The 71,835-nt window shown below is 47.4% G+C and overlaps 2 protein-coding genes and 1 long non-coding RNA gene across 3 annotated transcripts; 2 read left to right on the forward strand and 1 right to left on the reverse strand.

The window, feature by feature from the left end:
• Positions 1 to 2,505: 2,505 nt before the first annotated feature.
• On the reverse strand, positions 2,506 to 36,483 carry LOC119406061 (dual specificity testis-specific protein kinase 1). Its single transcript, XM_037672909.2, has 5 exons — positions 36,247 to 36,483; positions 25,449 to 25,819; positions 21,975 to 22,256; positions 15,579 to 15,901; positions 2,506 to 3,480 (listed from the first exon to the last, which is right to left on the reverse strand). The coding sequence occupies exons 2-5, from the start codon at positions 25,805 to 25,807 to the stop codon at positions 3,383 to 3,385; spliced, it is 1,062 nt and encodes a 353-aa protein (XP_037528837.1). The 5' UTR covers positions 25,808 to 25,819; positions 36,247 to 36,483; the 3' UTR covers positions 2,506 to 3,382.
• Positions 36,484 to 51,085: 14,602 nt separating this feature from the next.
• Positions 51,086 to 54,574, forward strand: LOC119405826 (uncharacterized). The gene is made up of 7 exons (XM_037672655.1): positions 51,086 to 51,132; positions 52,055 to 52,126; positions 52,234 to 52,287; positions 52,410 to 52,481; positions 52,589 to 52,642; positions 53,019 to 53,090; positions 54,498 to 54,574. The coding sequence occupies exons 1-7, from the start codon at positions 51,114 to 51,116 to the stop codon at positions 54,572 to 54,574; spliced, it is 420 nt and encodes a 139-aa protein (XP_037528583.1). The 5' UTR covers positions 51,086 to 51,113.
• A 39-nt stretch (positions 54,575 to 54,613) lies between these two features.
• Positions 54,614 to 55,992, forward strand: LOC119404373 (uncharacterized). Its single transcript, XR_005186259.2, has 3 exons — positions 54,614 to 54,703; positions 55,008 to 55,165; positions 55,873 to 55,992. It is a non-coding gene; the product is annotated as an uncharacterized LOC119404373 (long non-coding RNA).
• The last annotated feature ends 15,843 nt before the right edge of the window (positions 55,993 to 71,835 follow it).

Consider the following 71,835-nt stretch of genomic DNA (forward strand, 5'->3'; position numbering starts at 1 on the left):
CCGCGACTCGCCGGCTCCGTTGCAGCGGTAGGCCGATAAGTTGGCGGTTGTTGCTTGGCCCGCGCTCGCTAAAACTTGCACCGTCACGCGCGCCAACTGGATGACACGGGCCAAGAAACGACCGCCAACTTATCGGCCTAGCACTGCAACTAGCTGTGACGAAGCCGGCGAGTCGCGGCCGCAGCTAATTTCGTTCGCTCAAACCACGGCTGAGAGCAGTACAATCGCGGCGCGCGAAAGCGCTAGTCACGTGTTTTTTTTTTTTTTTTTCGTATTTCTCGGGCTTCTTTGCAGCTCGGAAGAAATGGTACACGTGAGACTTTCTTTTTCGCAAATAATGCAATGGGAGTTTAGGACGACGCTCTCGAACTTTGCAAATCCCACTTTTTGCCTAAAGTCAATATTTAGCAATTGAGTTAAATAAGCCTAATTAACAAATTATTTACAAAACAAAAAAAAATATCCGTAATGTGTAAGGTGGCTTTCAGCAATATGTAAATGATTTCACTCAACTGCCTCTAATATTGCATTTTTTAACCCTTGGCACAAGTTAGCTGGGACACCCGACACACACACACACACACACACACACACACACACACACACACACACACACACACACACACACACACACACACACACACACACAGTTACATTGCGTGCCGCGATAACGTTTTACGCAATAAAAGTTTACTGCGCCGCTGAACTTGCTGACGCCTTTGTGTCTTCCACCTTTTCGAGAAGTGCAGAAATGGGTCGATAAGTGATTCCTACTTCCGCGCGATTGCAGCGATGCAAGCATAGGGAAAGAACGAATGTGAGGTGGCGGCCACCGACGACCGCGCCAGTATGACGTATCGCTGACAACCCTGTCGCAATAAATCTATTCACCTAACTTCTCGGGCATGCCTGTCGCGTCGCGCTGCTTTAAGCCTACTGCACGCATTTAGCCACCGATCGTTGCTGCTCGTTGTGCCGGACCGCGTTCACACGCGCACCGCTTTGTAGAAAAGAAAGCAGCTCGCTGTTGCGGAGTTGATCGTTGTGGATCGTGCACACAGAAACCACGCTACACTCACGCCATTATGATAAACGCACGCGTACGGCACAGCAAGCGTAGCTCTGTCGTAACCATACTGCACGCTCTTATTAGGCGACAACACAAACGCACCTCCGTCCGCTGCCAGGACCGCTAGAGCATCAGCATCGAGGAGTGCGCATCGCTTGCAGAAAGCGAAGGTTCCGGCGCGGTTGCAGTGCTGCTAGGGTAGCTAGGGCTAGGGTACCGGTGCTGCTGTACCGTTGCCACTTATATTGAATTGAATTGCGTCGGCTGTCACGACGGCTGGGACGCTAGTGGCGCCATTAACAAATGCAGCAGCTCAAGATGGCGAGCACGACGTCCCACTCACGAAGCGCGCTGTCCACGAAACATTAGTTTCGGTTCCTAAAACCATGTTGTGGCGCAGCAATGGCGCAAATTAGGCAAAAAAGACCCTTTTGGAGCAGTGTGGAGCAGCAATTGCCAGTTGGCGCAGATTGGCGCAATTGGCGCAGGTTTCCCACCACTGCGTAAAACGTCCTGACTTTGGTGTGCGAAGCTCTCGGCCATTGGCTTTGCATGTAAAAATTTGTTCACGCTGGGCAGTCACCACTGCCGCACCGAATCACTCATTAAGGAACTCCCATCGTTCCGGCACTCAGTTAAAGCGCTGTTGTGAACGGGCGCCCGAAGATTTTTTTGGCCCGGAGCACCAGTGGCAATGAAGCACAACATTACCGTTGTCAGATGAGCCGTATTGCGCTAACATGGGGGAAAAAACTAGCTACTGTACCCCCCTCTGTTAGTCATTAGGATGTTAGGAGTGGTGCTGCTGACTGGAATGGCGGCTCTTCTATCAACATCCTTGCGTGCCCCATAAAAGCTGAAACAAATGCCACTCCCGAACAAGTGCGTAATAAAACTGTCGGCACGCCGTAGCATCCCTGATTTTTCCTTTGTCTTGCCGCAATTGGCTGTACACAGTTCGTGTAAATATACTATTCGATATTCAATTCAATATTCGATATTTTTGGCCACTATTCGGCACTATTCGATTCGAATTCGATTCGAGGTTAAATTTCACTATTCGCACACACCTAGTAGTAAGGAAACGGTTCGGAGCACATTTTGGGTTAATTAAGAAAAGGGGGGTCTTGAGCCGTGGCCACATGTCGCAAAGGCATAACAATGAAGTCTTTACACATGCCATGAATTTCGTTTTAGTGGAGTTTGAGTTCGATGGAATTTTATGTGCACAAGAGAACAGGGCTAATTACATTCAAGGAAGCCATAGTGCTGAAAACACAGGGACTGTCCTCTTCCTTGGTCCCTGTGTTTTCAGCGCTATGGCTTCATTGAATTATATGCACAAAACAGCAATGCATCCCGATTGCACGTACACTGCACCATGCACGTTGCAGACCAGGGACTTGTCAGAACACTAGTAACTTGTGGCAACAATCTGTTGTCAGAAAGAAAGCTTTAGTGCAATATATGCATACAAAAAAAAAAAGACAAACTGTAATTCATATTAATACACAAGACTTTAAAATGCACGGCAGGAAATACACAGAGGATAATTTACCAAGTCCCTGTGAGATAGATTTATACCTGTTTTGCAGCTGCCAAGATCACATCCACACTTTTCTATCCCGCTTGCTTCTGAAGTTGACAAACATTTTTGCAAATAAGAATCATCACAGACACTTCATGCAGAGATGAGCAGGCCCAGTGTTAGCAAGACAGTCGGGTAACTAGCAAGGCTGTAACTTAACCTAGTTGGTGGGCTCAGCTGCCTACTTCGCAGAGAACACTTGAAGTGCTGCGTGGACACACAGGACCAACTGCTTCTTTTGGAAATCCTCGCTGAACATTTGATGGATCAGCAGCCCATTCCAATGGTCCCAGTAATGAGAACCATGAACCCTAGACTGGCATGCCAGTAATCAGTGCGGGAAGAAAGGGAAGCAGCGAGTGTACCAGATGGCGTTTTATACCACGTGGCATCGTACAACCCATGGCACAAAAAGACAGAAACGGTGAGGGAGGCACGTCCTAGACGATGCCAAGAAAGAAACGACCTGTGAGCCACGAATGAAAACAGGAAAACGGAAAACATTCACCAACAAGAGCAATCCAAACAATGATTGGGTCGTGCGCACTCCTTCTTCGAGAAAACACGACTGCAGACGCAATTTTTGTGTGTGAGTGTTGCAGCACACTATGCATGTGTCCATATTTTTTTTGTACGCTTCCCTGTAGCCACAGTCACTGGATGATGCAGTCCGTAATAAATAGTCCTGGGCTGGACGGTGTGCTCCCACAGCACAGTGGGTCTTGTCACTGCTGACTAGAGTTCTCCTCGAGGATCTTGCGGCCATCTTTGAACCGGTGTGCAAACGGGTTGGCCGTACTGCAGCACGCCTGCTCGGGCCCAACTGCACAACAAATGGTTTCCTGGTTTCGTACACTCATGCAGGAGAATTTTCAAATGACTGGACACAGTCTTTACACTCCCTTAAGAAAGCCACACTTTTGCTGCAAGGACAAAGCAACGGATGCAATAGCAATGTATTCAACTGTTATACGAAGTAAGGCTACCAGCTAACTCCTTTAGCATCTCATTATCATCATCATCAGCCTGCTTTTACGTCCACTCGAAGGCCTCTCCCAATAACCTTCAACCCACCGTCCAGCATGAGCTGATTCGATTTTATGCCTGCACATTTCTTAACCCTTTGTATCGCAGCATCCTCATATGTGGACAAAATATCTTAGTGAATCATGATTAAGCTAGCCAATGCCTTGCCTTAAAATCGATTTGAAACGGTGGCATTACAGCTGCATGAGGTTATGCTAAATTTTCAAATCTATTTTAAGGAGAAAACGAAGTTCAAATTTTCATTTTTAAATTTCGCGCCTGAACTTTGTAATTCGTGACGTAAAGGATTTCCAACAGCATTTAACGCATTTTGGCGCCACTGGCTCGACGAAATTTCCACAAACTCATTATGTTAAGTCTCTGGCCCCCTCAGAGGAGGACAATGTACTTCGATTTAACCGATTAGGAACTACATAGGCCCAAGCAGGCGCCGTCAAAAATATGTGACGTCACGGCAAATGGTGCGGGAATTCCAAGGCGGCGTCGCCACCTGTATTTTCATTTTGCGCATTTTCTCGCTTATTACCGTATTTACTCGATTCTACCGCGCCCTCGATTGTAATGCGCACCCGTTTTCCGCGACCAAAAAAAAAAAAAAAAGTAATACATCGATTGTAACGCGCACCCATTTTTCGTGAGAGAAAAGAACAAAAAAAGTCCGTAGGAGTCAACTTCGCACATTCAGAAGAACAAGTATTGGGTTTTAAAGAACTAAAGTTTCAAAAAGTAAAACACAAAGTCAAAAAGCGGGCCTCGCCGCTAAACTGTCACCACTACGGCGGCGATACGAGTCGCGTAATGGATCAGTCCTCGTCGCTGTCAACACTCTTCAATTTCGGGAAACCGGCCCTGCTTTTGTCCACAGAAACTTTTTCGCGAAGCTTTGCTGTAAAAAATCTTCTGCTTCTGTTTGCGCCAGTCTCGCACGCACGTTTCGGGAACTCCGAACGACCGCGATGCGGCCCGATTTCCGTCCGTCTCTCTGCACATGTAATAACTATTCTTTTAAATGCAGCATCGTGGTACACTCGTCGAGTATTTGGAGTCGACACTTCCATGCCGTCGATGCGAACGCAGAACGGGATGACAATCTCCTCAGCACACGTACGAACTGAAAAAATGGCAGAAATGGCCAAGGCGCGTAGGAGGCGGCCATTTTGAAATGTCGATGGCAATACGATAACCGAGTTTCTTTTTTTTTTCCGGTACTCGATTCTAACGCGCATGCGATTTTTGGACTCGTTTTCCCGGAAAAAAGGTGCGCGTTAGATTCGAGTAAATACGGTAAGCGTCTTCTCGCAGCAAGCGTGGTGTTTTGGGTATCATGAAAGACTACTTTACTAATGCGAGAAAAATCGTTTTGCTCTTTAGTGTCCCTTTAATATGTAGAACTGTGCGAACAGCAAAATTTTTGTGTGCAAAGTGAATTCGAATATTAAAGTTCGAGTGCGAATCGAATTGGAATATTTTTCTAATACAGTAAAACCCCGCTGAGACGTTTTTGAAGGGACCGTAGGAAATGAACGTGAGACGGGAAACGCAAGAGCCGAAAAACAGGAAAAACGCCAAAATATTTAGTGGTACAGACTTTTATTTCCATGCTTATGCGTGAAAAAACCGTGTAACGTTGCCTTGTGCTTCTACTCACGTCCGTGACGGCCAGTGACGGCGTACTCACGCACTTGTCAGCTTCTAAACTGATACCTAAACTGTCAGCTTCTAAACCGGCTTTGAGGCCACCCATATCTTGCACAGCTTTGCTGCTCAGCAAGCGCGTGAAATCTACGAAGCATACTGTATCAGTTTAGAAGCTGACAAGTGCGTGAGTACGCCATCACTGGCGTTGCATGCAAAAGAGATAGAGTATGTGAAGCGACATTGCAGATATCAGTGTTACTAACGCCGTCTCCACCTTTTTGAAGGTTGTGCGCATGTCTGTACTATCTCGTCGTTTTTGTGTTAATAAATTCTCAGTTGATGTCTAGCGCCTGTCCTGTCTATGTGTTCCTTTCTCTTGTGTTCGTTCCACTGCGCTGCCAAGATGCACAAGTTCCAAATCTCAAAGGCTATGCTTTTGTTATAAGTAAATGCCAATCTCGACGGCCTTGCTTTCGCAAGCACTTATGTCATAGACGCCATCTTTGCAATACGAATCTCGAAGGCTATGCTTTTGTTTGTGACAACCGAAAGTATCTGTCGCTTGCGCCTCTCATGCGGCTAATGCTACGGTCAAACCAGGCCAAGCTGCGTGAAATGTCACCATGGTCGCTCTCTTAGATACTCACTCGGTCAGCTCGGAGCGCACTTCGCGACGTATCATACGGGAACGGTCCCACAGTTACGACATAACAGCGGGGTTCCCAATACATTGTACCCTGTGAGAGCTGTGCCGGGACGAGTGGAAAACGACATAACAGATGGGAAAACGCATCAGGAAGGAACGTAACAGCGGGGTTCTACTGTATTTCTTGAATATTTTTCGAATACATTGAAGTGAAATTACAGAGAAAAAGTTGCAGAGGATCCCAAGCATATCCTTATGAAAGCATTGCTTTTGGCTAGGTTGATGAAACGCTGGAGGGGTGGTGTTCCCTAGTTGTCTCATCAATAATGAGGCAATGCTGAGGCCGAATTGTATTTATTTACACGATCTGGTGCAACCAACGTGGTGCCAACAACACTTCACACGTGAAAGGAAAAGGCGCTATTTCCTCAACCGATCTTCCTTCAACTTCTGTGGAGGCTCAACTGACGTGGCGGACAAGGGCGCACTCCCTTCGATTCTGGAGTTCCTAATCTGCCCCATAGACGTCAATGCCAACATCTGAAATCTTGGACGGTGAAAAATTTCAGCGTCCCAATTTTTTTAACTTTCTGCAGAAATTACAGGTCCGAAATGGCACTGGATAAGCACCGGAAATGCACGGAGGTGTGATGGTGGCAGGCAGCAAACGCGCCAGAACGGCTTAATCGCTGACAACCCTTAAGGGGAGATGCGGGTCGAAAAACGCAAGTTTTCTAAAAAATTATCGATTTTTTGTTTTCACCTGTTTTGTTAAGATTAGTACCTCTACTGTTCTGAAAAAAAAAAAACAATGCCGAGACTCAACTGGAAACGTTTTAAAATTGCGTCTAAAGAGCACAAGGTGGCTGTCAAAAGGCCGAAAGTGTGTCATCTTCGAGCACCTTGCCGCCGATAATGCGCCGCCGCTCGCCATTGTCGACCGCATGAGGCGAAGAGCCGAGCCTCACTGTTCAAATAACGACGGTTTCCCGCGCTGCTGCAGCGCAAGAAATAATAAAGAGACGCACGCTTTTGCCGCCTTTTTCGAGCGCCGCGACTGGCTTTAAATCACGTGGTACGGATCGGGAGCCGCCAGTGGCCGCTGCGCGCCTGTGTGCGCTGTGAAGCCTACTTGCAGGATCCGTGTCTCGTTGAGCAGCGCAGCTGAACAACGCTTTTCTCGAGTGCTTATCCGTTATGGATGAAGAAAGCCGTAGGAAGCGCAGTCACCGGCCTGTGAAGTTTCACACGGCGCACAAATTTCGAGGACGCCGGCGCAAATCAAAGCCGAACACTCAAACCACGAAAAGAGCGTCTGCTGCCGCAAGGCGTAGTGGCAGTGACGCCGATGCGTCCGACGAGTTTGCCGCGGCATTTGAATATGTGATGGCCTCCCAGAAAAAGATCGGACTCTTTGAAGACGAAGAAAAATCACAGGACGACGAGTCTTCGTTGATTGCTGATATGACAGCACTGAACATGTTGGTTTAATCGAGGGCACTCCAGCTTTGAACGTGTTCTGGAAGAGCTTGGCGTGCTCCCGCCTCATGATCTGGTTGCTCTTGGCACATCACAGGACAGCACACGCCAGAAAGAAATGTCTCAAAAACTAACAGGAGAAGCAAGGACTCGTTGGCGTGCGCTGAAGAAAAAATCTCTTGTCGTGGAGTCAGCTCGAAAGAGCTGTGAGGGCCAAACCTATGGTGCTGGCGCATTTTAATGGCAGTGGCCACTACAAGGAGGATTGCTCTTTCTTGTGTACAAATTTAGTCGCATTCAATGACATCTTTGATAAATAAACATGCAATTTTGACTTTAAAACTCGTTTTTCTCAAAACGCAAATTTTGCCATTTTTGTCAATGTGCCCCTCCTTTTTCGGGTAGTTCTGGTGCTCAGATCTGCATGAAATTTTTCCCAAATTTTTTCCAAAGTACGTTAAATGCAATTATCTTGTTTAAGTTTCAATATTCTTATTATGTAATAAAAAAAAGTTATGTAAACTTTTACTAGGGTAGGAGAAATATGAACTTCCCACGTTAAAATTTTTCACGTCTAGTACATATTTTGTATTGACTTCCTAATTAGTTATTTGCATTCCACACTTTATTTGAAACATTATGAACTATCAATTGTAAAAATTATTGAAGTTTAGGTCTGAAAAGAGGGGGGGGCAAACGGCTTAAGTTTTTCACTTTGTCATGTTGCAGAACTAAAAGTATGCAACTTGCAAGAAAACTAATTATATATTTGAAATCAGCATAAAAAGTTCTATAAGCAGCTCAAGTTTCATTGCTCTAGGGTGAATATTAAAGAAAAAGTGTCTTCGAGTAGCATCTCCCCTTTAGCATCTTCAGCTACCTGCTCAGTAGAGCATGTGGCCGTGCCGTCGTTCATGTTGCCTTTTTGTGCAAGACCGCTAAGTGCGCCACACAGACTCGTTGCCTTCACAAACGTAAGCAGCTCGCCATCGCCGCGCCCGTGTGCAGTCAAGAACGAAGTGGGCATCACGAACACTTTCATGACAAATGCATGCGTACGGTACAGCAAGCACATCGGCAATGACGGCATCAGCTTAGTTGGCGATGTGCTGCACACAACTAGGACTGATCGGCGGAGATTCAGTCATATGTGTGCACATTGTTTATGTGCGCGCACGCATCGGGGAAAGCCGGACGAGTTGCCCGCTCCTCCGCCACAGTCTTCGTGTTCCACGTCACCGTTTCCAAATGCTCCACATGCGCTTTGCTGGTATCAGCAGTGAACATACAGTAGAAGCTCGTTATAACGAAGCGGGATATAACGAACTAATGGATATAACGAAGCAATCGTAATTCCCCTTGAAATTCCCATTGACGCCCATGTATTTAATACCTCGTTTTAACGAAGCTACAATTTCCTCGCAATGGATATAACGAACCTTTTTTTTTCCCCACCGAGCATTTACTGACCATTTTGGTAGCCGGCAAGTCAATGTCTCACAGCACGCGACGGTTTACGTGCCATCACGGAGGCAGTAATTCAAAACTCCCACCTCGCGCTCCTGAGGAGCCGCCTGCCAACACGCGCGATGGTGCACGTCTGCCTGCCTCCCCTTCCACTGAAACTCGTGGACCCACCCGCGCACGTCACCCAGCCTCCCCTCTCCCGCGGAGCTCGTGGACCCGCCCGCTCTCCTGTTGCGCGCGTGGACGGTGACGCCTGGTGATGCGGCGACCGCGCGGCGTGGGCGCGGGCCCTTTTGCTTGTCGTTCGCTGCGTGTGCATCAGAACAGCGTCTCTCTTGGTTCCCGCCGCTAGACAGGAGATGGACGACGGCAACGGCAAACGAAAGCGCAAAACGATTACAATCGAGCAGAAGGCGGCTATGTTGAAAGCCGTTGAGTTCGGCGTCAAGAAGAAAAAAGTTGCCGAAGATTGCGGCGTAGCGTTGAGCACGGTACCACAAGCGTGTAATCGACCGAATTCTACTCAATATGAGCATGAAGCGCGAGACTACAATCGACCTCTACAAGGCGATCGAGATGCTACAGGCTGCTTGGATGTCTGTAACAGCAAGCACGATCGCCAACTGCTTCCGGCATGCCTCATTTGGCGTCAACAGCGGCGGTGACAGCGAAGATATCGGTGCTGCCGCCAATGAGGGTGCCGCGGGTGACCAAGACCTGGCGTCGTGGGACGCTCTCCTTGACGCCGGAGTTGTGCCCTACTGCGACACCTTCTGCACGTACGTCAGTGCCGATGCTGACGCGGTGACAACCGAAGAGCTGACAGAGGCTGAAATTGTGCGCGCGGTGACAGGGGTGGTGAATGACGACAGTGACGAATGTGTCGACGACAGCCCGGAGTTGGTGAACCCGATGTTCCGACGTCCGCGCAAGCGCTGGATGCGGCATACCTGCTGCGCTGCTTCTTCGGCGCTCACGATGACGGCGAGGACGGACTCGACATAGCGGCAGTGGCCGAAAAAGCCATCATCCTTCTGAGGAAGACACGGCAGAAGTCTTTAAGGACTTTTTGTGCTAAGCGAGCAGCCAGCTGGTGTGCCGAGTTTGGCGTGAATAAAGTAGCAGTTCTTTGCTGTTCTTTCTTTTTTTTTCTTTTGCTAGTTTTTCTCCGTGCGATGGCCGTTTCTCGTTTGCGTGGTGGGCTGCTGTGGGATTTGGTAGTCAGTACATCCTCTCTTGCGTGCTAATTGTCGGTAGAAATGGATATTGGCTATAACGAACTAATGGTTATAATGAAGTAATTACGACTCCCCCTTCAACTTCGTTATAACGAGGTTTTACTGTATTATACAGTAGAACCCCGCTGATACGTTTTTGAAGGGACCGTAGGAAATAAACGTAAGAGACGGGAAACGTAAGAGCCGAAAAACAGGAAAAACGGCAAAATATTTAGTGGTACAGAATTTTATTTCAATTCTTACGAGCAGCACGAAAATTGGCGCGCTCAGCCGCGATCTAGTCGATGGATAGAAACGCGGAGCTTAGGACGGCCTTATCCACAGAATGTAATCAACGGTATGTGATTTTTTTAACACCAACAGCTGTAGGCATGAAAGAACTAAGCACACGCAATCACGACCGGCGCAGCGAGTCCGACCGCGAACCGCACGCACGACCATGCGAGCTCCAACCAGCTCGAACTCCTCCCGTTCTCCGATAAATAACGATGATGATGAGTCTACGCCAACGTGATGGCAGAAGTGAATGCCAATCTCGAAGGCCTTGCTTTCGCAAGCAATTACGTCATACACGCCATGTTTGTGCAATGCAAATCTCAGAGGCTATGCTTTTGTCAATGGTAAATGCCAATCTCGAAGGCCTTGCTTTCGCGAGCAGTTACGTCATAGACGCCATCTTTGCAATTTGAATCTCGAAGGCCATGCTTGTTTTGCATCAATTGAAAGATTCTGTTGCTTGCGCCTCTCATGCGGCTAATATTACGGTCAAACGAGGCCAAGCTGCGTGAAAATGCACCATGGCCACTTTCTTTCGTAGTCACTCGGTCGGCTCCGGGCGCACTTCGCAACGTATCATACGGGAACGGTCCGACAGTTACGACGTAACAGCGGGGTTCCCAATACATTGTATCCTATGGGAGCTATGCCGGGACCGGCGGAAAACGACGTAACAGCCGGGAAAACGCAGCAGTGAGGAACGTAACAGCGGGGTCTACTGTATGGGGTTTGCGGCAGGTACCGAATGTATTTACAAGAGCCTGGGTGCACACCAAAATGCTGGATAAGTGTAGTGGGAGGCATTAATGCTATTTCAGACGTGGCTGTGATGATTTGGCCGCTTGAGCAGAATAAAAAAGCATGAATTCGTTTTTTCGAACTGTTCGATTTTTCGGATGATTTCGCGGCCCCCAGGGAGTCCGAAAAATGGGACATTGACTGCATATCTTCTGGAAGTTCGAATACTTCGAATAGTCAAATTCCAATGCGAATCCAATCGAATAGCAAACACTATTAGAGAAATATTCGAAAGTTGAAGTATTCGCACACCCCTATTAATATGTTCTGTCCACATACGCGGACGCTGGGATACAGAGGGTTAATTTCGTTGCTCCACCTAATCTTTTGCAGTCAACAGCCACACTTCCCATCTCTTAGTATCCATTCCAATGTCCAGCTGTCCTTCACATGACGTGACCTGCCCAGGTCCATTTCTTCCTGGTAATATCTACTAGGATATCAACTAACCCTGTTCATTCCCCTACCCTTGTCTGCTGTCTTCCTACCTCAGGTGGTTACTCTTCTCATATTTATTGGATGCTGGGCAGTCCTTGTTGTTCTCCAGGTTTCTGCTCCATACGTTAGAAGTGGAAACATAGAATGGTTTTACATTTTCCGCTTTAGTGACAGCGCTAAGTTACTGATCAGGAGTTGAGAATGCCTGCCATACGCACACAAGCCCCCATCTTCGGTGCATTTCCTTCACGCAAGTAGGCTGGCTCGCCTGTAGATATTTGGCCTAGACATACTTTTCTACTGACGCAAGTGTCCAGTTGTCTATCATGTATTCTTGTTCTGACCAATAACAACATATTTATCTAAAGAAATGAGAGGTATTGATCAATAACTTCACGTGGAAGTTTCGGCGGTGAACCAAGGGTGAGCATAGAAAAAGTTTTGCAAGAAGTAGCACATGTTATCGGGCACTAAATGATCATTCTAGTGAATCGTATGCACCTACCTGCGCACCGCTATTTGACAATGCAACAACTGTTACAAAATCTAGGGACAGACTCGTGAGGGAAATTGCAGAGGCTGGCCAAATGCACACAATACAGTCGATCCCGGATATATCGAACTCGAAGGGGACCGCGAAATAGTTCGATATATCGATAATTCGAAATACGAAATATGCGTATGTAAGGCTTTAATTAAAGCACTGCAGGCCTCGACACAGTTTTCTGAAATCACAAAAAGCGCGAACATGACGATTCGCTCACATATGCTAAAGAACAAGGCGAGAACTTCTTCTGCAAGTTAGCGCACTTTATTTCGCATGAAAAAAGTCCGTCAACTTGTCTTGCTTCTTGCGTGCCGTGAATTCATCAAGTCACCGTCAGTATTACTGAAGCTTTCCAAATAAGTAAATTCAGCACCTTCCGCCACAACAGCGGTGATCGACGCGCGCTGATGCGAGCTCTGTAGCGCGGTAAAGGGTTTAGCGGTGGCAACGGCGGCTGGCATCTTCAAACCGCACGGGTCCATTTCCGCAGCACCGGCAACGTCAGCTATGATCTCGGCGTCGATGCAGTAAGAAACAGCTACGTCGTTATCTGCACCGATGAAGTCACGCGCTGTGCTGCCGTCCGATACGGCGCCCGGAAACGCTAAGTCACAAAATTCACTGACGCACCGTACGCCGTAGTCGGCGGTGATGATGCGCCCGACGTCGTCACCTGGCACCAAGGCCCGTAAGGAAACAGTGCGCGACGGTGCTTTACCTGACGTCGTTCCAAGCACCGGTCATCATTTTTATCGCTACGAGCGGGACAATGCTTAGTTCGACTCCCGAATGACGATTTATCAAGAACAAAGCGCGAAGTACACATTCTGCAAGAGAGAACGCTGCACGAAGAAACATTTCTCCACCGTCGACATGTTGGCGATAGCGATGGCACTTGTGGCTTTGCAGACGGCAGCCGCTACTATGGCGAGAAATGCGAAAAAAAGCGTAGCCTCTGAGATTGGCATTTTAAAACCGAAAACATTAAAAATACGTCACGAGGTTGCGAATCTCGAAGGCCATGCTTTGCGGGCCCGCATGACATTGTGCGCGAAGAGACAAAGAAGGGAATGCAAACGTTACAACAAGGCTGCGAAGTCACTTCGAATTCTCATTTTGGTGCCCTCGGCAATCAGCCTCTTTGAAAAACACTAGCCCATGCGTTAAGGGGAGACGTGGGTCTTGAAAAAAGTTTTTTTATTACTTAGGTTAGCTGAATGAAAATTAATACACTTATTCAGATTTTTCTGCAGATTCCAAATCTTCAAGTAGATTTTTATTATCTGCATTAGAACAAAAGATGTGAGATTTCTGAGAGCATATTTCTTACGGTACTTTTTGGCAACCTTGCTTTGTCAAACACAAGAACAAAGTATGTGGGAAGACTGCCAGAGAGCTCGTCTAGCCGATGATGCTAATTTTATTGTTTTCATCAAACTTCGAATGCAAAATAAATGCACGCAAATATGAGCGAAAAATTTTTGCTTCATACACTTCATGATTATTGAGAGTTATCATTTGGTAAACAATATTATAAGAAAATAAATAGCATCATCGGCTAGATCAGCTTTCTGGCATTCTTGCCACATACTTTGCTTTTGTGTTTGACGAAAAGAAGTTGCCAAAAATCCTTGTAAGAAATGTGCTAGAAAACGTCGTAGAAACAGCATATGTTTTGTTCTAATGCAGCTATGAAAAATCTACTCACAGATTTGGAATCTGCAGAAAAAACTGAATAAGTGTATTAAATTTCATTCTGTTCACCCAATTATTAAAAACACACTTTTCAAGACCCACGTCTCCCCTTAAAACCTGCGTACCGCGCGTCAAATATACCGGTGAACTGACGAGCGCTGCGCAACGAACTAGAGCAACGCAGTTTCGTCACCTGCGCGCGACGAGGGATTGGAACTTATAAGAACGCGGCCGAAAAATGATCAATAGTTGTTAGTAAAAATGCACTTTCTGGGCTTCGGCGCGGGGCAGCGTTCGATATAGCGGATGTTTTGCTGTGCGGGAGTTCGATATACGTGCACACCAGCCCCATACTTTTGCATGGGAAATTCAAGGGGATTTCTCAACTGTTCGATATAGCCAATAATTCGATATATCCGAGTTCGATATATCCCGGATCGACTGTATCAGACATGTGCGTGAGCGTTCCATCCGCCGTGCCGATGGACAAAGAACTGTGCTACAGTAGAACCCCGCTGTTACGTTTTTGAAGGGACCGTAGGAAATAAACGTAAGAGCCGAAAAACAGGAAAAACGGCAAAATATTTAGTGGTACAGAATTTTATTTCAATTCTTACGAGCAGCACGAAAATTGGCGCGCTCAGCCGCGATCTAGTCGATGGATAGAAACGCGGAGCTTAGGACGGCCTTATCCACAGAAATGTAATCAACGTATGTGATTTTTTTAACACCAACAGCTGTAGGCATGAAAGAACTAAGCACACGCAATCACGACCGGCGCGGCGAGTCCGACCGCGAACCGCACGCACGACCATGCGAGCTCCAACCAGCTCGAACTCCTCCCGTTCTCCGACAAATAACGATGATGATGAGTCTACGCCAACGCGATGGCAGAAGTGAATGCCAATCTCGAAGGCCTTGCTTTCGCAAGCAATTACGTCATACACGCCATGTTTGTGCAATGCAAATCTCAGAGGCTATGCTTTTGTCAATAGTAAATGCCAATCTCGAAGGCCTTGCTTTCGCGAGCAGTTACGTCATAGACGCCATCTTTGCAATTTGAATCTCGAAGGCCATGCTTTTGTTTGCATCAATTGAAAGATTCTGTTGCTTGCGCCTCTCATGCGGCTAATATTACGGTCAAACGAGGCCAAGCTGCGTGAAAATGCGCCATGGCCGCCCTCTTTGGTAGTCACTCGGTCGGCTCCGGGCGCACTTCGCGACGTATCATACGGGAACGGTCCGACAGTTACGACGTAACAGCGGGGTTCCCAATACATTGTATCCTATGAGAGCTATGCCGGGACCGGCGGAAAACGACGTAACAGCCGGGAAAACGCAGCAGTGAGGAACGTAACAGCGGGGTTCTACTGTATTTGGCAGGATGACAGCATATCAGAAGCTTTGCAGTGCGTTGCACATGAGCTTAGTTTGTGACGATGCATGCGTGGCCAGTCTGCATTCTGGAATCTTTTCAATACACTTCAGTTGTAACTGAGCACCTATCCTGTTCAGAATGTTTGTTCCTGTTCTGTGTTTCGTGTCGCTGAATGATTTTAGAATGATCGTTCAGGAGCATACAGGCAACAATGCATGGCCCCTCTTTGTGTAATGCTACACTTGTGGCCTGGTGCGAGTGGCACGATACTCACAGATGGCCTGGACGCTCCCGATGCTGTCGTCGGTGGCGTCCGAGGTGGGCGAGTCGGCGTCCACCACGTCCCCAGACAGCATGGCCTCCAGCTGCTCCACGATGCCCTGGAACGTGGGCCGTACCGAGGGCTCCACCTGGCAGCAGGCCAGTGCCAGCCGCAGGAATGCAGGCGGGCAGTCATCCGGACAGAGCCTGCGCAGGGCCAGCCGGTCGACGCCAAAGTCGGCCGTCCGGGGAAGCACGTCGGGATCGGCCTCCAGCCGCACAATCAGCTCGCACAGGATGATGCCGTACGAGAAGACATCCGCACGCTGGTCATACCTGCACGCACAGTTGCCCCTTGTCAATAATACATAACAGTGTAACTCATCTCTCAGCTATCATCCATAAAGCTTGCACTAAAAACTTGCTTTTTAGAAAGCGCATGTGAAATGTTTGTTGTGTCATCATTTTTTTTCCTTTAAGTTCTGTAATTTTGTTTTGCAATCAGTTTGCACATATCAAAGCTTCAAACTATGAGCATATGCTTTACATCCTGCTTTTCAGGAGCTCTATTTTTCTTCCATTTCCTTTTTCTTGCCAATTCCTGTGACACGACTGTTGTATCTTGATTTGTTATACATGTAAACTTCATTTTGTACTTCATACTACCCACTCCTGCTTGCAGGCTCATCTAGAGGGTAACAGTACTGTATAAATAAACAAGTAAATAAATAAAATAATTTAGAAAAACTGAGGGCGCACTGAAACGGGCATTTCCGTGTGTATGAATATGGTATGCTCTGCTAGTCTCACGTGCTCATTGCTCTCTGTATAATTTTTTCCAAAGCTGTGCACTGCTCAAGCACTGGCTGACAACCGCATGCTTTACAGTGGGCAAGATGGCTGGGCATGCCTGCTCACCCCTCAGAAACTCTTTTCTTTCTTTTTTTTAAATATCGATGCTAGGTGAATGAAAATTGTACCACTTATATAGAGCTTAATCTCCTCATTCCAAATCTGATTTTAGTTTTAAGATAGCTCAATGTTTTCATATTTTAAGTGCCATGCGTAAGTGAAAAGCAGTGCATTTTTGTGCAGTTGCTGAACATAGCAGTCAGCATGATAGAGCACTGCAAAATGGTTCTTCTTGTCCCCAACACTCTTCTCAGTGCAATCATATCATTCCCTTCGCAGGCAACATTTTGAGATAATTTTATATTTGGTGCTTCATTTCCAGTGGCTGATGCCCGAGTATTTCAAAAATTTTCATCCTTAGAAATAAATTGGTTGCATTAAAGCCTAGATAAGTGCATTCATGTATCTTAAAGGGGCCCTGCAACACTTTTCGAGCAGGGTCAAAAAGCGCTGCCAATCGGTAGTCGAGGCTCCCGAGAACACGCGGGCCAAATATTATAGTGAAGCGAGCGGCCTGGAATTTACAATAAATTCTCAAAGTCACCTGAAAATCGCTCCGTCTTCTCTCGACAAATGATGTATTAGTCCGCAATATATGACGCGATTGTCGGCAGTTCCACCATTGGCTGATGTTATAATCATGATAACACCCTCATTATTACCTTCGTTGTTAATTTTGAGTTCAATAAGCACACCCAACATTACCAAACCGACTCGCAGTTTTCAAGCACGCGCGATACACGGTGCGATGAGCTGCGCCGCTCGACGACGACCACGCGAGCCGACCGGAAGTGGCGCCACAGACCACGTCGTTGCGCCGAGACGCCAGAGAGAAAAAAATGAAGAAAAAACTCTTCGGCGCCTCCTCGCACCTCCGCCCTCCCTCCCTTCATGCCCCGCGCAGCTTTCCGCGCGCTCGCGGCGTTGAGTTGAGGGAGAAAGCTGCGGAACGTGATCTCTATAATTTGGTAACACCACTTATACTTCACGGATTCGAAAAATTTTTGCGGCATACAGTGGAACTTCGATTATACGACTTTCAGGGGACCGCGCAAAATCGTCGTATAATCCGGGCGTTGTATAATCGAAAAACCGAGAATATAGGCAGTGACGGTCATTTTTGCCCCACAACAGCGGGCACATAATGCCTAAGAAAGTCCGCGGCACAAACCTACGCTGCTCCGAGGAACGTAGATTAAATTAATTGAAAAAATGACAACCACGCATTTTATCGGAGGTGTGAACGAATCTTTATTTCTCACCTTTTAAAAAAATCTGTGATTTTCTTCTGAGAGTTTGCCCAGCCACGACGCATCAGCTTTCTTTTGATAGCTGCAACATCTGGCAGCAAGTCGCCGATCTCATCGCGTGCGCAAGCAAACCGCCGAATGTGGTCGACGTAGCACAACACGTCCGCGTAAGTCGGAACGGACACGTTAGCCTCTGCAGCGTCGTCCATCTCTTCCTCGTCGGAAGTTCCCGCAGTGTCGGGACGCACAGTTTCGATAATGTCATCCAGCGACACTTCACTGCACACTGCAACGTCGTCGTCGGCACCAACATAGTCCGCGAAAGATCCAGGCAGCTCCAGGCTGCCGAACTCTGGTTCATCGTCAACAGGCAGTGCAGCTTCACTGGTAGAACAAGCACCACTTCTATTAAAGCCGCAGTGCCTGAAGGAGTTGGCGATAGTTTCTGGCGTGACTGCGTCCCATGCACTAGCAATGTAGTGCATTGCATCAAGCACAGAAAGCTTCTTATCCAACTGCTTGCGTTCCATGCCCGCCAGCCGACGCTGCACCAGAAACTTCCGATATTTCTGTTTCATGCACTTGATGACGCCAGCGTCAAGTGGCTGCAGCTGGCTAGTGCAATTGGGGGGCAGAAATACAACTTTCACATTTCTCAAATGCAACATATCTGATGGATGGCATGGCGCATTGTCAAGCAGAAGAAGAATCTTTCTGTTCTTAGCCCCCATTTTGGAGTCCAGCTGCTGCAGATATGTAGAAAACATAGCAGCCGTCATCCAGGCTTTCCGGTTGAACGTGTACTGGCACGGCAGCCTTTTCAAATTCTTGAAGCATCGCGGCTTCTCAAACTTGCCGATCACGAGGGCAGGAAGCTTTTCAGAGCCGTCTTCATTAGCGCAAAGCAATACGGTAAGACGCTCTTTGCTTCGCTTACCCCCGTGACAGCTCTCTCCTTTGAATGCCAATGTCTGTTCTGGCTGCATATTATAAAATAATCCAGTTTCGTCGGCGTTGAACACGTCGGACGGCTTGTATTCCCGTATCAATTCCGGCAGCAATGCAGTCCACTTTTCTACAGTGTCGGAGCTGACTGACGCGCTCTCTCCACAGCAGCGGCTGTACACAACTCCACTGCGTTTTTTAAAGCGATCCAACCAGCCATTGGAGGCTTTAAAGGGACCGACAACCAACTTTTGTGGTACCCGTTTTCTTGAGTGCAACGGGAAGCTTACCTGTCAGAGCTTCTAATAACGCATTGGTAACGCGGAGAACGCCGTAAAACATTTGTAATCAGAGTTTTTCAATCTGCAGTGATTATGCAGTCTTAATATCACATGCTGCAAACAGTGAGAGGTGAGCGCGATAGCGATTATACGCCAGCAGCGGCGACAAGTTATGCCCTAAGTATAACAAGGCAATGTTACGTTTGCAAAGCCTGCGGTGCCGCGACTACTGCTTTCTAGCCTATTAAATTATTTTACAATAGTTATAGCGTTTTTCTGGGGCTTCTTATAGAAGTACTTTGGCCGTACACAGGTCGCTTTATCACATTTTAGTCAAGCCAAGCCAAGCTAAGCCTTCGAAAACGAAAACAAGTGGTAGGATACACCAGCAGTGCTGTTCATGAAGTGGTAGCAATCCTCAACAGAACAGTAAGTCGATGGCATTTTGCGAGCAGCAGCGCAAACTCGCGTGCTACTCTTCAGAAGTCCGATACGACGAGAGCAGACGAGAGTCGAGCTACGCGGGAAACGCCGCCGGACGCCGCGCGCATGCGCCGCAGCCTCCGTTTCACTGGAAGTCACGAAAGCAGCGCCGCATCTCATGCTTCACTTCTTTTACCTTAGAAACAAACGAGAATTGAGAATAACATACATATTCAAATTTTCAGCCCTCGTTCCGGTGCGTGTAAAAGCATTAGACTAAGTACAACAAAGTGCTTAAGACTGCATACGTCTGGTTCATGGCGCTCGCGCCAGGCTGCGCGACATACCGGTTTTTGTTACTTTTAAACGCGATTTAAAAATATAAATCCTACTCAGATCGCGAAAAGTTTTCTGGAATCTGTCACTATAATTCACGGCCTTTTCATTTCCACCAGGATCTAATCACCCGTTCTGGCCAGTTGTCGGTCCCTTTAAAGTCGTCAATGCCGCAGCGCAATGCAACTGTCTCAGCCTTCTCCTTCAAAATTGCGCCATCCACGGCGATTCCTGAACTGCGGGCCTGACGCAACCACTCAACGAGGGCCTTCTCCATGGCAGCATATTTGCCATCTTTCGCGGCCTTCCTGTTCAGGCCGAACTTTGCCGCATTTAGTAGGATGCTGTCCTTCTTCGCGAGGATCGTTTTCAGCGACGACTCGGGAATGTTCAGGTCGCGGGCAATGCTGGCCTTTGTTGCTCCGTTCCGCTTCTCTGCCTCCTCGATTATGCGAAGCTTTTCTCCGAGCGTCAGCGGTTTTCGGTTCCGCGACATTGCGAGACGCAGCACTCGCAACCAAGAATTCGAAAGCTTCCTCGCACACCAATGTACGAACACAGAAAATTTTGCACGTGGACACAGCAGCTGCGGCGCAGCACAACCAACCGATGAGGCAAACACGTGAAGGAATGGCTGAATGGCAGCAATGGCAGCACGGCAGTAGGCCTATTCGATTTGCAAGCTTCGACCAATCGCTAGCGGCTAAAACGCCCCAGCCCTCTGGTAGCTAGACAGCGGCGAGTTCCGGTTCCCGCGGCTGTCGCAAACATTGGCTCAACAATCGCCGTTCAACGCGTCCGGTATAACGACACGAAATCTAGTGAAAGTTATCGCATACTAGAAAGCGAGCTCGAAATTATCTGCCATGTTATCTGCTCACAACGGTCACTACAAAACCACCCAAAAGAAGAGAGAGAAAAAAAAAAAGGCGACAACGGAAGTGCGCAGTGCAATGCGACAAAACGAATGCGCTCCGGCTGGCTCCGGCCAACGTTGGCTCTGGCTAGCTATGGCCGACCGCGTGTCGAAAAATTGAAGAGGCCCTGTGGTGGCAGCGTGGATACGAACTCGGTTCCTCGGTTTCCCGACTTTTTTCGCCCGGCCGCAGTGTGTTTGCGTGCCAGCCCGCGTCATCGTAGGTCTTTTTTTTTCTCGGACAGTCCAGCGAAGCGTCGTACGAGGCGGGGCCGGCGTAAAATTGCGTCGTACAATTGAGGTTTTTAATACATTATTTCTATGGGGGTTTTGCCGGGACCAAGCCAATTCGTCGTAAAACGCGGGTCGTCGCAGGACCGGGGGACGTATAATCGAAGTTCCACTGTATGACTCGTGAAGAGTCATACGTCAATAATGAGACTATTCTAATATAACTAAGAAAGGTGTTGCAGGGCCCCTTTAAGAGGGGACGCGTGGCAATGGGAACAGTGAATTTGGTCAAAATGTTCAATTTTTTTTTATTTTAATTCTTCGCAATCCTCAGACGATCTTTTACATCATGGTGAAGTATTAGAACTAAATAGGCAGTAGAAGTTGAGAAAAAAGCACTTTACAAGTGTGCTGTCATCAAGAACTAAGAGGAAATTGGGCTTTAGAAAATGCAAATCTGGCAGCTTTCCCTTGGCACAGTTCCGCCACCTTGGCATCACTGTAAGGAGGAGAGACCGGAGCTCAAGATAACCAAGAACTTTCATTGCTCCAATAAAAAATAAAACCAATTCCCTTCCGAGTTCTATTTTCTTAGCTTTGAGCTCCATTTTCTCCGCTTTAATTTTTTGTTGAGTTGCCGTCAGTCATGCCTTTAAGTTTTTTGCACTTAAAGCCTGAAACATTGCACTTTATTTAAAGCCTTAAAGCACAAAACACTGTGCAGGTGAAACTTGTGCCAGATGGCAGAACAACCCTTGTACCCCTACTCGCATCCTTGTACCCGTACTCGCACACGCGCTGCATGGTGGCTCAGCCCGAGAGTAGCGCGCACAGAGCGACCACACCCAACGGCAAAGAAGGGTGGGGTTGCTCCGTACCCTTCAATATACGTAACAACACAGCGCAGGATGAAAATACGAGCAGCTAGAAAATTCGACCGAAGGTGCTACCAGTAGAAACACACTAGCTTTGTGCTTCAACATGAATTTTTGAACGCACAATGGAGAATGTACTGCTACGTCATTGACACTATGGGGCCGAAACATGAAAACGTACTGGTAAGTCAGTGACAGGGAAAGGATTAAATATTTCCAATGTACAAAAGCGGCCATTACCAGGAGCCATGCAGGCACTCGGGTGCCATCCAGTAGGGGGAACCAACCACGGGTAGTCGGAAGTCACGGCAGCCCGACACTGGGATGCGCTCGGCCAGCCCCAGGTCCCCCACCACGGCCGTCAGCGTGGGCGGAGCAGCCTCTTCCTCCTGCTGGCGCTTGATGAGCACGTTCTTGGAGGTCAGGTCCCGGTGGAAGACGCCCCGCGAGTGCAGGTATGCCATGCCTCGTGCTATGTCCAGCGCCAGCCGCATCCGCAGCTCCCACGACAGCGGCTCCGACCTGCGTGGTCAAGCACTCTTCACATCTGCAGGCTTAAGGGGCCCCTGAAACAGGTTGTTACAGCACTATCCGATCATTCGCACCATAAATTAAGTGAAGCGCCTAGTATCAAGGCAGGTACAGGCAACTGGCTCTTACCCTCCTTCTTAGCAGTTCTTTTTCTCCGCAACTTTCCTGAGCAATGGACCTTCAGGCTGGTGATGGTGCCAGTGGATATTTTAGCACCGCGCAGCTCGTGACACTGGCGACGAGGATGGAACTGGCGACGAGAACAGCCAACGGATCGACCCACTTCACAGAGAGCAGCGAAACATCGCCCCCCATTCCTGCCACCATGCCGCTATACAGGAGGCTTGAGCCATTCGAGGGAGATCGGTCTACCTGGCGAATCTACGGGGACAAGTCCTCACATTTTTCCGAGCTAATGACACACCAGAAGAGAAACAGAGGTACATTTTCCTGGATAGCTGCGGGACCCAAGTCTTCAGTCTCCTGCTTGACCTCCTGCTTGGCCACACTGCATACCAAGACGCTGAGCGACTGCTCACCACACTTTGCTTGCACTTCAGCTCGGCATCGTCCACACTAATGGAGTGGATCCGTTTCAACAACTGGAGCCACTGGGAAGGAGAGAGCCTCGGGCAGTTTGTCGCTGAGCTAAGAGGTTTAGCAAGTACCTGCGCCTTTTGGGACCAGCCAGACTCACTGCACCGGGACCGTTTCGTCTGCGGCATAAACAACCCTGCCCATGCAGACACAACACCTGGAGTTTCCCAACCCCTTGCTGGACAACGTCATGAAAGCAGCACCGGTGACTCATGCTGCAACAAAGGACGCCGGCGAGATTGTACGTGCAGCGTCGACTTAAGTGGCGGTCAACAAGTGGCGGCGCCGGGCCAACTTCCGGTTTGGTGGCGCTGGCAGCGCAACAAGCTTCCGCTAGCAGATGAAAACGCCTAGTCTGAGTGGGAAGACGACGGGGCAGCCGTTCAGAAAGAGCTCCGTTGTTTACATTGCCGGCTGTGTGCTATCGAGATTTTTCATTGCTCTGCCGCTGCAACGTAAAACTGACTAATATCTAGCAGCGGTAAGGCAAAGTCAGTAAAGCTATGACTTTCTAGACAGCCCACGATAACTGATGTTTGGTAGCATATGAGTCTATACATTATGCTATAAGAAACGAACTATATAGGCGCATTCCCGTAGCGTAATTCTTTAGCTAAAATGGGTGCTTGGATGCGTTGGTACTTCTTTTCGTCTTGGACTGTGCAAGTATTGCGCGGCGTTAACGAATAAATCTTTGTTGTGGGATCAGCACTGTTGCTTGTGTCTTCCTTTTTCTGGTGCTCCTGTCTTTTTTGCGCTGTTTTCTTTCCGATAATTCTTCACTTTCCCTTTTTTTGAAGGGAGGAGTTTTCACTCTGTATCGCGGCCGTCGTAACTTGCAGTGACTGAGTGGTACAATCGCCATGTGTGTACTGCACGCCACAATTTCAGTCCTGCTACAGAAAGAAAAAGTGTATTTATTTTACGCATGCAATGCAATGAAACAAGTTTTCAGATATTGCATGTATAGTGTGATGCACACAAACGGCACAATTTATTTGCAGTCTCAAGCATTAAACCTTATCAAAACAGCACTAATTAACCGTAAATAAATTATTTACAGCACAATTTTTAGAATCACTCAAATCAAGGCAAGTTCGGGAATGTCATTGGGACGCATCCTTCGACGATTGAGTCTCCTTTCCGCTGGTGATTTCAACCTTAATTCTTACCATTGACCATGTGAGTGAGTCTTCAGGATGTCTTCCTTATGAAAGTGAATATTGCACACACGTGATATGTCGGGCAGTTTCTTGTCTTCACGAGGAATGGCGCGATCCCACGTCGCTCGCTGGTCAGGGTCACGCGGGTCACAAATAGGTTACCAACAGTCTCGGATTTCGCGGGACTGTCCCGACTTTTCATACAGCGTCCCGAGCCGTCCCTGTCGGGACAGCTATCTGTCTCGCATTTATTCCAGACCGTCCAGTTAGAAATTTTTATGTGATCCAACACACACGCTCAAGAACACGGAGTTCTCACGAATAGCATGCACGAAGCAATGTTGCGGTGGCTGCGAAGGGCTTTAAATACATTGGCTGAACTTCTGTGCAAAGCACCACAACTTTTACGGGTACATTCTCCAGCAAGAGGAAGTGTTGCGAACAGCACGTAGCCAGCTGAAGAGGTCGAAACACTAAAGAAACAATACCCCCCGTCCCGACTCCATTCATTGAAGAGTTGGTAACCCTAGGCACAGGAGAAATGTCGTGGTGTCTCGGATTTCCTGTAACCTAGCAAAACGTTTTCTTGGGCTAGTTGGTTCATGGCTTCTGTGGGAAAATTGTAGCGTAAAACAACACAAGGACCGAGAAAGAACACCGGACTGACGCTAACTTCCAACTGCAACGACAACGAACACGTCCCGTGCTCTTTGTCGCTGGACAACACAGCATGTCGGCATGGTGAAAACACGCAGCACATCCGAAGCGCAATCGAAAGCGCAAAACTGTTCACGTAGAAAGCAGCCTCCAGAGATACTGACGCGCCGCAATGCCAGCTGAAGAACAACGCCATTGTTAGATCGGCGGGGCCTCACTGAAGTGTGTGACATCACCTTAAATTTATACGCAATTCTGCATATGCTGTTTGTCGCAAATTTTCATTCTTCAACTACCATTCACACCTAATTCCAAGTTCCCCCTTAAAAAACATTTGCCCCTGCTTACTTCCTAGCCCATTACGGCCAACTCAACCTTCAAAAGCTACCTTTTACAATATCACTTTGTTGCTCAACGAGTAATTTTGTTTCACTCATTCCCTTCTCAAAATACATTTACAAAGAATTACACTAATTTCTAACCTATAGCTATTATGTCTTACTGTAGATTTGTAGGCTGTCATCATCATGTTCTGTTTGTGACAGAGGCCTAAACACGATCTTTCTAGTCTAGAGAACATGGCATCATCATCTCATTCACAAATACCCTTAACCGAATAAATGGTTCATGCGAGGATGTTCTGTTCCCCCTGACAAAGCCTTAGCACTACACGTTACCATGCCCAATATCTCCTATCCTTATTGGCCTTGTAATACCTTAATACTATTTATTTTTAGCTGCAGAGCGGGTGCAACAAAGGCTATACCTGCGCTGTATGAGCTGCTCGAGGCTTCCCCCGTTGATGTACTCAGTGAGGGCATGCAGCTGCCCCTGGTGCACGCAGACGCCCAGGAAGCGCAGGATGTTGCGGTGCGACAGCCGGTTGAGCAGCTGCACCTCGCGCAGCATGTTGGGCCGGTTGCTGCTCGACGTGTTCATCTTGAGCACGCACACCTGGCCCGTGGTGCGGTGCGTCACCTTGTACACCTCGGAGAAGAAGCCCGAGCCAATCTTCTCCGAGGTGAAGTCATCCAGCCGCGTGAGGGTGGCCACCGCATGACGCAGCGCCTGGCACGAGGACCGCGTCGGGGGATCCAGCGCACAGCAACCTGGCCAGCAGTGCATCACTGGCCCCTCCTGCGTAAAGTATCACCATCATCATCAGCCATGTCCACTGCGGGGTCCAATTCATGCCTTCCAACTTCGTCATTTCATTGTTCCACCCTGCCGCTCTCAGTCGCACTTCCCATCTCTTGGCATCCCTTCCGGCTGACCATCTGTTAACCTGCGACCTGTCTAAGCCCATTTTCCCCTCATAATGTATACTATACTTACAGAAAGTCTTGGGAATGAAGCAAAGGCTACAAAAGCAAGACTGAAAGTTGGCCTAGTTAGTAATACATTATAAGAAAAATACAGCGCACAAACGGATGGGACGAAGAAACATCACACAACACAAGCACTGCTTTGTGTTACCTTTCTTTGTCCCGCCTGTTTGCGCGCTTTTCTGATAAAGCTGCGAAGTTAAATTGCGTGAGTGCTACCATTTATCAATGCAGTCCCACACCTGCATCCGTGTTTTCTATGTGAGAAAGAAAACATTACTTAATTTTCTTCAGGAAGCTATTTGAAAGGAAGCACACAGCAATGAGTAATTTGTTTCACTTAGTGCGTTGTCATTTTGCGTATTTGCACGTGTGAGATTGCGGCACCTTATACGTGCACCTCATAGACTAAATGGCGTGTGCGTCTTAAGGTGAGCATCCGTCACCTTCTGTCTACTCTCCTCAAAAACTTGCGACAAACTAATTGCTGTCTAAGCAGACAAAGCAAAGGATATGCAACGCTAACGTCGCACAGGCATCACTTTCCACAAAGCGGTAAGAAGCGTGCACTAAACCAGACTAACTGTGGAAAACAGCGCTAAAAGAGAGGTCCTGTGACCACCAAGACGAAGAGAGTTTTTGTTCTCAAGTAGCACGCCTGAAGCTTGCAGGTTTCTCAAGAATGCTTTTGACCAGCATTGCAGAAAGCCTCGTATCTGGTTTTAAAAGCAAGTGCTCATCAGCTGTTCAATCAGTGACACACCTGCAGAAAAAAGTAGTGGTCATTCCGCATGTGCACAAGGTGGCACATAATCTTAACAAAGTGGTCAGCAGGGCAGGCGTTAGATTGTTGTTTTCTGCCAGAAATAAGCTTGGTAGACTGTGTCGGCAAGTAAATCGAGAAATCAAGATGAAAAAATGTAGCAAGAAGCATCGCCAGAAGTATGTTGAATGTTGTGATAGTGTTGTAAGATACCTCTTTCTTGCGGGCATTACTATGTTGGTCAAACGAGGCGGTGCGCTAATGACCGCATGCGCGAGCATGCCAACAACGTCCATTAACAAGCCAGAGATAGTCAACTGTCTCTTTACTGTACTGAATGCGGTTGCCAGCCATCTTTTAAAGATTCAATATTCCTGTCAAACTACCATGATAAACAGGCGCGTGTCATTTCTGAAGTGTGTCATATCTATAACGGCGGAGAGGCATGTGTCAGCCTCCCCTCGATCTCCCTCCTTCCGAAGGAGTTAACTTTTCTGTCCGATTGAGGATTTTTTTGGCCTCCGCGCAGGCTAATCATCATCTTTTTTTTTTTTTTTCGCTTTTCTGTTTCCTTGAGATTGTGGCGGAGTATATACATGCGGACTGGAAGAATAAAACACATTTGGTTGTTAGTCAGCGCAGTGGTTTGTCTCCTTTCTTCGTACCGTCTTTTAGCGCTGTTTTCTACAGTTGATCATGAACCAACCAGCCCAAATACATACCTTAAACCAGACTACTTTGCATAGGAGTAAGTGCGCAGAAGCTCCACCCCGTAGCTTTCCCTTCCCAAGAAAAGTTATCCACGAGTATAGGATATCGTCTACCCCCGTTTGTTCTCTGATTGACTCTGCTGCCGTCCCGTCTCTTAAAATTACTCCCATCATTTTTTATTCCACTGCGTGCCATGTGCTCCTTAGCTTTTTTTCAAGTTTCTTTGTGATTCTCCAGGTTTCTGCACCTTACCTTAACTGGCAAAATACAATGGTTGAACAGTTTCTGCTTTAGTGACAGTGGTAAGTTACTGGACCGGAGCTGAGAATGCCCGCCGTATGCACCAACGACCCATACTTTTTTTCTTAGGTGGTGGGCTCCCCTGTAAACATCTGACCTAGGTGGATAGACATACTCTTCTAGTGATTCAAGGGTCTGGTTGTCTATCATGAACTCTTGCTCTATTAGCGGACCACCTCGCAACAAAGCACTCAGATTTATCTTGTCTATACGTTCATCCTACCTCATCATGTCAGTCTTGAAAAAAAAAAAAAAACGGAAACTCAGCCTTCATGACACAGAGTATTCTTCCAGCGAAGCACACTGACTGAAAGCAGATCCAACCCTGAAATACCAGAAATTGCCATTTCTCTAGCAAGTAGCAGAGTGGAATGTTTTGCCAAGACAAACACTGATGTACCAATCCTTTTGGGACAGAATTACCGGTTTATTTTGACTGTGTTTACTCATAAGCCATAATCTTGTTTGTGTGCATGCAAACGGTATTTCGTAAAGTGTATCATTTTCACTCAAGCAGAGGCAGCACAGGTCACCCTCCTACTTTTAAATGTAGTTACATTATTTCTTGTGAATGTCCTTTACCTTCTCTAACTGTATCATCAGAATGGTGTAGTATTGAAATAAGTAAAATAAATAAATAAAACGCTGCAAGCTCATTTGGGTTTTCACAAGTGCTCATTTTCCGACATAAACAAGCAAAGCTTTTCTTGGACCTGCTAATTGATAAAGGGTTACAAGTGTGCGTGCACACACACACATGAGAACAAGAACATTTAGTTCAATGTTTCAGCCAGGGACTGGCCTTTAGGAATACTGGCTTTACAATGTGTGTATATATAGTGCTATCCAATTATAATGATATTGACAAAGCCAGAAAATTCAATTGTTATACTGCTATCGTTATAACTGAACCAGCAAAAAAGAAAAAAAGAAGAGAGAGAGCAACTCCAACTTCCCCATGCACGTAGGGCTCGTTACCAACGATAAGTGAATTCTGTCAAACAACGCAAGTCGTGGTAAAGAACACTGAACACTTTATTAAAGGCTACATAAATAGGCATAAAATTATTTAAAGTGGTCCAGAACCTGGCTTGGTGACAAAACGCATTCTATGGACACCAAACACGGATGTGAACAGCTCAGCCAAACTTCGTAGTCATACATGGCGCACAGAGTTCACAAGCGGAGCACAAAGTGGCCACTTTCTCAAGTGCCCAGTCTTTGTACAAACAGAGTCAGAGCTCAGAGTTGACAAAAACATAGATACCTGTATATTCTCTATTCTGGCAGTTCCAAATATTCCAGCACATGCACACTTGGCTGGTTACAACACAGTAAATTCTCAGAGTGGTTACATTAATGAAATAGCACTTCAGTACAAGCTACAAGCACACGCATGTGGATGCCGAAGAAGTTGAAATCTTTTTGATATTCCCCAATGCTTGATTCCAGTCAGTAATTCCTCTTTAGCGCCCTCCTTCCACCGTCGGGATGGCTGTTTTCGAACGACTCTCCGACAGTGCGCTTCTTCACAAGCTTATATTGGCTTCTGCCTCGGTTCTGGAGTTTTTGATTAGAGAAGCCCATCCAGAACATCCAGGATGCCAAGGAAGGAGGCAGAACCTTCTCGTACATTCTCATGGCTGTCTCAGTGTGCACACTGGCAATGTAATGGCGCCACGTTGCCATTCTCGAATGATCTCAATGTTTTGCATCTGGGTGCTTTGAAGCATGCGGGCTGTGTCCTTGATGAGATCTCCGGTGGCTGGCTGTTGTAAACTGATGCTGGCGTGCAATTTCTGTATGTGCACTTTTCAGACACTTGAATTATGATTTTTTCCACATCCAGCGCTAGTATTTGTTTTCTGTCCGATTTCTGCGCTTGCTGCCACAGTGGTTATGGTGCTCAGCTGCTGAACCAAAAGTCGCGGTTTCCATCCCGTGACAGGAAGCGGTCACTTGAAAAGTGTGTCTGTATTTGTACCCAACTACAGACACATAGTACGACGCTGGCAAAAACCTTGTGCACATACTCAAAATCTTGATTGATAAATTAGTTATACTGATTGCCTGCCATATTCCTTTTCTCCGAAAGGCCGCAAAAACGACACCTTGGTGCACGCTCAGCAAAAGTTATGAGATTCTTGCCAAAATGTAGCAGGTTGAACCTCTGGGCACAACTGGCGCAACTACCACATCACTGTGTACTTGATTAATTTCCTTTTATTTTTTTCTTGCTGCATTCCTGTACCACTGTTGTTTCAGATTTTATGCTTGCTTTTTTTATTGTTCTTTGTGTAACGAAACTGCACCCTTAGTAAGGCCTAGAGCTGTTCATGGACATAAACAAGTGAATGAATGAAAGCAGAGGTGTAAATCCAGGAAAACCACAAGTGGGGACACACATCTTGCCACGGTGGCCATTTTGTTTTGATAAATATAGATTTTATTTTTATTTATATAAAAATTTAGCATAGCTTGCACTGGAGGCACAATGCTGAAGAGACAGCAGAGTTGATGGTCACCTATGTAGTCCTGGCTTTTGCTGTTTGCTAAGCCTTGCAAATTTTCATTTTCTTTCTTCGTCTTTTCTGTTTTTTCTTTCTTTCTCTGTTTATTTCTATTTATTTTAGGGGTGTGCGAATATTCGAGTTTCAAATTCGAATAGCTAGTATTCGAAGTTTCAAATAATTCGACAAGACGAATATCTAAAATGCGACAAAGGCCAATGGTGCAACTTGGTTAGGGTGGGGTGGCTAAAGCTAACAATAACGTCGCCGTTCGTTGAACTTCTACTGACATCCTGGTTCAAAAGCGAGCGCATGTTGATCTGAAAGGAGACTATGTCATTACCGCACGTAGAAAAACACGTGAGAAAACTGTCAAGTCCTTCACAACATCGCTCCAGAAACGAAGGCACGGACTTCTTGCTTAGTTCGGTCGCATATGCCCACAAGCGCCGTAAAACGACCTGTCTATGGCTTGCGAAACCCTCGGTGATTGGCTTTGCATGTAAAAATTTGTTCACGCTGGGCAGTCGCCACTGCCGCACCGCACCCTTAGTTCAGAAAATCACATCATTCCGGCGCGCAGTTAATACGGTGCTGTGAACGGGCGCCCGAAGACTTTTGGGCCCGAAGCACACATGGCGATGAAGCACAACATTACCGTTATCAGACGAGCCGTATTGCGCGACCATAGGGAAAGAAAACTAGCTACCGTACCCCCCTCTGTTAGGAGGTTAGGAATGGCGGCTCTTCTATGAACACGCAATTGCACGCCCATAAAAGCTGAAGCAAAAGCCACTCCTGAACAAGTGCGTAACGAAGCTGCCAGCACGCCGTAGCGTCCTGATTTTTCCTTTGTCGTGCCGTAACTGGCGGTACACATTTCGTGTAAATATACTATTCGATATTCGATATTTTTGGCCACTATTCGGCACTATTCGATTCGAGATGAAATTTCACTGTTTATTTATTTCACTAATTTATTTATTTCCCTCTTTTTTTTACTTTCTTTCATCCCTCTCTTTCTCTTGCTTCCTCCTCCTTTCTATCCTTTTCTCTCTCTCTCATTCTTTCTGTTCCAAGGTTTACTCTCTCCACTCCTCCTTTCCCTCCTCCTCACCATCACTTCCTTTTCCCACCCCCTTGCTACACTATACTATACAAAGCTATGGTATGCTCTGCTAGCGTGCCTGGATAGCCGAGTTGTTAGGACGCTCGCCTTCGAATCGAGGGTACGCGGGTTCAAATCCCGCCTTGTGAAAATTTTTTTTCCGCCAAGAATTAATCTCTTTCTTTCCATACTTGTTCTCTCACCCATCAGGGTTATTACAGGCCACGCTGGAGAAATCGATGCACGTGTTCTGGGAGCGAAGCTGAAGAGGATGTAGAGTGTGTGTACCGGTTCATGATGATGATAATTTCTGTTTCTGACAGACAAATTACAGTGAGCTTAAACAGCTTTGCTATTAAAAAATCCATATCATGCCTCGAAATAAAATTGAAAAATAACATAACATAACATAACTTTATTTTCCTTAAAGACCCCTCGAGGGAGTATTACTTAAAGGGACACTAAAGGCAAATAACAATTTATGTCAGAGTGAAAGCCCAATGTATGACAACTTCTAAAACGGCAATATTATCAACAGCAGCGCCCTACTTACCGAGAAATTAAGCTAAATGGATGGATGGATGGATGCTATGAGCGTCCCCTTTAAAACGGGGCGGTGACATGTCTGCCTACAGGCTCGAGGAAAAAAAAAAAACTTCCTTGTTTCATGTTGGCCTAATACCTTATCTACATTGATTAAATCTATGTTATTATACCAAAACAATATAAATGGGACATTTTCGAAGTGATCCCGATGACGTAGGGAAGTCGGCCTACAATAAATCACTAGTAATCAAACTAGCAGCAGTAAAAAAAGAACATTCCGAGCATCAAAAGACGTAATAAAATGCTGTTTGTTCGTTTCCGCTTGATTAATGGAAAACAAAACCTCCGTGGCGTTGCCATGGGGAACGGCGCACGTGGTTCAAAGGTTCCGTTTTCTCCGAGCTGTGCCTCGCCCGTCTCAGTGGTAGTTTCGGGATCGCGTACTGCCGTGCGTGTTTTGCGCGCTCGTGAAAGTCGCTCTGACAGAAAGTTCGACAAAATGCCGCATGCGTGTGATATTGCCGGATGCCCGAATGGTGCACAACGCCAGTGCTGCAGCAAGGAAACCGGTGTGTCTTTTCACTGGGTGCCGCGGAATGAACCCTTACGCTCGAAGTGGCTTAGTGTCATGCCATTGCGCCAGTGTGCTAAACAGTCAAAACCTCTGCGTGTGTGCTCGCTGCACTTTCGTACTGAGGATTACGAGACCAACCGCAACTCGGTGACGGCTTTGAATGTGCCCATCCGAGCAAGTCTTTGCCGCAGCGCCGTTGTTGCTACTGTGGGTCCCGCTACTTCCGCTCGGCTGCTGCTAGTGTCGGCGGCCGCGCAGTAAAAGCGGGCAACGTTGGGCACAGCAGCAGTGACGTATGAGAGTCGTATTTTCAGGCGGTAGATTTGAAGCGTGCTAACGCGATGCGGACCACTAAAAACGTGATTTTATTTCAAAATAAGCACTTCCTTGGCACAAAAGCAGCGCTACGAGGTTTCTGGACCGCTATTTCAACTATCAACGTCGACTTAATATTTGCCTTTAGTGTCCCTTTAAGGGGTGGGTTAACATATAAAAAATTAAAAAATTTTTTTTTATTGCCACAAGTTTTCATCTTGAAAAATGGGTACACAATTGATCAAAAAATGAGCATGGGTTGCCAGATCGCTCAATTGGATTGTTCTATTGAGACTTCTCTGAAACCGGATCAGCGGCAGTTGCGGTTTCATAGTCTCAAGCAGCTGAGGGGTATTGAACACAGGTGCACACTACAAGATAAACAGGCATTAAAAAAAGTTACATGCACTATACTTAATTGTCAAGCAATCCAAATATACGATGTTTGAAAGCTAAATCTCGAGGGGAGACTCTTGCAAGGGGTGTCCTCCCTAACCTGAGCTCAAGGATGGTCAGAACCCCCCTGTGATTTACGCCAGCAAAGGCAAGTGTCTGCACACAAGAAAGCATACTCATAGATTTGTAGATAACATGTAGAATAATAGCAAACATAATGAAACAAATCCCATCCTCTTGATATTTCTGCAAAAGGTATGGGAAATTGAAAGCTAGTGACTGGTTGTCATGAAATTCTTGTTGCCATACTAACAGCGTTTTGTTTTCAACCCCGTAAGTGCCGATTAAATTATGAAAAATTGTTCAAAAATTGCCAAACTTTTTTATGTTGTGAAATGCCTCAGTAGCATGTTCAAAACAGAAAGATACTTGCGAAAACATTTTACGACAGATAAAAATGCTTTATTCATCAAGTTTCGCACAGCCGTGTAACACCCAGGCCCATAGCCAGGAATTTTTTTCGGGGGAGGGGAGCATTTGCTCAAGGCCTTGAAAAACACCTATTTTTTAAAATTTATTTTCGGTAGAACACCCCCTTCATCAGAATTTTGGAGAGGGGGGAGGGGCAACTCCCCCCCCCCCCCCCGAATGTCACGCTTTTAAATTATTGTGACACTAACAACTTCATGGCAGAAAATTAATCATCTGTGCAGGATGGCTATAGGGTGTATGCACTGAGCCTTGATCCGCAAGGCGGCAACACCATCGCCGCGCCATCTTAGAGGTCCGTTCGTACACGCCGTCCGTGCTGTCCACGCGTCGGCGTGCAGAAGGTGCTCCGGATGTCTCTAGTCATTTGTGCAGTGCCGATCTTGGGCACAGCGCATGCAGCGAGTTTTTTTTCGCGTGCGGCGAGTGCGCGGACCGTCAAAATGGCGACCCCGCTGCTAGCGCTCCTCGCGGATGATGTCAAGTGCATACCCCCTATACAACATGTTAGCAATGCACTGTATCACTTTCTTCTGTGCAAGAATTTCCTGCACATCTTTGTCAGCATAGCTGTTCTCCATACATTTGTACAGAAGTTTACACAGTCGTTAAATAGTTCGAGTGTGTAATAACGTAATATGGGCAAACGCATTTTAAACGTATGTTGTATGAACAGATGTATGCGCACATGTGTCTACGTTATAGAGTCTGTACCAGCTCTCAAACACCGACATAGTTGATTAACTTCCTTGTCTTGCTGCATTCCTGTGCCACTGATGCTTGAGGTTGTATGCTCGTTTTCTTTTTCTTTTCTTTGCGTAGCAAAGTGGCACCCTCACTAGAACGAGGAACAAGCCAAGTCCACTAGTCAACATTACCTGTTCAAGGATAATTTTCAATTATGAAAAGGGTGTCTGGAACCGGCAAGTAGCCACATCAGGCCCAAACATGCACAGGAGAGAGAGACGGACTAAACGCTGATAAAGGCACAGGGTAGAACAGTGCCCAACTGACTAGAAAATACACTGCAGGAGAGTCACGCGCTGTCTCTCGTTTTCTGTGGACATGTACCAACTGGCCCAAATGAGCACTCATATCAACAAGTACACTTTATGTGCTATAACTTACAATGGTCTTTTGAAAAGTGGCATGCTTCAAGAATTCTGTATTCAAGTGTGTACTTTAGGTAAACATACTTCCCTCTCAAACACTAGAAAATCCAAAAGACAAGTTTGTTTAAATGTTTCTCACATACTCCTTGCACAGTGACAAGATGTGTAATACTATGTGCATGCATGTAACGTTACAATTCATATTACCGTGACTGCAATAAAGTGTTACACAATGCCGCGCTCCTTTAATCGACTGTTTAAGCAATGCAATACTATCACGAACAGTGAACACAGATGTGCTGTCACATTTATATTGAAAATGTCCGAGTTTGAATTTGAAAAGAAGAAATGGGGCGATGTTTGTTGTTCTTTCGGGGAGAGGGTGGTGCATTATGCAGCCTATCCTGTGACAGCACACTGAGGGGTACTGATGCACTGCAAAGGTGCACAACACACGAAAAGTTCGTTTTGTGTTTCTTGTGCTTTTTCGTCTGCTGTGCCCCTCTGCAGAGCCTAGACCCAGTGGAACTGTCAACACCATCTCGTGTTTAGTCTAAGAACGGAAAGTTGGGCGAGTTTGTACTGATCCATGAAGGTACTTGGAAGCGCAAAACACACAAATACACAAGAACTACACAGGACAGCGCTCGTCTTGTCTAGTTGTTCTTGTGTGTTTTGCGCCTCCAAGTACCATGATGTGTGACACAAGGTTATCGAATAGATATGTGCGCCTGCACCAATTATTAGGGCACCGAGCCGCGCAACGAGTCCAATGCGTCTGATCACTTCTGATGCGAAGAAAACACCGCACGAATGGAGGAACGAAACGCTCAGCTTCGCAACGGATTTGTAAGCACGCCACAACGGGGTTGCGGGGTCGGATTGAATGCTCGAAGCAAACGCAACACGAATGTTCGCGTCAAAAGCTCGGCTGCTTTATTCGGCGAACCAAGGAAGTGCGGCCTACTTTGTAGAACGACGCAGGCCAGCCGAAAGACACATCAAGCGCTCTGGCCGATGCTCTCGCGAAAACGCAAGTAACGCTTCAAGGTTAAAAAGAGACCAGGAAGCGTCGCCATTTAGCGCCAACCTCTCGAAGGCTGCGATATCGGCTGTTCAGACGCGTCGGGCGGCCTCGGAAAATGAACGGGCGCTGGAGAAATAATTGAGCGAGGCCGGCCGGCACAAGTGGGTTTGGCTGAAAACTGGGTCGAGCGCGAGCGACCACAAATACTGCGCCGTAGTACGACGTAGCACGGTGTAGCCGCGACGGCGAATTGTTTCATCGAGCGGAGGGCACGACTTCTGGAGCTCGTTCAAAACGTAACTGGATATGCCCGCCGGACTCGGCCGGGGTAGGCCTAGCGGGCCCCGCTCAAAGAGGAAAAAGCACGACACGGGCCTTGTTTACCCACCTCGTCGGAGTTTGTGTGGCGTCGGCACGCGGCGACATCGCCCGATGGCCCATCTCGTCGGGGGGGCCACTTCGCCAGGCGATCGCTGTCTTTGCTTTCGCGGATTGCACACAAATGCGTTCGCTTCTCGCCGTTATTCACCGTGACGCCCGCACCTTTCCGAAACTCGCACACGACGCGCTGCACCTCGCCTGGCCACAATGCCTTCTTTTTGTTTTCATGCTCAGCTACGGACGGTGGCTAGATGAAAAAAAGCCTTTTAGTGGAGAGATACGAGCCAAGTTTCGGAGGCCATACGTCAGAATCCACGTAGTTTACCACTTCTCCACAACGCGGCAAGGAGCCCGCCATGAAAATAATGATGATGGTGTTAAACGTATTCGAAAAAAAAACAGCACACAAATTATCTTTTTCTTTAAACAAGTTGGAACGCATTTTTAACCAGCATAGTTTATAATTATGATATTATTGGGCGCGAGGCCCACCACTGGAAACGCCGGCGCCACCGTCGGCGTGACGTGTTTGGCAGGATCACGTGGTCTCAGCGGCGGCGTCGGCTGCTTGTGGAGCGCTGCCGCGTGCTTTGAAAACGAGTTTCAAGTTCCACCTGCGCTGCGAGGTTTTCTCGCATTTTGAACACAATTGAACCCATTACAATAAGGGCGGCCGCCTCCGAAGCCGACGAACAGCGATTGCTAAAGCTATCAGCAGCCTCAACTAAGACGTCATCGTGCACTCTGTGAGCAGTTGAGATGAATCGTGTTGCTTATCTGTGATAGTGTTCCGATGTAAACGCCTGGCAATACTCGGTGCGCGATAAGGAATTCATTATGCGTGCATTTATTCGACTGACAGTCAGCTGGAGTTTGAGGTAAACTTCCCTAGTGGCTCGTAGTCGTGCTGCAAGTTCACTGTGCGATAACGCTTCAGGCCTCTTGATTCAGTGGTCGCTTCTCGTAATCTGTGTTCGCATAACTAAGTTGACTCCACGAACTCTATTCCAAGTGGCGCTAAAAATATGGACTTCCGTGTTCTCTATGTGGGAAAACCGCACTTGGGCGTCTAAGGGCGTCCTAGAAAAAGAGACGCAAAACCGAGCACCCGTATCAATGATCGTGTCCAATTTCACAGCCGATCGTTTTCTTCATCGTCGCCCTAGGAGTTGGCCGACGCGCGGGACTTCCCCGCGGGAGTATTTACAACGCTCTAATCAAGTAGGTTGTTGCTGGTTACCGACTAGCGTTAGCGTAGCAGGTTGATGAAGTAAAACAACTTCTGCAATGCGTTCGTGGTAGGTTGTCAGCGAAAATTCAACGGTCATTTCAGCCACGTTAGAAGCACTTCGATCTGAAAAACTGCCCGTGAATTTATTAGACGTCTCCGTTCTCGTACCGCGACTGGATATGTGCGAGCGCTTGTTTAAAATTAAGGAACAAATAACGTACTAAATATCAGGCCCTGTACGCGACAGTGCCTATTTCCACTGCTGGTGGGCTTTGCCGCACACCAGTCGATACCGCAATACACTGCACATGCTTTGCAGCATAACACAGCTGCACTGCGATAAAACTGACTATAGCGAATCGGTCACCTCGCAGCACCTGTAAACAATGTGTAGTGCATTGAACCTGAGTGCAGGCACGGTGGGAAACGAGCAATATGGACGGAGCGGATTTCTCCGTAATGATGCATTTGTTGTGGCAAGCTTCACCGCTACACAGTCATGTAATGCGAAGAAAACGAAATGCGTACCGGGAAGGGTATCACCGCGTTGCTTCAAGGGCGCATAGTACGTGCTCCCTGGACCGATATGCGCGTTTCAAGAAGGGGTTGATGAAAAATGAATAATAGGTAAACTTTTACGGCTTCGAACCTCAGTCGTAACATGGGACTGTCCGTGACGTGTGAATTTTGCGAAACTTCGTTTATCTGGACTGGAGAGCGAAATAAATTTCCCTGGCATAAACAAGCCCTTCAGTGTCTTCGCACGCCGTAGAAATACTATTCGCAATTGTGTTCCACATCTGCTTGATACGGAACGCGTGTGTAATCGCCGCGGCCACGCTTGCATACAAGTAATTGAAGAAGGCCTACATCCGTTTATTACCTGGTCCACCACCGCGATGTGCTTGGTAGGGAGCATGAACTCTACTTTGGCTGATCTGACGAGGAAATGAGCAACCTGCCTGGCAGCTCCGCGCCTTTTAGTACACATATGCTGGGCATTAGAGGCCGGCTTCGCCGCGACGCTAAGTCGCGTGGTGGCTGAGCTTTGCCGCCGCACTAAAACTAGAATAGCGATTAGCCTAACCGCTCTGAATACGAGATAATATACTGGAGCTAAGCGCTTTTCCAAGCTACCTCTTGGAAAAAACTGGCTCGAATGTAACTGTAACACAAGGCCCGAAGAGCAGCCTATATATAAGTGTACGCGGCAGGCTAGCTGTAGATCATGTGTTAAATTTAATTGTCCAAAAACAATCGGTGTCGTAGGCGAATGCGCCCGATACACCAGAAAGATTAACACACAAAGATAAAATCTAATCTACTGCTCATGCAGTCGTGCCAGCACTCAGAGAATGCATTATATGTAGATAGATAGATAGATAAACATTTTAATGAAGCTGGAGATGTTTGCCTGGCTGTTCGCCTGACATGCTACTCCAGGTGCTGGGTGACGATTATGATATATACAGTGATAACCACATAACACATACAGTCACACAAGTTTACAAAGTTTGGTTCAGGCTCGTGGCCCGCAAGAAATTCAACAGCGCTTTCGTGGCACGTAGCGCACAGATGTGTATCGTAGCGTAGATGTGTATCTCATCGAGCTGAATATGAAAAGAACGAAACTCACTCACACACGGCCACAATTTATAACTAATACCCCCCCCCCCCCTATCCTCCTCCTCTTCGCGATGAAGGTGGCAAGTGTGCATACGTGCGCCCCTAAAGTCAAGCCGCTGGCTTTTCCGTTGGCAAATCGTGAAGGCACATCTCGCACGCGCGTATAGAGCCAGAAGAACCCGTTACCAGGCTAGGTATACATCTAGCTCGGAATTTTCTGGACAGCGCCAAAAGTGAGGCAACGTGGGCGATGTTTTGGTGGCTATTTAGTCGCTTCGCCCGTGGCGCAGCCATGGGTGCAGTTGGCGCCTGCTCTATATTTCTGTGCCTGAGCGAAGGAAAGGAGACCAATGGAAACCGGCCGTCGGCGCTAGTATGGCCAGAGTCCTCTCTGGTATGGCTTAGCCGCCATGCGTGGTCACCGGAGTAGAACCACCGTCACGCCGTCGCTCACGAAAACGCAGACCGTGGCTGCACTCGTAGCTGTTATATGATTCAGTTTTCGGCTGCACTTGCGCTGTTTGATGTATAATGAAAACTTTTTCAAGCGGGAATACTGAAGCGCTTCTCGCTTCACGCCGACACCGACGCTGACACCAGAATTTCTGCGGAACGAGCTCTTTAACGCTTTCGCGTTAATAGTAAGGGCGACAATACCGACCCTTGGGGGAGACCTCAATAGTTTGCTTATATCTTAAAGAAGGCAAACCAGATTGTGAGCAATAAAATGCTCTGTCGTTTAAAAGAGAATATACCCATGCAACGAACTAATGTGGTAAACATACGTGCGTAAGCGAATTTATTAGTTTGAGATGCCCCACGCTGTCATAAGCTTTTGCAATATCCAGAGTTACTAAAGCGGCAAATGGTTTCTTACAACGAGCAAGTTGTATTCTGCTTTCCAAGTCTACATGGGCACACCAAATGGAGCAGCCACGCCTGAATCCAATTTGGCGTGGGGTCAAGATCCTGTTTTCATTAAACCTAAGCAGTGTGCTGGAATGGGGCTGGTTGGTACATAGTAGATGAAGAATCAAACAGCGCTTCAGACGGGACGAGATAAGGACACATCTCGTCCCGTCTGAAGCGCTGTTTTATTCTTCATCTACTTTCATTCATCTATCCGAATGTAAAAGATTCATCCGATTAGCTTTACTAGATTAGATGTGAGAGATATAGGCGTGATGTTACGTTAAGTAAATCCAGCGCCTCGTTTTTTTAATAAAGGAATTATTTTCGCAATTCTAATCAGGTCGAATCCATGAACTTATAATGGAATGGTTAATGATTGCAAGCAGTTCCTGGGGCACAACCTTATGTAAAAACGTTTATTACCGATGTTGTAATGCCACCAGGACCTGGCGCAGAATTACGCAAGAATTTCACTATTTGTGCTAGTTCCGAAGCTGAGACCTCTTCAATGTTGTCACTTTTATCAGGAGACCGTGAGTGGAATGAGCAGGTGGCCGTGAAGCGACTTATATACGCTCTGTTATGATTGGATTTAACGGTTTGGCGCCGCTTGGACGATGATTTGGCGGCGTCTGTCCTGCTTTCTGCATCGTCAACGTTCCCCGAAACGCACCTGATGCTGTTGGCACGCGTGAGCGACGCAGAGACGAGGCGTGTTGTTGAGAGTCTCGGTACCAACTCGCTTTATTTCTCGGCGAACTGGTTTTCCTTCTCTCCCTCTCCGCGCCTCCTTCGTGCCTTTCTTACGACGCAGAGGGAGGAAAGGGAATGTCGTTCTTCCTCACGCTGGCAGCGCCACGGCTGCACTGCGGCGCATTTAAGGCCTGAACACACGTACGCGTTGCAGCGCGTCAACGCGTGACTTTTTGACGCGGCGTCGTGTCCTCTCCCTATGGAGAGGGAGGGCGCGCAGCTTCGCGTAGTCGCGCGCCCTCTCTCCCCACAGGGAGAGGGCGCGACGCCGCGTCAAAAAGTCACGCGTTGACGCGCTGCAACGCGTACGTGTGTTCGGACCTTTAGAGTTCACCACAGTACTCCCCCCCCTAGTGAGAGCACGAGCGAAATGAAACGCGGCTACAGGTTGAGGCGATATGGCGCACCTGTCCGTCTTCCACTGCGTGTGTGATATTTTTCAGTCACTTGGGTGTCCGTCGCTGGTGTGGGATGTGGCGCTGTTCGGCAGGTTTCAGGTGGAAGGGCGGAGGTTGCTGTCGTGGACTGGTTGGTCTCCATGTGTGCCGGCTTAACTCTGTCCAATGACACCACTTCCTGGCGGCCATGCCTTTCGATGGTAATCGTTTTTCTCCCGTGGCGGAGAACTCTGAAGGGTCCGTCGTACGGTGCTTGTAGTGATCTTCGCACTACATCGTTGCGCAGAAAGATGTGGCTACACGACTCGAGTTCGCTGCTCACATATATGCTTCTTTCTGTGGGCTGTCGTGGAGGTGTCGGTCGAAGTTTTGTCATGATGTGACGTAGGCGAGATGCGTAGTCGCCAGCAGGAATGTGGGTCTGTTGTTGGTCAGGCACAAAGAACTCGCCAGGCAGACGCAGGGTTGTGCCGTAGACAAGTTCTGCAGCGCTGCAGCCGACGTCCGCCTTGAAAGCAGTGCGTATGCCCCAGAGTACAATGGGCAGTGCTTCGACCCAGGAGTGTTCTTCACTTGCCATGAGTGCGGCTTTCAACTGTTGGTGGAATCGCTCAACCATTCCATTACTCATCGGATGGTAGGCAGTCGTTCTGATGCGCGAAGCACCGATGAGCTTTGTTAGGCTGGCGAATAATGCGGACTCGAATTGGCTTCCTCTGTCGGTTGTAATGGATGATGGCACGCCAAAGCGACAGAGCCAGTGACTGACGAAAGCACGGGTAACAGTTTCGGCTGTGATGTCTGGCATGGGAACAGCCTCTGCCCAACGCGTGAAACGGTCAACACAAGTTAGCAGATACATTTGGCCATGACAGGGTGGCAACGGCCCGACGATGTCGACGTGTATGTGGTCGAATCGAGCATCTGGCCCGGGAAACGTCTCCAACGGTGTCACGGTGTGACGCTGTACCTTGGAGCGCTGGCATGCGAGGCACTCACGAGTCCATTGTCGGGAATCGCGGTTGATGCCGGGCCATACGAAACGTGCCGTTAGGAGCTTTTGCGTAGCTCGGATTCCCGGGTGTGACATCTCGTGTAGCGATGCGAATACCTCGCGACGGAAGTGCATGGGCACAAATGGTAGTGGCTTGCTAGTAGACGTGTCGCAGCAAAGCCCTTCTGTACCTGGCAAAGGTAACCACTGCAGGTTTAGTGACGTCGACGTTTCTTGTAGGCGGCGCAATTCGTCGTCATCCCGTTGAGCAGCCGCCATTTTGCTGAGATCTATTCCTGTGGGACAGATTATGGCGCTGACCGGGCTGCGCGAAAGGGCATCGGCGACAGCGTTGTCGACTCCTTTGATGTGGCGGATGTCCGTGGTAAATTCAGATATGTATGACATCTGCCGCAGTTCGCGGGCTGTATGGGCGCCCCCCTCAGCACTCAGTGAACGCAAGGCGTACATGAGAGGCTTGTGGTCCGTCAAGACAAAGAATTCGGTACCTTCTAGGTAATGCGGAAAGTGCCGGATTGTCGCGTAGACGGCCAGCAGTTCGCGCCCGAAGGTGCTGTACCGCTGTTCGGTGGATGTCAGTTTCCGGGAAAAGAAAGCGATTGGTCGCCACACTCCTTTGATGAGTTGTTGAAGTGCGGCACCCACAGCTACGTTCGATGCGTCGACCATGACGCACTGCGGAACTCCCGGTTGCGGGTAAGTGAGAAGCGCGGCGTCGGCAAGACGTCTCTTGATCTCTTGGAAGGCCGCTTGGGCGCCCTCCGTCCAGTAGAGCTCCTTAGCGGCATCCTTTGTATCCTTAGCGGCACCTTCGTGTGTCGACAGCAGGAGGTGGAGAGGCTGTAGAATAGTGGCACACTGGGGGATGAAACGGCGGTAGTAGTTCACGAGACCAAGGAACTCACGGAGCTGACGTTTAGTGCTGGGTTGTGGGAACTGCTCGACAGCTTTAACCTTGTCTGGATGAGGTTTAATTCCGGAGTTCGAGATGACGTGGCCAAGAAACGTCAGCTTGTGCACTCCAAACTCAGACTTGTCCGTGTTCACCAGTATTCCATGCTCTGCCAGGCGCTGAAACACGGATCGCAGATGCACCTCATGTTCATCTGGTGTGCTGCTTGCGATGAGTAGATCGTCGAGGTACGCATGACAGAAGTCGAGGCCGTGCAAAACGCCGTTAATAAAGCGCTGGAATGTCTGTCCGGAGTTTCTCAAGCCGAAAGGCATGCGGAGGAACTCGAACAGGCCGAATGGCGTTGTTATCGCCGTCTTCGGGATGTCTTCTGAGGCCATGGGAATTTGATGGTAGGCACGTACGAGGTCGATCTTGGAGAACAGTGTCGCACCATGCAGGTTGGCCGTGACGTCGTGAATATGAGGTAGCGGATAACGGTCGGGCACGGTTGCTCGGTTGAGGGCTCGATAATCCCCGCAGGGCCGCCAGTCTCCTGGTGTAGACTTTGGCACCATGTGTAGTGGAGATGCCCAAGGGCTAGCGGATGGGCGGATTATGCCGAGCTCGAGCATGTGGTCGAACTTGCATGTGGTCGAACTTGCAGCTTCTGGGGGGACAGGCGGCGTGGGCGTGCGTAAACCGGGGGCCCTGTGGTGGAAATGTGGTGACATACATTGTGTGTGACGACTCCGCCGGTCTGTGGCGGCCGCGTCAGCTCGGGGAACTCGCGTAGGATAGCCGTAAAACGGGCGGTGCCCGGTGGTATCACGAGTGTAGGGCTGAGAGGCGGATGCTTAGACGGCTTTCCGCACACTTCTGCTTGTGAGAGGGGATCCTGTATACGCCGGTTGCGTACATCAACAAGCAGTCCAAAGTGACGCAAGAAGTCTGCTCCCAGGATAGCAAATTTTACGTCAGCTACCACAAATATCCACCGAAATGTCCTCTTGAAGCCCAGGTCCAGCGAGAGTGAGCGGTGCCCGTACGCCGGTATCGTCGTGTTATTTACAGCTTGCAACGGTGACGAACACGGGCCTTTGCGATCGGCTGGCGACGCCGGCACAACGCTCACTTCTGCCCCAGTGTCGACCAGGAAACGGGTGCCTTTCTCGCGATCAGTCAGGAAGACCGACGGGCGACTTTCCGCTGAGCCGGTGGCACTTGTCGCCGTCAGTGCTGGCTCGGCGCGTTTCCCGATTTCTCGCACGGCGGCACGCATTTCCGTGCAGTATCACCGAACTTACGGTGGTACCAGCACAGCTGCCGCTGTCGTTGTGTAGCACTCCGCCGTGTGCTTTGGCTTCCGCTTGACTGCAGCGCCGCGACGGTGTCGGCGAGGCGAGAAATTTCCGCACGAATCTCCAACAAGGCGGGAGAGGGCGAGGCTTCGGCGAGCACCGTGGCAACTGCTGGCGTGGCGACGGCCATGAGTCGGTCAGCCATTTCGGCGATCTTGGAAACGTCCGTCTCTCCGGAGGCCGTGACGCCTATCCGCACGGTTGCGGGCAGTCTTTGAAGGAAAAGCTCCTGCACCAGGCGACTGTCGAGACCTGCTGTGCAGCCCGCTAATTGCTGCATGTGACGCAACAGTTGGCTGGGTCGGCGGTCGCACAGAATTCGTTCTCGCGTAGCAGCTGCTGCAGGCGCTCCGGCTCCGAAGGGGTTAGACGGCGAATCAGCGTCTCTTTGAGCACTCGATAGGCATCTTCGGCTGGTGGGGCAAGCAGAATGTCGCGCACCTCGCTCGCTGTGGCAGGTGGGATCCCTAGTAGCACGCATTGTTGCCACAACGTTGCTGCAATGTTACCTTCCAACATTGCCACAACGTGGCTAATGTCCGCTTTTGGTAGCATTGGCGCAACATTCAAAGCAACATTGCCACAATGTTGACGAAACATCTTCGCAATGCTGCTTAAAAGTTGCTACAACATTTAGACAACCTTTCGTAACTTACCAACGAGCAGCAATGTTGATGAAACGTTTTCGCAATGCTGCTTGAAAGTTGCTACAACATTTAGGCAACTTTTATGTAACTTAGCAACTTGCAGCAATGTTGATGAAACGTTTTCGCAATGCTGCTTGAAAGTTGCCACAACATTTCGGCAGCCTTCAAGCAACTGAAGTGCGACATACAGAAACGTTGATGCAACATTCTTGCAATGTTACTTCAAAGTTTCAACAACATAACGGCAACCTTTGAGTAACGTAATTGCTACATACAGCAACATTCTCGCCGTGCTGCTTGGATGTTACTGCAACATTTGGGCAACTTTTGTGTAACTGCAACATATGCCAACCTTCGCTTCAAGGCACTGGTGTGGTGTTCACGGCTCCTTTTTCATGCACGTCCCTCAAACATAGGTATCTCGATTTCGTCATGCCTATAGAAACAGCAAGTGACAGAGTGCAACCGCCAATGGCAGAGAGGACAATAAATTCTTGCATTTACATGATATGTAATGATGCTCAACATTAGTGGTCATGAAGCCAGTCTCAATTGAACAGCTGTGTTACATGCACATCTACTTGTTGCCAGTCAATGGTTACTATAGCAGTAATATTTGCCAAAAGGTGTAAACAGAACAATTTATATTAGCCTAACATATATCACTGTGCAAAAGGAAGAATTATTCCTCCATGTTTCTTATGCAATACATGCATCTCGGTGCTTGCAGTATGTTGTCGGCAATATAGTTTAAGGGCAGCAGTGAATTAATCCACTATAGCAGTGATTACAGTGAACTTCCTAGTGGCATGGAAGTTCCTAGACATGAGTTCATCACTCAGTATTAACAACATGAAAAGTAATGCAAAGATTTATTACACAGAAGAGAAAAGACGCATAAGCTTGGTTTGAATTTTCCAGAATCAAATAACACTACAATTTTTTCTAAGAAAATATATGCTTACATATTCTTCAAAACAAATGCGCCTGTCCAGAATAGCAATACAGCAGAAACATTTCCATTCATCAATGCTGATCACAATCTTTGATGAGGGGCCTATTGCGGCTAGCTGTGCGACATTTGCAGTGAAAATGGCCACCAATATTGATGAATAAATTACCCTAAATTCTTGCAATGAAAAAGGTAAACAAACAGAATAAAAAACCAGAATATTGGCACCAATGCTGGTCTTAGAGTGAAACTAGCAATATTAAGAAAAAGAAAATACTGCGTACAGTAACATTACAAAATAGTGTCAACAAACTTGGCCTCTTCAAGACATTCCAGCAGTTCTGACAAGACAAAATGTGACACAGGAATAAGTGAGCAATAATCTTGGAAGTCTGGTACCTGCGTGGCCATTCATGAAGTGTTCTTAACATTAACAAAGCTGCAAAGTTAGGCTTGACTATATACTGTAATATTACAAAAAAGAAAGTGAGCAAACCTAAGAGCACTTGCACTTTCCTTTTTGAAATCTCCTAAAGAAAATGTGGCACAGGAGAAACTAAGCGTCAGTCCTGCAGCACTGGTACCCATAATTGTGTGGCCCCTTATAGTTTTAACATCGACAAAGCTGTGAAGGCAGGCTTGACTAGATACTGTAGTACTGCAACATGGCAAGACAAACATAGGTGCAAGTTGCCCTTATAAAGATAGCCCAGACAGACAAAATGTGACACAGGAGAAAGTAAGAAATAATTCTGGAGGAATAGTACCGATAACTGTGTGGTCACTTATCAAATTTTTAACATGAACAGACCTGTGAAGGCATGCTTGACTAGACTGCAATATTGCAAAATAGCATGAACAAACATAAGTGCAGCTTGCCCCTTTTGAGGTAACCAAGAAAGGCAAAATGTGATGCAGGAGAAAGTAAGAAATAATCTTGCAAGGCTGGCAGCCATAACAATGTGGCCCCATATCAACATCACTTTGATATCAACAAAGCTGTGAAGGCACGCATCACTAGATAAGGTAATATTACAAAATAGTATGACAAAATGTGAGTGCAGCTTTGCCCCTTTTAAAGTAACCTAGAAAGACAAAATGTGACAGATGAGAATTTAAGACATAACCTTGCAAGGCTGGTACTATAACTATGTGGCCATTCATCAAGCGTTCTTAAAATTAACAAAGCTGCAAAGGCAGGCTTGACTAGATGCTGTAATATTACAAAACAGTGTGAATAAACCAAAGAACAACTTTTCCTTTTGAAATATACCAAACAAAAAGTAGCACAGGAGAAATTAAGCAATAGTTCTGCGGGATTGGCACCCGCAACTATAAAGCATCAAGTGTCTTAACATCAATTCTGTAACGGCACGCTCAATTGATACAACACTGAGGTATTATATTTACATGGAACGAACAAACATCAGTGCAAGTTGCCCTTTGGAAGCTATCTTAACTCTACAAAAAAAATAGAAAGAACTGAAAGTTGAAAGAATTTAAACAACACGGGGTTTGAGATCACGTTGGCGCAGTAAGTCCTTTCTGGTGCACATTTCTAGTAGTGTGCGCACTGTACATGGTGCTGTAATGCAAACAAGGCGACAAGACGAACAGTCAGAGAACCGCAGGTCGAATACAGGCTGGCACTGCCTCTCTGGAGAAAAAAGAAAAGGGCACAAACTAAACTGGCAGAATAAAGCAACAGACTTAAGTAACTTGAAGCACTTAGGTCCTGCTAATTTGCCTACAAATCTACAACACCAATTTGGCTCAACCTGCAATTGTGTTCAAGGCCTTACGAAAACAAAAATAAAATTAATACATCCTGAAACTCACGCTTATTTCTTTCCTATTGGTGGTTCTGAATAAATCACCACAGCACCGTTAACAGTTTCAATGGTCAAAAATGAATGCATTGCCATGCATGAGTACCGGCAAATTAAACTTATCTTTATATTCAACGTACAAAACTAAGGGTGTCCGGCGTTAGGCAAGGTGGAAGCGGCTGATTTAGTGCCAGACGAATAATAAACGCCACTAACATCACGTTCGCCTGTGATTGATGCGCGCGGTAAACTGAGCGCGCCGTGCAACTGCGGGGCGCCGAGCATGCAGTTGGGTCAGAAAACGGAACTTCATTCCCGCGCTCTGCTGACTCGTTCACCGAGTGATCGTCGCTGCGACAGTCGTCACTTGTATCGAAACAGCTAACGAGCTCATGACGAACATCTTCAGCTATTCTTCAACGCTTTTGCCTGTCGCCTACTTCACTCAATGCGCACTTCACCCGCTGCATTTTTCGCCCGCGAACTCCGTATAAAGCAAAGAGCCAAGGCAGGAAAAGTCCTCGCAAACCACGGAATATTCTGCGAGTGACCCTATAACCGGACAATGATTGATGTTATAATATATAAATCCACAAAAGACTTACCGTTCTCTTTCCAACGCAGTATTCTCGTAGTCTTCAGCTGAGCGCCACGAAGAGCTCAAACATCGCGCACAACTTTCCACGGAAAACTGCTCTCGGCCATTAACGATGTCACTAGCCGTAGGACTGCCGCTGATAAGCAAAGGCTCCGCTTTTTGTTTCGGTTTCACTTTTATATGCCGCTTGCCCCTGCGGCACCACTGCGCCAGAATCAATGCGTCAGTGGGATAATTTATGAAAGTGCATATTTATCACGAGATACGTATCGTATAAATCTATTTTGAATATGCGATGTGCACGTGTACGCGCACGTTTTCATTTCAGGCAGCAGTGCAGCAATGGCATCTTTATTTTGGGCAAGCAGCTGAGAAATCTTTTAAATTTAACTGTGCATGCCACGGAAATAACACCGGTTTTGCAGTTACAGTTGTTTTGCAGTTGCGGCGGCGATGTTCCAGCCGTGTGGTCAAATATGGGCCAACGTCTGTCAACATTTGACAACATTGTATTAACATAGTAAATGCAACGTTACTAAAACATTGCTGAACGTTGTTGAATGTTGAGCAACATCTGACAACATTGGCGCAATGTTGTACAATGTTGCACAACATTCAACAACATTCGCAACATTGTGACAACATTGCAGCAACAATTCGTGCTACTAGGGATGTTGGCGACCACGTGGTGGTACTTGGTGTGGTCGGCGGTGATGCGGCGGGCGGCGAACTGCGATTCTACTTGGGCGAACCAAAGTGCCGGGTCGCTGGTCCAAAAGGGAGGAAGCTTCACGTCTAACACAGCTACTGTTGGGCTGGCGACGGCGTCGTGGTGTTCCATGTTCGGGACTGCGGGTCACCAATTGGTGGCACGCGTGAGCGACGCAGAGACGAGGCGTGTTATTGAGAGTCTCGGTACCAACTAACTTTATTTCTCGGCGAACTGGTTTTTCTTCTCTCCCTCTCCGCGCCTCCTTCGTGCCTTTCTTACGGCGCAGAGGGAGGAAAGGGAATGTCGTTCTTCCTCACGCTGGCAGCGCCACGGCTGCACTGCGGCGCATTTAGAGTTCACCACAATGCGTCGACAACACGGCAGTCGTGTCCTGAACCCTTCAAAGCTGCTTTCCAGATGGCCTGGAAGTGAGCGGTTTGCAGTCAAGGCTGCTCGGAAGAGCCAGTAACTTGTGCACTGCTTTGTCCAACGTTCAGCGAGATGCACCAGACAATTAGCCGAGCGCCTGAGATCCCTCATCAGGAACGCTTCCCTCACTCCGTGGTGCCTTTATTGCTTGGTGACCGGGCCAGGAGCTGGCTGTCAGCAGTGCCCGCGCCGCTATCGAGGAAAAAAAGACTGCACTAAAGTCCCTCTGCACCTGACGGCACAGCCACTTTTCAAGAATTTGCGCCGCCGCGGCGACCCCTTCACTGTGTGTATGGTGAAAGTAGCGACATACGTGTTTATGAGCGCGCCTCCTCTCTGTTTAAGGTCCCTTATCTCTTTTCTGCCTCCTCCGCCCTCTGCGACGCTGATGCTGCGTCGGTATTGGCCAACTACCGTCACGTGGGACCGCGCGCAGTGTTCGTTTGTTTACGGTCGCTCTCGACCCAGACAACACGAAAAGTCCTAAGGATGCCCCAAACAAGTACCGAAGTCCCACATCCAATAAAGGAAGTCATATGGGTGTCCCGTAGATTTCAGCGAACGGATGTCCATTAAACATCCCAGAAGAGGACATGAATGGGTGGATGCTTCCATGCCTCACATCAACACACGCGTTTTTAATCTACTTACTCATATTAGCACACATGTATGCATGTTGTCTTCATGAATTAATAATGTACATTTCCAGCGAATGTTTAAAATCGCACCAATATGGAATTTGCACAACGTACCCTTCAGAAATAATTAACATGGATTAATTAAACAGACGAGAACACATAACGGCTCTTGTTTGCTGAAGTTTTGCATACTAATTATTCTTTCGTACAGGGCTTAATTAATTAAAGGACGTCCAACTTGAGCAACGACATAGTATACTACGTGATGTGCTGATGTGCTGCGCGTTGCTCGTTTATTCGGAACCACATATATACATGCGATCAACCTTGCTCACTAGACTGTTTCAACGTACTTAGCCCGGATGGCACACGAAAAAGTCCAATATAGTTAAACATTAATGGGGTTTGAAACCGTCCCATGTAAAACTAACCTTCCTGTGTGCTCCGTTCGAGAAGCGGCGAGCAGTTTCGGTTTCAGTTCTTTGAATGTATCGTTTTACATGTGTACTGCTCTTAAATGGGCAGGCGAAAAATTGTGAAAACAACGGCGTTGTAATTCGTATTTGAAGTGCGCTGTATTTTCTTAACTTTTTTCTTTTACTTTATGCTCATTATATGTACGACAACATTACCAACATTACGACAATGCGGCTGTGGCTTCAGTCTGTTTCTATAGTTCCGCATTTGAAACGTGTTCTCTGCGTGCGGTTACAACAGTTGCAATTCGCGCGCACTCTGAAATTTGGGTTCGCGGAGCTGGTTGTATTCGAAGGTAAGTGTTGTTTTCCTACTGTTTTTTTATCTGTCAAGCGTGAAGATATACGTGTGTTGGCCTTGTTTTATCTTTAGAGCTTGCATACGCTTGGCGGGAAGCGCGCGCCATGGAAAGCGAATACGAGAGTAAGTTATCGTTGCATTTATCATTCTTCCCCGTTTGTTGTGTTCATCTGCCTTTTGTAATGTGCAGTGCGATGCTATACTTTTGACGTCGCCCGCTTAAACAGCACGACACAAGTGAGTTTACCGGTTACCACGTGGTTCACCAAGTGGTTTACCACGCTTATAGTCGCCTAAACATGGCTTCCATGTCGAGATCGACTGCTGATCAGTCACGCCGTGCAGGCCGATGTGCGCGCAATCTTTTGGTAGCCGCTGGCGAATCTTTTAACGTGGAGAAGAATCATTCACGTGTCACTTTTACCTCCAATCAGCCAGAAGTTCCCGAACCACCTCTGAACCGTTCGCTCGGCCAAGTTGAGAGTGCCGGCATTTATGGCAGCCTGCAGCCAGAAGTGTCCGAACCACCTTTGAACCGTTCGCTCGGCCAAGTTGCCAGTGCCGGCATTTATGGCGGCATGCTGGAATCTTGCGACTAGAAGTACCATACTGGTGACAACATGCACAGCGTTCCCGTGGAACCCGATAACGTGCCCGACGGGTGCCACAGATGCCTTACACAGCAGGACACTGCAACGGATTCTAACTCAAGTATATATTCAAAGAACTGGATATCGCATCGTTGAGAGAAGACCTGTGACAGTGGAGCTTAGAGTCAAGTGTGCCTCACGATGCCGTCACAAATCTGTTAAAGGTTCTTCGCTCGTATTCTTGCATGTGTGAGCTACCAAGTAGCGCCAGGGTGCTTTTGTCCACACCAAGAGTGCCAAATGTCACACTACTGCTGGATTCTGGACATTATTGTCATTTTGGTTTGCGTGAAGGGCTTCAATCTGCTCTCAGACATGTTTACCATGTGCCCAATGCACATGGTAAACATGTGCATTACCATGTGCCCAATGCCTGTGGTCTGTTTTATGTTCAGGCTCATCGCACATACCAGTACCCTCAACTCTTGCTGCGGCTGCAAGGCCACACACGGAACCACGCATGCTTGGTATGTCATTCTGGTTTCACATAGCAATTTTTATCTTGCTGCGGTTAGGTTTTTGCTTTTGCATTGTGCGGCAAGGTGGAGTGCAAACTATGGTTTCTATGTTTTAGGTGCTTTGCACATGTTGGAAGCTGCCAACTCTTTTACGGAACTGCAATCTCATGGTATGTCATTTATGCGGTATACATCATTATGTTGCTGTTATGCAATGTTTCCAGTTTTTACCTTGTTTTGTTGTACAGTCATTGTGCTATAGCCAAATGCCTGTGGTCTGTTTTATGTTCAGGCTCATCGCACATACCAGTACCCTCAACTCTTGCTGCGGCTGCAAGGCCACACACGGAACCACGCATGCTTGGTATGTCATTCTGGTTTCACATAGCAATTTTTATCTTGCTGTGGTTAGGTTTTTGCTTTTGCATTGTGCGGCAAGGTGGAGTGCAAACTATGTTTTCTATGTTTTAGGTGCTTTGCACATGTTGGAAGCTGCCAACTCTTTTACGGAACTGCAATCTCATGGTATGTCATTTATGCGGTATACATCATTATGTTGCTGTTATGCAATGTTTCCAGTTTTTACCTTGTTTTGTTGTACAGTCATTGTGCTATAGCCAAATGCCTGCGGTCTGTTTTATGTTCAGGCTCATCGCACATACCAGTATCCTCAACACTTGCTGTGGCTGTATGGCCACACATGGAACCGAGCATGCTTGGTATGTCATTCTGATGTCTTAATGCATGTTGCTGTAGTTTATTTACATTTACTCATTAAATTGAGAATTCTTTGCCCACTTCAGGTGTTTTGAGCCTGCCTGTCTGTCTCTGTATCTATTTAATCTCCGTCTGCCTGTCTGTGTAACTCTAGATGTTAACTTGTGGTGTCAATTATGTTCAGATACATCGTACAGTCCAGGACCCGCATATCTGACCGGGGCTACAAGGTCACAAACAGACCCACAAGTGCTCGGTACGTCATTCACCTCCTTTAATGGTTACAGTCCAAACTGTTCAGTGTCCTTGGGTTCTATCAATACTCAGGGAAAAATTCTCGTCTTGTTTATGTGTTTTCTTGCTTCATATTTACTTGAGGCAAATGTTTCCTTTGTACTGTAGACGTACTATACACATGTGGTAATGCATGCCAAGAGAGAGTGAAATTAATTCCACAAGTATTCTTCTTTATTGTAACGTGTTGGAAACGGAAGGTGATATTCTTAGCACTAAATCAGCTTAGTTTTTTAGTTGGGTTGCTGGCTTCATGCTGGAAAAAATTGTGGCAGAACCCATCTTACAATGACTCACCAGTAATACGATTTGTGTTCAAGCAATGTAACAGCCTGCTGTATTGCTCCACCTCCATCTCTTGAGCTCGTGTATGTGGGCAGTGTCCTATTTCCTTCATATATGCTATGTATCAGCATAAATAGAAACACAAGCTGCATAGCTTCTGCATATTGTGCCTCACCTTGCTCTGGTTTCATGATAATAGTATTAGTGTGAGCATTCATTACCCTCCCCTATGCCGCAGCCACATAGCACAAATGAAAACAAAATTGTATGTTGCTGCTGGCATAACATACTTCCCATTGTCGTTGTGACACAGTGACACACTACCATGAGTCATGTTGAAGAGACAGGGCATGCAAACATGAACACAAGAGGGAACCCAAGACACCACAAACGCCTTGACATCTTGGCTTCTCTCTTGTGTCAGTGTTCGCACGCCCTGTCTCTTTAATATGAGTACCTACACACTAGCTCAGCTTTCTGTCATTCTAACCATAAGTCAGTGGCGCAGTTTATCCCTTCGTTCTTCTTTAGGAGCATGCTTCATCATTTGAGCAACGATGGTTGCTAATGTGCAAGCGGTGACTTATAAAAACATTTGTGCTCGTGGTGCTGCTGCAGCGTCAATCAAATCGTAGATCCTCACTTACACTGTTATCACCAAGCCAGTGTCGCAAAAACTGCAAAGAAGGCTGTACGTAGATTTCAATGTATGTTAAAGAACTCCAGGTGGTCAAAATTTTTGGCTCTATACTCATGTCCTGGTTTGGAACGTAAAACCCCAACAATTCTTATTGCAAAGAAGACTCATGCTTTGCTGTTAGCGCTCCTACAAGTAACTCTCCGCTATGTTCATGACCGTTTTTTTTTCATGTGTTGCCATATAATTCACTGAAAAGTTTTAAAGCTATATTTTGAATATATAGGTTAACCTATAGCTACCTGGAAAAGCAAAGCACTTTGAACATTACATACCTTTAGTTACCTTAAGCTTAGCTATGTTCGAATTATTGCGGTAGTTTTTCATCTTAGACATATTGCTGAACTGAAAACTCTCATAACACTGATGCCATCACTACTTTTTCAGCCTTCATGGAAAGGATACTACATGTGTTAAATAGCATGAAGCACACACAGCAAGCCCATTCGCAATATTTCAACTAGCTGCTAAGTAATGCCGACAGTGCAGCTCCGCACCCTCATGACCTCCCAGACCTGCCTTTCTCGAATGTGGCGGATGTTCTTGCGTATGGAGAGAAGCTCGAGACAGACAGCAAAGCTCATGATCAAATGGTAATTTCTCTGCTTCATGGCCTAAGCTCAGTATAATGTTGCCTGTCTTGTAACTACAGCATGCTGGAGTGACTAGGCATTTATAAATTCATGTGAATATTACTTATGACAGTCTGATTAATGACGTACTGTTGAATTTTTACATAGCTAGCTGCGTATGACAGTTCTAAAGAATTTAAGTAAAGCTAGAAGCCAGCTTGTATTTCTTTATTACGTCAAGATCATCTAGGTTGCAAAACATTCAAAGTAAACTGGATCCCAATGTGTCTTTCTAGCTGTATATCTTCTTGTTTCCTTTTAACAGAAAAAGCACATGGCTGTACAAGGGGGAGATTCGACGAAACTGAAAACAACACGTGTACTGCAGTCCCTCCTCAGCTGGAATGCTGCAGTGGGCTTCAGTTGGTTTGGCACAAAGGGAAAGAAAATTCTGTGAACTGCACCTCTGCAAGCTGATGTGCGGTGAGTCAGGTGTAGCAAGCTTGATATAACTTGTTTTTTTGTGAAATCTTCTGTCAAGCAGTATACTCAATATAGCTAGGTTGTCTATATTTTGCTGCAATTAGTCCTGGTATTTACTTTCAGTTTTTAAGTGTGTAGTACTTTTGGGGCCCGGGCTGCCGTATGCTGTCATCGCTTGGCATAATGCAGGCAAAACCACATATAGCATAGCCATCTGTAGCGTAATGAGCCCGTGATTGCACCAAGGAGGTCTGCTTCTTGTTCTTCGAGCGCCTTGATGATGATATTAAGTGTGGAGCACATTAGGGGCCCGGGCTGTCGTATGCTGTCGTTGCTTGGCCTTACGCAGGCAGAACCTTGTAAAAAATAGAAAAAAAGAGGAAGCAAGCGAGAAATAGACAGAGAGAAAGAACAGGAAGAGGTAGAAGGAAAATTAGAAAGAGAAAGAAATAGATAGAGAGGAAGGAATAAATAAAAATAAAAAGAGAAGAAAAGACAGCAAGACGGAAAAGAAGGAAAAAAAAGAGAGGCGGAAAGAAAGAGAAAACCGAAGAGAAACAAAGAAGGCTGCCCAGCTCCGCACTTCCTTCAGGCTTGGTACCACACATGCGAAACTGCCTTAATTTCTAGAAGAGTGCCATACCGGCCCAAGTTTTGTGTGGTGTGCAAAACTTATAGGAACGATAATTTTGCTTCTATGCATGCAGGCGTGTTGACTAATGACATCCGAAACCCGAATGCGACCCTGAAGGATGTGGAGAAGGCCGCGATGACCTGGTTCCGTCATGCTGCTGAGCGGCTTGCCGCGCAACAAAAATAGTTTATTTCTTTTTTTTTTCAACTAATAAGGTAATCCTGAAGGTCAGTTTTGTTGCAAATTCTCTGCATTACGTCTAATAAAATTTGTCTTGTTTTTTTTTCACCACTGTTTCATTCCTTCTTTGTTGTTTCTTGTTTATGTATGCCATATTCAGTGCAATCATTTTTCTGGTGAATTGTTTCCTGTGCTGGAACTGAACTTTTTGTTTCCTAAAACTTCATTTTCTTACTTGCACACTGCCTGTAGATTTAAGAGCAAAGAGTAATTAACTGCACCAATAGTGTAATGCTAAAATCATGTCCACTACGTAGTACATTGTTCAAAAAGTACCCTGCAGTAATCGCAAAAGCATCCGAGCAAGCAAATACAACCCTGAATTCTGCACTAGCAGATGAGAATTAAGCAAGTTGTGTGTGCTAGTAAAGAAATTCTGTTTCAGAAAATCAAAATTTCAGTTAGGCTAAGGGAACAACAGAGAAAGAAAATGATTACTTTAAGCTTTGTATTAACAGTTCCAATGAGGAGAATGTTTCCTAATTATGTATATATGCGTGCCCTTTATGCATGGCAAATGTGCAGTAAAATAAAGAATTCAAACTTTTATTTGCATGAACTATATATTGTCTAAGTTATAGTGTGACATTAAACTAGTGTAATACATTTACAACAGATCCAGAAATAGTACGAGTATTTTAAAAATTCATTTTTCTGTCTGAACACGCCTAACTTTAGCCATCTTCAGAAAAGTATGAGATGTTCTGCACTTGTCCTACTGCTTTTTCTGTACTCACCTCTGTTCTAGAATTGTTACAGGATCATGGAATTCAGAGCTTTTATCATTGGCTTCGTTAGCGGTGCTTGAAAGCGTCTTCAAGCTGTTCTTTAATTCAGGCTTGAAATTGAAACACATAGGACAAGATCCATTGTTCTTCTATTTTGCATTGGGAACTTCTACATGCAAGGTGCTCTGTAGGCAGATGTGTGGGGTTCTGCCCTTGCAGCAGTGTTTGCAGTGTTTTCAAGATTTGGAAAATAAGCAAAGAAGAAAGCAACAGAACCACTGAACATATTATAGGCCTGCAGTCACATGAAAAAGCAGGAGTGAATTGCATTGCTGGAAGGGTACGTGCAGGGGTTTTAAAAACATTCAAAGAAATGTAAGGCTTTCAAAAAAGCAGTTCTTTCTATTAACTAGCATGTGCCCTTTAAATGCTGCATGTACTGATAATGGAATGTGCAACATCCAAATCTAATCCCAATATAATCCCGAGATGTCCTATGGGGAGGAAGTCCTATGGATCCCGTTTTTTGTCTCATTTTGGAGGCTTCCAGGAGGTTTGTGGGAATTATTTGGGACATCCTTAGAACTTCCCACACATCCTAAGCAGCGCATCCTAGGTGAATCCAAAGGACGCCATTGCGTTGTCTGGGGACTGACATCTTTGCTCGTGAAGCGTGGACTCGCTGGTGCATAGTGCATGTGTTGTATGGATGCGCATTTGTCATACCGTGCGCGTTGTGCTGCGAAATATTTCTCACACAAGATGGACGTCGCTGTTGGCAGTCATGGGCGGCTGCTGCGCCTTCTGATGTCAGAACAATCTAGCGAAGGCAAGAAGCTCCTCAGGATACCGTGCGGTAAGCGCAACGAAATGCGACGAAAGACTTCGTTGCACATAATCGGAAGGGAGAGCTTCAGGCCGACATTTTCTATTCGACTATGCGAGGTAAGCCGCGAGTCTCTGATACTGTAAGTATGCGTCGAGGTTTGCGAAGTTCGATGTCCGCTCTAACGCCGTAGTAGAGCAGAGGCATAGCACTGCAGTACGCCGCCATCCCGCACGCACGCTTTATTACTGCTTCTGCGTGGTCCTTACGTTGTTTTTGTTTCTTTGTCAACAATACGTGGTTACGTTTTCAGCTTGACGTGATGCGCCGACTGGTTCGAGTTCGCGGTATTGGTGTGCGCAGCTAGCATCATGCATGCGGACTGACGATCATCAATGTAAGTGCGAAACTTCAGAGAGTGGGCGCAGCTCTTTTGAATAAACAAAGATGCAGTGCGAAAACTCACATTAGGATTTATATTCTCCGTTTGTTTTTGGTGCGTGCGCGTTTAATTCAGAGCAAATAGCTTTCTCTGGCCCTTTTACGTTTAACGATCAGCCGGTGGACTTGCGATGCGAAGGTAGCTATGCAAAGCGTGCGTGCCCAACCGAGTCGCTAGGTGCGTTCATTGTTTCGGAACCTTACGTACGTTTAGTAGTGCTTCCACTGGGGTTAATTGTTATGGCATTGTGATGTTAAACGATGCGCTGCATAGATGAACTGAGACGAATGACACAAAAACAGGAAACGGACGAGGACCGTATACATGCCATTTCGCGCGCAGGTTGACGTATGAAGCTTTATATTCGCGAGTGGAGGTTTCGCGAAGGAAACGTTTACGTTGACACACTAGTTTTTACATTCGCTTGCTCGTTCATTCAGCGATATAGTTCGTATGTCAGATACATCTACAAGGCGCACTAACGCAATACGGTTGGTGCGTTTAATCACTTAACGAAGCAACCAAGGCCGTCCAAATATATGAACTATAATTGATGTACGCCTTCTGGCGCATTATTAATGTGAAAGCTTCAGGTGTCTGTTTAAAACTGACCGTCGGCGTTCCGCGTCGGCGGCGTCAACACGAGTGATCCAAAATACCATCCCGCGAGGACGTCACATATCGCCAAAACTGGTGACGTCATGGCAACGTCATCATGGCGTCCCATAACGTGATGTCACACGATGACGTCGTCGCTTTGCATTGCCTCCGTGATCGTTGGGCCGATCACGGAGGCAATTCAAAACCAGGTGAGGTGCAGAAAGCTTTCGGAGGGGTGCGGGGTAGGATCATTACGTCAACTGAAGAAGAAGATGGCTTTCGCCTTCAGTAGTCTTAGGCGAATGCATAAGGCACCCTGTGAGTTTCGCCTAAGCGCCTTATGTCCAGGACTAGTAGTTGATCGTGCACGCTGGTTCGGAAGGAGGGAAATTTCCCTCCTTCCGAAGGAGATAGAATTCATGCTCCATTGATGGCCTTACTGCCTCTGCGCAGGCTGTCTTCAATTTTCTGTAGTTTCAGTGCGATAATGGTGAAGGATATTTATGCTGACTGAAGGAATCAAACACATTTTGTTGTTAGTCAGCGCCGTGGTCTCGTGTCTTTCTTGATCCGTCTTCTTAGCATCTGTTTTTCACTCGTTATCATGAACTAATCAGCCCAAATGCGTACCCTACTAAAGATACATGAACTCTCCCTTGGTGCTCTTAAATACTTTTTTTTTTCGTTGCTGTGATTTTCCCGAATCCTATTTGCCAAAAGGGGATATCCGGTGCTATATAAAAGCGCTAACATCTCCTAAACAAAATTTATTTAAAAAAATATACTAAGAGCTAGACGGCTGGTGCGAATGCTTACAGCGCGCTGCCTGGCAAGCAAGCACTATCTCCGCGAAAGGGCGTCCGCTATGCAGGAGCAAGGTAGGTGGCGCCACGTTCGAATAGAGAGTGCGAAGGAGATGAGAACGAGGAGGAACGAGAGCGGAGGAGGAGAGTGTCGCTACTTTACGAAGTTTCAGGGGCTTTAATTGTGTCTTCTGTTCACCTCCCGAGCGCTGCCCGTCGAGCCGGGCGCCTCGCTTCCCTCTTTCTTCTTTGGGGGCGGAGATTAAGACAACTTGTTGATTGGACTGTCCTAGACTGAATGGGTTCCTCGATCCAACAGGGAATCTGGAGAAGACAAAGGCTTTATAACGCGAGGGTCGAGAAGCTCCAAAAACACGCTACCAAACAGTCATGTAAATAAACGTTCTTGTTATCAGCTCCGGCTCCTGACCTCTATTTGTCCCTGAGGCCTGGCTGGTTCCGGTCCTGTGGACGACCCCCGACGACATCAGCGCCACTCGCCTCAACGTCTTTCACAGCATGAGCAGTCGACCGCCGTTTGAAAAAAGGGAAGACACGCAAACATAACTTCTCCATGGAACCCGTTTTGTCATTCACAATGGTGTCTGCAAAATGAGGTCCCAAGGAACAGTCCCCGGGTCTCAACCATGTATTCAAAAACCTTTTCTCTAGTGTAATGCCTGCAAGAAATTCAATTTCGGGAGCTGGAAAGACGCCAAGGTCGCCGTGTTTTGTTACCGCATACTCGAAAGCCAGCGGCTAAGTCGCCACCAGATATTGATAATTTTGATAATTTGGCTCAAATCGAGCTGGCTAAGTCGTCACCACATATTGATAATTTGGCTCATATCGAGGAAACGAAAAGTAAAAAAAGAAGCAAGACACACTTGAACACTATCAAACAATTCGAATCGTAGCTGCAGTTCAGGTGTAATATGTTTGCGGTAATTTTGGCAGTCATTTACGAGGGATAGCAGAGCTGGAACTGTTGTAGTTCCTCAACCGCAGTTCCAACTTTATCTGTAACTCCGAGACCAGCAGATCACCACTTTTTCCCTAAGGCCACACTTCGTGAAGGTTGTCAATGATAATACTCGATGGCCCTGTGCATTTGATATCATCTGAAGCTGCTTCATTGCTCTCTCTGGAAGATGCGCATAGGGTTCCTTGTCGCTTTGTATCTTCGTCCAGAAATCGACGACTGGTTTCACACACTGATAGCTTCAACTTGTAGATCCCGCAACTCCCGTACCAGCTAAAGCTGCCAACATACAAACTTTTGGATCATTTGGATGAAATGAAAGCACCCGCGCCGGATTCACAATGGCGATGAACATGCTTGATAAGGTTTGAAGTGCCGTGGTTGAAAGACCGGTTGTTCAAATATTTAAGTTGTTGCATATTATGATGATACACACATTTCTATCCATGCTTTATAATAGCAAAGCTATATCAAAAGTAGCTAAAATAGCCACATAGCCAAGCAATATGTTTTCCCGCCAGCAGCCTGAAAAAGTTGCCAATTTGGCGCAAAGTAGCCAAACCTGACAACCCCGAATCAGACGTTTCTCGAGGAGTTAAATTTACGAACAAAAAAAGAAAGCGCTTTATAATGAAGCCTAAATATTATTTGTGCTACACATTCCAGCACATAGCACAATCACGCCACTCATGATACTTCCTTCGTGTAGGTTTCCCACGACTTGTTTCCCAAAAGCCTTTCCTCAAAAAGGATGCGGAACTCTTAACGGTACTGCGTTTTCACGAAGTGTCGTGTCGCCGGCGAGGCAATGTTACGCGAAGGACGCTAAAGTAAGTGTCCGACGTAGCACATTCATGACAATATACGCTAGGCCTACTCGACAGGCATCTTGTGGAAACGTACAGCCTTTTGTCTTTTTCTCTCTCCTAACACGAGTTAAGGCGCGTGCGTATTCTTGCACGTTTTAATATCACAGAAGGCTCACCTCGAATCGAGAAACTTGTTTTGTTCTGCAGCCATGGCGAAAATTCCGTTGCGCGTGCTATCGGTTCCTTCTTCTTCTGAACGTGTCAAAGCTATGACACTTACCCACAACGGGAAAGAGAGGTGACGCCTTTGATGAAAAATTCGGCAGATCCCACGCGTTGTGGGAATCAGTTTCATGCGAAGTTGTCAGCGAGTACTTCTATGCTGTATTTTATCGCTTTGAGCCAAGCGCGTTACGAGGTGGATCGGCGTGTTTTTGTAAGAGTAGTATATGGCTGTGTGCACATCGTGGGCTTACCAGGCACGTCGACAACGCTGGCGTTTAAAGGGTCACTTATAGTACAGCGTAACGCCAGCATTCGCGTTAGAGCACATATGTAAGTATTATCGAAACTAAGTGCACTTTATGGTGGAATAACGTGAATATCATACGTAACTTTCGTTAATGTATTCCTCTGCGGTCGAGCAATGCTTCAATATAGCTTGCTGAATTATAGGAATACAAATGTAATGTTTATTAGACCGCTATAAAAGCGGAGCCAGCACTGAAACTACATACGTTAATCTCATATGACGCCTGTATCGTAGGAGTACATATTGCGTTCTGGTAAAATTAGATAGCAAGCACCACAACCACAATTGGTGCTACACCGACATTACGCCTGCACAGGCTGTTTTTCCAAACCTGTTTATGGACCTGGCGTGGCTCTGTCGTAGAATACCTCATTGCCACGCAGAATGCTTTGGTTCGATTCTTGCTGGGATCCTAAATTAATTTTTATTTTTTCCATTCGTCGGGTCAACGTTGCCGATGTCGGTTTTTTGCGCTCTGGCATTTATATTACCAGTGTCTGTTCTCGCCGTTCCTGGGTCGATATAAAGTGTAAATCACCATGCAGTGGCGCATACCCGTACACCGCGGCCCGTGGTAAACGGGTATGTGCCACACGTGTCTGAAGGAAAGGGTTTGACGATGTACGCGACAGGATTTTAACGCGATAGCGTTAAGGAGCTCGTTCCGCAGAAATTCCGGCGTCGGCGTCCGCGTCGATGGTTGGGATAAAAAAATCATCGTGTCCGTGACCGAAATATCGAGAAAGATACAAATAAAAGAAATAATAAACGATCTTCGGTTCTGGTGAGAATCGAACCCGGGTCGTCTGTGTGGCACGCAGGTGTTCTACCACAGAGCCACTCCATTTTTTTTTTTTTCTTTATTACTTACTTTTGCACCTCATACAATAATATTACAGTGCATAAACAGTACATACAGAGGTAATTACCGGAATGGTTACATAGTGACTAGAATTCCTTTAGACGGATAAGTGGCTCAAGATGTTCGAGCCACTCTGGAATTGGGTCTTTAGTTTTACACTCTTCAATAAACTTCGTGATCATTTGGCGGAAATATTCACGAATGGGCAGTGTATTGATATCAGCATGGCGAACTGCCATGTACTTTTTCCAAATACTGTGAAGGCCGAGCAACATAACAGTATCATAAGGTGCTCCATCGTCTTCTTCATTAACTGGTAAAAACCTGATCCCGTAGGCATCAATCGGTAAATCTTTTTTTATAGTTCTCTGCAGGATGTCCCAGAAGAACACCCCTTCCCAACAATCCAGAAAGACATGTTCGATGGTTTCAGGTTTACAACAGAGAAAACAGTGCGTTCCCCACGGTACAAACAGTCCCCTTTCATGCATCCACGTTTTAACTTCTAGAGTCCCTGTATGGAGCTTAAAGAAAAATGATTTTGAACTAGATGGGACAGCCATTTTTTTTACTCGGGCCAGTACAGAGCCACTCCATTACTTGGAACAGCACTGAAATTAACTGTAATGCTTGACAAACACACACGTCCTGCGTACGGGTGTCACAGTACGAGATGTAATATCGCAGTAAAATGGGGTACAAGCGTATATTGCCATCGGCCGGGCGTCAAACAGTGTGAACTGCATAACGACTTGGTGGTTTAAACAGGCCACCCATTACGAAAGGCACACATTACTGAGGGTATTCCCTTACGAACACGTCTCGCAACTTCGAAAAGTATCACACGCGTAATTGCTGCTGAACTTCAGTTGACGGCGCAGATTTTAAGACAGGAACGAAGAAGACACGTAAGACATGGACGCGTCTTCTTAGTTCCTGTCTTAACATTTCCGCTATCAATTGAAGTTTAGCTATGCACCAACTAGCCCCACAGTAAACGTTATTAATTGCTGCTGGTTTAAAGCATGCTACCCATTACAATAGGCACACACATTAGTGCGCGCATTCTCTTACACACACGCAGTGGCGGATCCAGAGGGGGGGCGGTAGGGGCGATCGCCCCCCCCAAAGCATGTGTCAGCCCTCCCCCCCGCCTGCCTGCAGTGCCTGTCTCTCCTCATCCCTACCCTACCATCCCCCCCCCCCCCGGTCAGATGAAGGAACCGCCCCCCCCAAAGTTGGCACCTGGATCCGCCCCTGCACACACGTAGTGAGTACACTGTGGTCATAAAAGTGCTGATGAAGAGGGCTGACACCTTTACCTTTACAATAGGTATGCCGAGTGAGCGTGTGTGAGACCGGGCGACTGAACATAACGACAGCGAAATAGAGCACGATGAGGATGGGGCCGGATATCGCTATCGCGCTCAACTCTTAAAGGCGAAGCTTAAGCGTCTCCCAATTTTTTCACGTTATTCATGTCATGACCCGACAGTCATATTCGTCAAATCCTCTTATCCTCCCATGCCAATTGTGGTCTACGCCAAGTTAATTAGGCGATCATGAGAGCACCCAGACGTAGGCAGCTAGCTAGCTAGCTAGCTAGCTAGCTAGATAGATAGATAGATAGATAGATAGATAGATAGATAGATAGATAGATAGATAGATAGATAGATAGATAGATAGATAGATAGATAGATAGATAGATAGATAGATAGATAGATAGATAGATAGATAGATAGATAGATAGATAGATAGAAACGACGCTCAAAGTGCCAAAGGTTCGCTAAGAAATGCTTCGCATTTAATGCTTGCTTGCTTGCGTGTTCCTTGATTTTTGGCTCCTACCCACTACGTGGGATTGACCGTGAAACCGGCGCTTAATATAAGGGGCAAAAATTTTGAATTGAGACGAAGGATGAGGAATAAATCGGTCGCCAATAAACAAAAATTGAAGAATGACTAGTTCATACAGCAATAAATATAAGAATAATACAATAATATAGAAAACAGTCGACTATTGAGACAAATTCATGCTCGCTTCCTTGCTCGTTGCAACGTTTTTCCAAGTAACCGTCGAATGGCTTTATTAAAGGAGTTTATTAGATGCGAAGCATCTTATGGCGGAGTTCAATCCGGTGGTGGTGGTGGTGTGACCCTTACTGAGCATGCGCAAACAATGTCTCCACACACCTCCTCTTCACTCCCCCTCTCCCGCGCCTCATTCACTCCTGCGACGAGTAGCGACGAGTAGGCAGCAGCGACGCCTCTGGCGTCTTGACGTGGCACGAGCGGCCGATGGCCGCCTCTTCTGTGGCTCTAGACGCGGGGCGCTCGTGCTCTCCTTCCCTCGCTGAAGGATCCCACGACGACACCAATGGCATGGACTGCAGATAGGCAGACGCACATGATCTTGCGACTTTGCGGGAGTCGAATACCTCGGACGCCGGCAGTTCCAGGCAGCGGGAGCTGGATGGAGACTGGAAGGCAGTGCTGTGGTGCGATCTTGTACGCGTTACAAAATAAACACGGAGGCGTGGCAGTACATCCAGCCGCACGTGACCGCACGTGAATGGCCCATTTGAACCGCGACAGACGTCACGGCTCTGCATTGACCAATCGCGTGCGGTCACGTGCGGCTGGTTGTCATGCCACGCCTCCGTGTTTATTTTGTAACGCGTACAAGATCGCACCACTGATTCTAGGCCAGAGGAAGCCACAGGCTCGAGAAAGCAAGGAAAAAAATTACACCATCTCCCACTCAAGCTAACCATCTCCCCGCTGCTTCGCACCCACACATGGTTCCCTTTAGCGGGAGATGGTATAATATTTGCCTCACAAATCGACCGCCGCAATAATTTTTAGAATCCGCCAAGCAAGAACGGAGTTAGAGATTTGTCGCACGCTGTAATTGCTTTCTCTCTTCTCTTGTCCCGACGAGCGCGCTGGAAGCTAAACAGGGTGGGGTGGCATGAGGGAAAAAAGTTACGTCACACGGCCGTCATGACCTTGAGTACTTTTTTTTCTTTGAACGCGCGGCTTACTTTCAGTGTGATCGCAGGCGCGCGCGTGGGCACGTGGCGGCCTCGCGCGGCGGCCGTGCTAACTATGCAGCTCACGATGCTCAAATCTGCCAAGAGCCGTGAATTTGGGTATATGGCGCGCTCATGTGGGTATATGGCATCATTTGTCGCGAAAAGAGGGACCAATTGGTAGCTGAAATTGGAGTTCAAGTTTTACCGGCGTGTGGATTTTTTGGACTTATCCGAAAACACGGAGCCCTAGGGATCGGCCAAGAAGCCGGCGGTTGTTGGAAATGTAAACATTAAAGGCACCCCGGAATAGTTTTGACGATTTCACATAAACGCAAGGAGCCGGTAATGCGAGTCCGAAGACCGTTTTGAGCTCTCTGCGTCAAATGTGTAAATTATTAGGAGACTTTAAACATGCGAATCGCTACGGATTGCAGCGGCTCAGCCGAACGAGTTTTCAGCTTCCCGCGTCCATTCAATGTAGCGTTGTTCCATGATACGTAGTGTTGGAAGTTTGTAGAGGAGGAGGCTCTTCCTCAATTGCGCTGGTTTCCACGCGTCCAGGCAGGCGGTCGCAAACCTCGTCCTCAAGAAGAGCTGCCGTTGGAGGGAACCGGACTGAGGAGCAGAAGAAGCGTATTAGAGGTTTATTTACATTTTTACATTTCGACAGCTCGTTCCAGAATGTCCTCCGCATGCATCCGCTCGCGTCTTTTAACCCCTTGGCGGTCCCTAGATTCCAGACCTGGGGAAACAGGGGAAGGCGTTTCCATCCAATCGGGCGGCGAATCCTGCAGGTCACTTTGCTGGCACCGCCCCCAGCACACGCACACACAACCCGAACACGCGCATTGTTCTCACAACGATGTCGCGTCGGGGGAAGCCTGCCGCCAGCATGCGGGTTGTGATGAGTCCCTCATGTCGCTACTCGAGCCGACCACCCAAGCGGCCGAACGGCGGCTGCAGGCCCGGCAAATCCACTGGTATGCGTCTGGGCAGCTGGCGCTGATTTGAGCGTAGACGACCTACCAGCCGGAGACGCACAGCGCGGTGGTCCGAGGTCCGTCTTCGGCGGAAACTCGGCGTCGCGGCCTTTCCTGGGGCACAAAGGCGCCATGTGTCGCATTTCCGCTCCGGCACCGGCGACAATGGTGCTGTGCGACAATGGTGCTGTCTCGAGCAAATTGAAACCATGCACCTCCTGGCGCATGAGAATCAGCGGGGTGTCTTCGCGCTCTTCCTTATCGCCGCACAGTGAAGCGGCTGCCTTTTTCCGTCCCGGCGCTCCGTGGCAAAGGATGGCTCGCCGATCGCAACAGCTCCTCCGGGGCCAGGAAACTTTCGAATGGCCAGGAACCCAATTGCTGGCCATGAAGAGGGGGTCTCGGAGTCGACGATGACTGTAGGCAAGCAGCTCAAAGGACCCCACACAAAGGTAAACAGCAGAAAGAACGATCCAGGTGACAAAACACCACACCGCGCACAAGCGTTCAGAATCTGCCTTCAACCCGCCAGGCTTATCAAAACAAAATGTTAATAGTAAAAACTCAAAATTATGAACCTCATTAAATTTTGACCCCTGAGAGGCACATTAAAATAAAGCAAGTGACCATCTTCCCCTTGAAAGTTTTGCGCAAGACAGAAATCGCTATTATGGATGATAGGTTGACTCCACTTGGGAACTATTCAGTAAACAATTATAAGGCACCTATCAAGCAAAAGGTTATATTCGTATGCTCCGACATTACATTTCAATCTCGGCGAGCGTGGTAGCCGAGATTGAAATGTAATGTCGGAGCATACGAATATAACCTCGGCTACCACGCTCGCCGGCATTTCTATTCCTTTAACCCTTTCTTATGCCGGAGGAAAAGTTGTAATCTTGGAGAACAAGACTCCATCGGAGCAGGGTTCCTTTTTTGTTTTTTTAGATTATCACTACACTTCCGCTGAATCAGACTCTCTTGGTCTGGACGACAGTGTACAGATTCATGGGGAAGCTTATGTGCTCTCCCGGTAACGTGATCCGTACGTAACTCTGCCTTTCTGAACTTATACTTGTTGCAGTTCTCGGCTTATGCGATCACCTGATCATCAAGCATCGAAACAAAACAAAGGAGATTAACCTGCCTACATCAGGGCCGTCTGGTTAATCTCACTTACCGATGATGGCACTTACAATATCAAACGCACAAAGCTCTTTTGAGCGCTTTAACTCCAGGCTACTCTCATTCATGGAGCTCCGCACTACTTAAAACGCACGATTGGCGGCACGCCCAATTCTTTCAAACAAAGTTTGTCTCAACGTGCGTCCGTAATGCAACGTTACGGCGAACAGCACGCACTGACACTTTGCCAAATTACTACACACATTGAAAACACCTGACATAAAAAGTTACATTTTGGTACTGTGAACCAAGCCTCGCGTGCTGGTCACTCTCAAGAGCACGCAACGAAAACTGCTCTAATCAGCACAAGACTTAAGCGTTTCGCTAAGCAATTTGGTTTTACGCTAAAACCTTCCTTTCAATTCTCTTTTACTGCACATTGACGCATCAATGACAGGCTACCATGTTTCACTAAGCCATTAAGGCACCACAAAAATACACAGGGTTTGGGCTATGAAACCTAAATCAAAAAGTAGTATTAATGATTAGCTCGACTACAACGCACTCATCAGACTTCAGTACCATGCGGCTCCTATTCTTAAAACCTCGCACCGCGTCTTAGAAACTACTAAATAAAACTTACTGAAGTCGAACTCAAACAAACTAATCATTCAACGAGTCTTTTACACGCGCGTGCAAAATACCCTGCTGGACCATGCCCCGTTTCCAAATTTGTGAATTCTTTTGAATCGCACCCGATGGGGTCTCGGTCCTGGCGACTTTGGAGTTCGCCCGCGGCTACAGAAGGCACCCGCCTTTACTCGCGCTCTGCGGCCACGCTTCATACGGCTGGTCGGCGGCTTTCCTTCAGTTCGGCCAAGGGAAAGCCACAAACGTGGGGAAAGAATGAGTCTTCCCCCTCCCTTTGTACATGCTCCCGCGCGGCGCCCCATTACTGTGGCCCTCCGTCGCAGAGATGCGTCTTCTTTTTCAACACTGCGCCTCCTCCGCCGCTTGCGCTTGACCTGTAGCTTGACCCAACGCATCAATGGACTTTCTCTCGAGCTACGAGGTGTCCTGTTGTGTGGTCTTATTGGCTGCAGTGTGAAATCCTTCGCGAGTGTTTGCTGTGCGGACTGCTTCAGCCTCTTTCTTTTCCGGCGGTTCCTGCAACCGTGCTTCTTAGTTATGCGTTTCGCGATCGTACCCTCGAATCTACCGATCACCGGGGACCCATCACGCTCGATAGCCTTCACATTTGCTTCTTTAGAGAATATCAGAGAGCCGCTCAATTTCTGAGGCACCTCCGCCTCGCCGCTGACCTCTTTATCGCTGCTGGAAACAGCCTCGTCTCCGCAAGGAGCGCTCTCTTGGTTTGTCTCTGACCCCTTCTCCCGCACAGTGACGTTACGTCTCACAACTTCTTCCTTGGTTGGGATGTGCACACACGCCAGTCCGGGGTCTTTCTTTTGCTCACCACTTAATGAATCTCTGTCCACTCGCAAAAGCCCCTCAAAACTAAGCGAACCCCCAGCCAACAGCAATTTCTTCTCTTCTCTCTCCGCTTCGTTGTACGGTCGGGCCCCTTTATCTGCACTGTCCCTGGTGACATCTAAAACAGGGCGCTCCTCGGCGGTACTCATCAACTTTGGAAGCGTCGCGTCCTTGTTAAGCTCTTGGCTAGCTTTGCCTTCCCCCTGCATTGTCGGACGATCATGTACGTGCTCAGGCGCGAGGAATGTCTCCAGCTCCGCATTAGCCTTATTAGGGCTGCTGAAACAATCCTCGGCCTCGCAAGGAACACCTTTCTGATACGCCCCTGGCTCTAGACCACCGATGGCCTCGTCCGGTACGTGCTCTAGATTAACCCATTCGTAGAGGCACGCATCTTTCTCTAACAGGGTCTCACAACTCGCGACCTGTCGCTCCTTTGATTCAAGAGGCGATTCTACCTGTATCTCACTGTCATTTCCCTCTCTCTTATGCTCGCACTTTTCCTGTTCTTGCTCTCTTGCTTTTTCAGGAATGCGGCTTACTCCTCCATCAACTGTTAAACGCTGCAGCTCAATTTCGAGCTGTAACCTCCGTACCTTTATTTCATGTCTCTCTTTTTCGTACGCTCTCTTCATTTCCTCCTCCTTCAGAGTTTTCTGAACCAGTTCCCAAGCAATCTGAATGCTCTCCGCACTACTACCACTTTCGTCTATTTTTTTCAATAGCTCGCACTTTTTCATCTCTTCATCGCATTCCAGTTCCAATTCCTCACACAACAGCAACAATTCTGCCCTTCGCAACTTCATAAGGTCCATGGTCACTGCTTTTAAGCGTTGGCTTTGCCCTCTCAATGATGCTCACACAAACGCACTTTGCATCCCAACAATTGACGATTCCCAGGAATTCAAATTATTAACCCAGAAACTGAAGCCTGGCAAATCTCAATGCAGAAACCAAACGCTCACCCGCAGTTGCAGTGCCATGCCACCAGGTCCATCCCACCGCTGCCACCAGTGTTGGAAGTTTGTAGAGGAGGAGGCTCTTCCTCAATTGCGCTGGTTTCCACGCGTCCAGGCAGGCGGTCGCAAACCTCGTCCTCAAGAAGAGCTGCCGTTGGAGGGAACCGGACTGAGGAGCAGAAGAAGCGTATTAGAGGTTTATTTACATTTTTACATTTCGACAGCTCGTTCCAGAATGTCCTCCGCATGCATCCGCTCGCGTCTTTTAACCCCTTGGCGGTCCCTAGATTCCAGACCTGGGGAAACAGGGGAAGACGTTTCCATCCAATCGGGCGGCGAATCCTGCAGGTCACTTTGCTGGCACCGCCCCCAGCACACGCACACACAACCCGAACACGCGCATTGTTCTCACAACGATGTCGCGTCGGGGGAAGCCTGCCGCCAGCATGCGGGTTGTGATGAGTCCCTCATGTCGCTACTCGAGCCGACCACCCAAGCGGCCGAACGGCGGCTGCAGGCCCGGCAAATCCACTGGTATGCGTCTGGGCAGCTGGCGCTGATTTGAGCGTAGACGACCTACCAGCCGGAGACGCACAGCGCGGTGGTCCGAGGTCCGTCTTCGGCGGAAACTCGGCGTCGCGGCCTTTCCTGGGGCACAAAGGCGCCATGTGTCGCATTTCCGCTCCGGCACCGGCGACAATGGTGCTGTGCGACAATGGTGCTGTCTCGAGCAAATTGAAACCATGCACCTCCTGGCGCATGAGAATCAGCGGGGTGTCTTCGCGCTCTTCCTTATCGCCGCACAGTGAAGCGGCTGCCTTTTTCCGTCCCGGCGCTCCGTGGCAAAGGATGGCTCGCCGATCGCAACAGTAGCAACGGCGACCTGTCTGATTGGATATATCCAGTCTACGTCACTGAACCTCCAGTGAATAGAGAGCGTCGTCTGCCTGCGCTGAAACGTGCTCCGTGTTGACGTGAGCTGCGCGGCAGTGTCCATCTCGATGTTTCTTTTCTCGGACACCACGAAACGCCCAAGCTGCATTGTGTGCGGCAAACTGTGTGCCTTATGTGCGATTGGTGACTTGTAAAGCTGCGACGTCGTCTAAGGCATGTAGGGCATCTGGAGAGCGGAGTCGCTTCAGCTCGTCGCTGTGTCGGGCTCTCGCTATCTGATCAACGCCAGGATCCACCCGTTTGCGGCTACTTGATTTGTGCATGAAGAATAGCGCTGAGTAGCGCATCATCCGGAGGGCCAACTATTCTCTTCCTAACAGCTTTTGTATCAAAGCAGTGTCCCTTTGTTTTTGTTATGTCTTGCGATGCTGCCATTTGGCTAGCTGGCTGTCTTTAATTTCATGAAACATGCACCAGACAGGGGGAAAGTGGGATAATGCTGTCTCAGGAAGCTTTGGTTATGCGACTGAAATCAATTTAAGGTGGGCAGAAATAATTATCAGATGGTAGCAAATACCATTTGGTTCCACAGACCGTGTGCGAAGCCGGGGCTACGAATAAATTTCTGTAAAAAGTTGTCTTCTGGATGAGTATTCGTGTCACTTTTTGGTGACAGACGCGGTAGTGAAACCCTTTACTGACCAATCGAAAAGCGTACCATCTTC

The sequence above is a fragment of the Rhipicephalus sanguineus genome, chromosome 9 (assembly GCF_013339695.2).
Source record: "Rhipicephalus sanguineus isolate Rsan-2018 chromosome 9, BIME_Rsan_1.4, whole genome shotgun sequence".
Classification (NCBI taxonomy): Eukaryota; Metazoa; Arthropoda; class Arachnida; order Ixodida; family Ixodidae; genus Rhipicephalus; species Rhipicephalus sanguineus.

Coding starts and splice junctions, on each gene's coding strand:
- LOC119406061 (XM_037672909.2), bottom strand. CDS start 25,807: ATGCACTGCTGGCCAGGTTGCTGTGCGCTGGATCCCCCGACGCGGTCC. Junction 22,257..25,448: donor GAGCAGCTCATACAGCGCAG/GTATAGCCTTTG, acceptor TTGACCACGCAG/GTCGGAGCCGCTGTCGTGGG. Junction 3,481..15,578: donor CGGGAGCGTCCAGGCCATCT/GTGAGTATCGTG, acceptor TTTGTTGTGCAG/TTGGGCCCGAGCAGGCGTGC.
- LOC119405826 (XM_037672655.1), top strand. Junction 52,127..52,233: donor CACGGAACCACGCATGCTTG/GTATGTCATTCT, acceptor TCTATGTTTTAG/GTGCTTTGCACATGTTGGAA. Junction 53,091..54,497: donor AACAGACCCACAAGTGCTCG/GTACGTCATTCA, acceptor CTACTTTTTCAG/CCTTCATGGAAAGGATACTA.